General features: G+C 40.1%; 1 protein-coding gene and 1 long non-coding RNA gene across 11 annotated transcripts in view; one reads left to right on the forward strand and one right to left on the reverse strand.

The window, feature by feature from the left end:
• The first annotated feature begins 2,877 nt into the window (after positions 1 to 2,877).
• Positions 2,878 to 48,129, forward strand: LOC127523935 (protein shisa-6). Of its 7 annotated transcripts, XM_051915142.1 has the most exons (9): positions 2,879 to 3,026; positions 3,655 to 4,425; positions 5,562 to 5,722; positions 11,037 to 11,135; positions 33,647 to 33,685; positions 38,774 to 38,836; positions 43,166 to 43,186; positions 43,761 to 43,913; positions 46,437 to 48,129. In XM_051915142.1, exons 2-9 carry the CDS (start codon positions 3,896 to 3,898, stop codon positions 47,213 to 47,215), a joined length of 1,845 nt encoding a protein of 614 aa, XP_051771102.1. In that variant the 5' UTR covers positions 2,879 to 3,026; positions 3,655 to 3,895; the 3' UTR covers positions 47,216 to 48,129. The 7 variants fall into 7 exon arrangements, with proteins under 7 accessions (XP_051771109.1, XP_051771102.1, XP_051771104.1 ...); XM_051915144.1 differs by lacking the exon at positions 43,166 to 43,186; XM_051915145.1 differs by lacking the exon at positions 33,647 to 33,685.
• A 16,963-nt stretch (positions 48,130 to 65,092) lies between these two features.
• Positions 65,093 to 72,089, reverse strand: part of LOC127523339 (uncharacterized) — a 13,559-nt gene continuing 6,562 nt past the window's right edge. For 2 of the 4 annotated variants that reach the window (XR_007932851.1, XR_007932848.1), the window contains 5 exons: positions 71,534 to 72,089; positions 70,715 to 70,938; positions 69,457 to 69,622; positions 68,865 to 68,952; positions 65,093 to 68,582 (listed from right to left, as the gene is read on the reverse strand). The exon at positions 71,534 to 72,089 is cut by the window's right edge and continues 249 nt beyond it. This is a non-coding gene — a long non-coding RNA (uncharacterized LOC127523339). The remainder of the gene's footprint in view (positions 68,583 to 68,864; positions 68,953 to 69,456; positions 69,623 to 70,714; positions 70,939 to 71,533) is intronic. The other 2 variants (XR_007932850.1, XR_007932849.1) reach the window with 2 other exon arrangements.

Genomic DNA, 72,089 nt, shown 5'->3' on the forward strand with positions numbered 1-72,089 from the left:
CAGTGTAACAATCTTGTCAGGGATATTTACAACAAAAAATCTATTTATGCCATATTAAAGACTAATTTCTTTTACCCCAAATGCTAATTACATTTTTAAACTTTAAATTTTTTACTCATTTAAAATGCAATAAAATTTAGTAGGCTGACTTATTCTTTTATATATTTTAATACGTACAGGTCAGAATAAGTATGTTGTTTCAATTTTTACATAAATATAAGTGTTACACTGAATGACAATGGAACATTATTTCCCACATTTTGACATTTTATTCTCCCAAAACTTATTTGAAACCTTAAAAGTAGACGTTTTACTTGCATTTAATGTGCTTTCTATGTATATAAAATCACTTTTGTACATTTCTATTGATGCAGACATCTAAATATCTTTGACCCATATATATCAATATTCACTATATTTCTAAAAGTTTTGGGACGCCTGCCTTTACGTGCACATGACCTTTAATGACATCCCATTCTTAATCCGTAGGGTTTAATATGGAGTTGGCCCACCCTATGCAGCTATAACAGACTCAACTCTTCTGGGAAGGCTTTCCACAAGGTTTAGGAGTGTGTTTATGGGAATTTTTGACCATTCTTCTAGAAGCGCATTTGTGAGGTCAGGCAGTGATGTTGGCGAGACTCTAATTCATCCCAAAGGTGTTCTGTCGGGTTGAGGTCAGGACTCTGTGCAGGCCAGTCAAGTTCCTCCACACCAAACTCGCTCATCCATGGCTTTATGGACCTTGCTTTGTGCACTGGTGCGCAGTCATGTTGGAACAGGAACATCCCCAAACTGTTCCCACAAAGTTGGGGGCATGAAATTGTCCAAAATGTCTTGGTATGCTGAAGCATTAAGATTTCCTTTCACTGGAACTAATGGTCCAAGCCCAACCCCTGAAAAACAACCCCACACCATAATCCTCCCTCCACCAAACTTTACACTGACCCCGCTCTGTGATTTTACGTGGCCTATCACTTCGTGGCTGAGTTGCTGTTGTTCCCAAATGCTTCCACTTTGTTCTGATACCACTAACAGCTGACCGTGGAATATTTAGTAGTGAGGAAATTTCACGAATGGACTTATTGTACAGGCACCTATCACGGTACCACGCTTGAATTCACTGAGCTCCTGAGAGCGACCCATTCTTTCACAAATGTTTGTAGAACAGTCTGCATGCCTAGGTGCTTGATTTTATACACCTGTGGCCATGGAAGTGATTGGAACACCTGAATTCAGTGATTTGGAGGGGTGTCCCAATACTTTTGGCAATATAGTGTATATACTAAGCCTAATTTGCTATGAATGGCCATTAGTTGTTCACATGCAGCTCGAGTATAATATACGATCCTTCAAGCATGAAGTTTTTTGGCTGATTTCTACACTGTTCTACAAGATTCCCATGCTGCTCAACTGAAATGTTTTCTCAATCCAATATAACTTAGAGTCTAAAAATACATATTTCACACAGTCTACACTGACTGTAATCAAAACTATTTTTCTGGCCAAGATTTATGTTCACAGTTGATTTGATATGAACGACATTCCAGTGCTATACTTTAATTCCTGATTTGAATATTTCCCTGTGGATATTTTCCAGTTATGATGCAATAGCATTTTCTACTCTTGCGTTTCATTTTTCCATTAATATGTTCACTTCCTTTTTTATATAGTTTACGTCCCAGAGCGTGCAGTGTATGTAATGTGAATGCAATCTTAAGTCAAGTATGCATTCCTAAAGCACAATATGTCTTTTAAAGTCCAAGGGAGAATTTCACAAGAAGTGCTTGAATATTTCATTAGAGAAACTATGGATGGCATCATAAAAAAAAGGAAAAGAAAAGAAAAAAATAGAACAACTAAGAAGCTGTAACTTAGCAACTGCTTTCAGCCTCCATAATGAGAGGATTGTGTAGGATGAACTTAAAAATATTCTAAATAGTAAAAATATTCCTAATGTTATCCCTGCTAATTAATGTATGACAACTGAATAACAATATGCTGATTTTGTTTGATCTTTTTATCATTTGCTCAGTCCATAACCACACATCAGAATAAATCTGCTGCAAAATTTAAAGAACACTTTGAGCAAATTTGTAAGAGCTCTCTTCAAAATAGAGTTACATAATAGATTTGAACATCTCTTAAAACCCAACACAGGCACTTCACGAAAGCTGCTGAACCACGTGATTTATTCTGATGCCTACAATAGCATCATGTTGGTTTACTGAACTATAATTACCACACTGTAAGACATCATAGTGCTTAAGTACAACATATGTACAGTAATTCATAGAAAAACGGTGTGTAACCTTTAAGGGAGAGATGGTGTCAGTCAAGTACCTTTCTGAATCATTCATTTCTTCATCTCTCTCCAGTCTAATCCAGCTGCTTCCGTGAGATTAAAAGTCATTAAGGAGCGATTCATGGTACAAGAACATGCACAGGGTGTCCTGAACACACTGCAGTTTGAAGCAGCTTCGAGAAGACAGTATAATCCAGAGCAAGGCGCATGTATTCCTTCGACACTTGCTGGAGAAGAAGCAGACAATCTGTCACATAACAACCTTTAAAGCTTTAAGTGACTTCCTTATGACAGCTGTTTTACAGTACTTGCAAAAAGTCTGCAGGAACTGAAATCAATGAAAGCATGCAGGAGTGAGAGATCGGGTTCAGACTGCTAAAGGAAATCTATTCAGTGCTGTTTGCAGATTTTGTTCAGCACTTTCCGCACACAGACCAAATAAATCCATGCAATGTTATATTCATATAAAAACGGTATGCAACTATGTCAAAAGGCACGTAAATATAAAAGCTGATGAATAGGTGTGGTAATGTGTGTAGGAAGAGAGAGAGAGAGAGAGAGAGAGAGAGAGAGAGAGAGAGAGAGACACACACACAGTGACGCCAGTGTTTGATGCGGGAGCGAGAGACTGTAGGCGGACCGTCAGAGGAGTGTGTTCGGGATAGGAGACCGACTAACACTTCACTTCAAGCAACACACCGACCGGAGCATTAAAGTCAAGGTAAGAGCTGATCAAGACTGACTGCACTGTTCATGTAACTACATGAAAGCGATGAAAATGAGTAATGTACGTGTTGATCAATTTGGAACATCGGTATGCGCGAATTTTTTTTTTTTTTTTTTTAATTATTATTATTGTTATCAAGATTTTTAGCTTATGTAAGGGAATTATATATATATATATATATATATATATATATATATATATATATATATATATATATATATATATTTATATAGAAGGAAATCATAGAAAATCAAAGAAAATCCACAATCGAAGTCAACATAAAATATCTTTTGATTCATTTAATTGTTTTACATGTAAAGTGGTGTTTATTGTCCCTAGTTTGTCCATTAAAGCATCGAATGCAACTGCAACACATTTGCCATATGAGACCGATATATTGCCATATATGCAGCGATTAAACATGAGAAATCAGAATGAACCACAAAAAATGCGTTTATAGATTAAACAAAAATGAGTAAAAAAAAAAAAAAAAAAAAAAAAAGCATGGCTAATAGAAAGAAATCTGGCACCGGTGATCGCTTTAGTCTGATGCATGTGTCAGAGTTAGTGTCTAATCATTTAATTAGCTAACAATTAAGTTCGTCTCTACTTCTTCCCTCAGCAAGATGAGAAGCGACATGTAAAGGCTCGTTCGACAGGAGTTCATCGGGAATCGCCCAGCTGAGCCGAACACAACCCCACGATGAGGACAGAATATTTCAGTTAAATGAATGGCGCCTTTCATCAGAACCTCCACATCATCAGAGATGCAGGGCAGAGACGCCGTGAGAACCGCAGAGGATCAGTGCGCCTGAAGCCCACACCAACGCGAGCTGTCCAGGGTCCTGAAGACGCGCCGCGCCATGGGGATACGACACTTTCTGCTGCTGCTCATTTATCTGGACCCTCTTAACGTGTTTTGCACACAGACTGCCAAACGACCCAAAAAGACTCAGAAGATGAAGGAACTGAACGGCACCACCGTCGCACCGTCCGCGTCCACGCAGCGCATCACGGAGGTCCGTCCGGTTCTCACGCACGAGATCTGCCTGGGCTACTACGACGTGAGCGGCCAGTTCGACAAGGAGTTCGAGTGCAATAACACCGACCACCGCTACTGCTGCGGCTCGTGCTACTTGCGCTTCTGTTGCCAGTTTAAAGGCAACCGGTTAGACCAGAGAACATGCAAGAATTACCACAAGCCTGACTGGGTGAAAACTGTGCCCCCATCACCTGTCCCGACAGGTGATACTTATGACCCGAGCATGGACCAAACGAACACCGCGGTCTACATCACCTGTGGTGTCATTGCTTTTATTATAGTCCTTGGGGTTTCGACTAAAGTCGCGTATGACAAAGCAACCCAACCACCTCAGGAAATGAACATTCACAGGTGAGCAGCACACCTTCATTCTCCTTTAAAATCTGTAGTTTTCTGACATCATAGCAAGATGGTCATTTGCATAATCGAGCTCTGGACTGATTGATCACATTGCAAGTGAACTGGATAGAAGTGCTCTGGCCATCTGCAGGATCGGCTGCTCCTTTGTTTCTCCATATGGAAGATCTCATGTTCTAACAGGGCTGCATGTGATCACAATTGCAAGCAGAGTTTTAATATGCGTCTGTAGCACTGGTGCCAAGCTAACACCTTTCATTTTGACGTTTGGGTGAGAAGGTTTAGGGTTCATTACAGACGTTTCAGTTTTCTCCTTCATTTGATGGAAGCACAGATTCATGACAGCATCAAGACGCTCTGTGTTCATTGGCCAGTGGGTTTGTTACGCTGGATTGGCAGCTGTGATGCGAGGCCTTCAGAACATTTTAATTGTGCTGTGAGAAAACTGTTCCCTCAGTCTCCAGTTTGGGATTTGGATATATTAGATGTGAATATAAAATCACTTTCCCTAACCTGTGGTTTTTATAATATCTGTTATCTCACAGTTGTGTTGATGCTTCTGCTGCATTGCTGCAAAAACCTTTAAGAGTGTAGAATAATGTGATAATATAATACATACATTGCAACGCTTCTTCCTTCATCCCATATGAACGGCTGGGTTGAACACAGAGCTTTCGATTCACATTACACAAACAGGTAAACGTATAAAACCTCATTTAGTCGGACGTCTTGTTCTTGTGGTGGAAATGATAAAAACTGGCCTGTGGACTGTATCATAGAGTCAACACTGGAACAAGCAAACAAACAGAAAATGTATGGAATATGAAAGTGTGCTGTTGACTCTTCTGTCAGTACTGCAGGCTAAACAATGCGAAAATAATTCAATTTCTCAGGTAACGGTAAACATGAGCAAACAGTGACTTTCATAATGCAGCTGTGAGTTCAGATCCTCTGGGCTTCCTGCATTTACCAGGTGAATCGTGATGATTAAACACTTATTTATAGATGTTCTTCCTTTATTTCCGTACAAATCCAGTCGAATTAGAGTAGAGAGTAGCTGGAGGTAATCTTCCGCCTGAACGTCGTAAGCTGTTGTTGTTTTCTTCATATTTCTCCAATCTTCTCCACAGAGCCCTTGCAGATATACTTAGACAACAAGGACCAATTCCTATATCTCAATACGACTGTGAGAACTTTGCGGCGATGAACAGCTCATCCAAAGACGACACGCCACAGCGCACGGGCTCCAAAAACCACTACACCCCCGTTCACAGCTCCAAAACCAATCACGGTAAGCGGCCTGATGCTATTCAAACACCTCTTGCCAGTTTCTTCCCAGATTTATAGTGTTTGGATCTTGATGAAAGGGGTCACTGTTATGAAACACTTGAGCTCTGTTCCAAAAGCTAGTGATCCCAACCATCACACAACCTCGTAAGTGGCCAATTTGGAACGATCTACATAGACAGCAACTATAATAATCATAAAAACGCATAGTGTGAACAAATATTGGAAGAAAAAAACAATCAATTTTTAATTACACTAAACTGTTTTCATCCTGTTTTTTATTATTATTTATAAAGCATTTCTCTTGTCTCATCTGCCATCTATTTTTTTTCTTGAATGCATGCACTCTGGGATTGCGGCCTTAACATTTTGCCAAAGCGAGACATCAGAGTTGGCAGCTTAACTAAACAAGCTACCTTTTGGAACAGCGTTTGCGTCTGCAGCCCTCCTATGATGCCTTAAAATGCTGTCTCTGTAGGCAGCTGGCTTGGCTTTGGAACGAGCGCTGGACAAGCTTCAGTCGCAGTTATGATATTGGCTAATATGAGCAGATATATCAGGGGCTCGTGTTGAATTGTGTATGTTGTTCTGCAGACCGTGTGCCAGACGCCTGTCAGTCAGATGGTTGATATTTCATGCTGATCTCATTGCAGCATGTGTTCTGGCCGTGTGATCCGCCAGGTTAACTCTCGGTCTGACTTCCGCATGCCATATTTACATGAGAGTCAATTATAGATGAGCCGTACAGATCCGCACCCACTCTGTTGCGTCGGGATTGAAGGCTGCGCTGAATTTCATTATGTTCAAGGTCAGGAGAGACTTTGTTGGATGTTCTCATGAGTTATGATCACACAAACGGCAGTTTTGACTTAAGGGAGATAAATGTCACTCATATGGCAACAACACCAAACTGAAGGAGATTTATGTTGAACACCAATCCCTCTAGAAGATCTATAGCTCTTGAACCCCTTATAATGCACTTTAAGGGAGATTTATACTGCCTATTTTCCTCATCCTCATTACAGTGACCTTGTAGTGCAGGATGACGTAAATGAGAGCACTTGACCCCTGACCTGGGATCAGGGTTGATATGGCAGCGGAGGTCACGAATCAGCTGAGATCTTCTGGCTCTTTCATTAGCTGTTGCAGGTTCAGTACAAGTTTGACAGCATTTGTGGCATGATGATGATTACCACAAAACAAAAAATGAATTTTGTTGCAAAAGTTTAGGTTACAGTGAGGCCAATTTTGGAGGATTTCAACACAAAAATGTGGTGCTTTTCATTATAAAACAGCACTTACATCATTCTTCTGTTAAAGAGTGTGTTTCATTTGAGCTGTAAAGCTGTTCTCATCATTTTTACGGTCGTTTTGGGGTTTTAGTCGTTATGTTGTCATGGCAGCGAAGTTATAATTGGATTTTTCTGTGAATTATCTGTTACACAAAGAAGGTTAGTACGCTTTTTTTCACCCAAATGTATTGTTAAGTGTAAAACTATTGAAACATTTTTTAAGTTTACAAATTGACCCATGCACTTCTATCGTAAGTGGCTCAGTGTGAGAAAGATTTTTGCTTTTTGTGGTAATCAACATTATTGGAGAAGTGCTGATGGTTGAGCTGAACTTGTCTGAAACCCTTCAGTGTGTGCAGCTGTGTTGTGTTGTATTCATGTGAGCCGCTGTGTTCTGGGTGACTTTGTGTTGTCAGCCATGACTGAGTCGAACAACATCTCATTCCCAGGCAGCGAGGCCAATATTTTCACCAGAGACCCCCGGTCCTGTCCCGGGCCGACGTTAAGGGCCAGTGACAGCCTCTACAGAAGCGTGTGTAATTGGAGTGCTGTGTACTGATAGCATCTACTGAATCAACTCAAAGAGAAAATGCACGTCCACACGCCCGGATGAACAAGAGCGTTTACTGCAGGGAAAGACTTTGGTCCAAAATGATGTTTATGACATGATCTCGGTTTTCACTGTCTGTGAATAATTAGAGTTTTTATACTGTGAATAACAACTGGACTCTCTTTATCCAATCATACAGAATGTTGTTATAAAATGGCAGCCGTGACGAAGTGTAAAAAATGCTTCGCTTATAGAGGGATGAACACCATCTCAAGTGACTAAAGAATGATTTGACATTGAGAAACATGCATGCATAAAATATTTGATTAGAAATATCCCTGAACAAATAATAACAGAGCCTTTCTTCCAAAATAAGGAAAGAAAGAAAGAAAGAAAGAAAGAAAAGCGCAGTGAATGTGTTTCTGTAGGCGTTTGTGTGTATTTGCTCAAATATTGCTTTAAGAGATCAGCATTGCATGCATAAAATTTGTCTGGCTTATTAAACTATGATGTAATTAGTTTAATTAAGATGTGGAGCGCCAATGGGCAATTTCATAATGATACAGCTCTACACATTTCTGAACTTATAGCGTCCTCATCGCTACACTTAGCAATTACTATCAAAGTTGGACGGGCTGTAAACTCTCGGTGGAGCAACGGCTGCGATTTCTCCCTGCGGTTTGCGGAGCCTCACCTGCGTCCTCACATGCAGACGGCGTGTTTCTCTCTAGCACACGTGCGTCAGAGCACAGCATCAAGGACTCTCGCTAATGGTTTCCGGCTCTGAAGCCGTTTTCATTTAAACTGCATCTCAGATTCTCGCCCTTATGCCAAGGTTGAGCACTTTTTGGGATTTCCTTAGGGGGGCAATATAACAGCCTGTTAAATTCTGCTACATAGTCAGTAAAGGCACAGCATAATGAATTCTCGGCAAGACGGCTCACCTGTGCGCGAGATGCTTTGGGCTTCTTGGGGTTTAGAGTGAAAGAAGTTTATTGTGGCTTTATTGCGTTCTGTACCCCCTGCCTCATGTTCATTTATTTGATTCAGAGGACTGTGTCAGATCTTACTCTTACCTCAGTGCTGTGTTGCTGTTGTTTTCTGTTTGTCCAACTGTTCCTAGTGATCCGAAGCAAAAGCGTCTTTGAGGCTGGAACAAGCAGGCTCTCAGTATGAGAATCTGACAGTCTCTGTAAACAACATTTTAACTCGGCGCTTCCAACAGCTCAACCTTTTGATTCTTCAGCCTTGTACTTCCTGTTGTGCTTCTCATTTAGCTAGGAAAAGCACACATTATTGATTTCAAATAGTGGTGGATTTATTGGATGAATAGATTAATTAAAAGGAACATGACATGAGAAATCAAATTTTGCCTTGATCTTTTGACATATAAGAGCTCTTTGTACCATTAAAACAACCTGCAAGTTTCATAGCTTAAAACATCCTCCTCATTATAATCAAAGCATTTATTTAATCAAGCTCCAAAAACAGCTCGTTTTGATACTGTGGGATTTTTGACGTCACATGGGCAAATACATTTGCATATGACTGCCTCCAGAGCAAGACATCGACCAATAGTTATGCATAAACCACGCCCACTAGCACCATAGGCCCCGCCCACTGGTGTTCAGTCTCTTAACGGCTGTCATTTGCCTACACTGGATGTGTGTCGCGTCAGGAGCAAATAGAAGCCATTATAATGCGTGATGCTGTCTACACTGATACAGTTTACAGATGTGTGCTCAGTTCCCGACTCCACCAGCGAGGCACAGTGTAACGGAGAGTTCACAAAGAACCTTTAGTTGACAGATGAAGCAGCGACTGTACTGGATCTGACAGCAGCTGCATCACAAACCGTCTGTAAATGATTTCATACTGCTTTGTCGAATGACAGTTTTATATGGATAATGTTTTCAAAAGACATTCTCACGTGCAATAGCGAGTGGGAGTTGATACTGTTTCCTCTGCGGTGACGTTAGCCAAACATAACAGTGGGCGTTTACTGACACGCCTTAAAGGAGCAGCGCCTTAAAAACCGAGGGTCAAAATGAGGGATGAAAATAATTGTTTTTTAGTATATGTATATTTTTTTGTGTGTGCATGCAAAAAAAATATATATTTATTAACATTATAAGTGAACCTCAATGAAAATTCAAATTCAAATAAAAACCCCATGTCATGGCCCCTTTAACTATTAACCCTATAAAGCTGGTGTATCATGTTTGATAGTCTCTAAATGATCAACATGATCTGATAAACCTGTATCACACAATCTCCTACAGTCCTTCTGTCTCTGATTGATAGTTTAGACTGGTTTAGCACAGCAAGTAAAAGTCTTTTAGTATAATTGTACAAACGTCCTTCATCTCGTGCTTCACGTGTCTTTCTGCTGTGAAATCTGCACTGATTTTTATCAAGTAAACGTAAGAATAACTTTGATATTGTTAGTAATATTTCAACTGGACTGAAGCAGCTTTAGTTACTTGATTATCAATACATCATTTTATAGAAAATCATGAGCATCAAATATGATCATCATCTTTTTTTTTTTTGTTCATCTCTCAATCATCATTGATATATGTTTGAAACTACAGAGATTTAATCATAAATATAATTTTACTAAGACATATTATTGGCAGATATTGATATTTATATGCATTTATCTGCTGTCAGTATCTGCTGTACTCTTATAAAGATCTCATTGATTTACATGCATATTAATATCAGCATCTGCAGCATTTTGCATATTTTTGCTCAGTTTCTGAATGAAACTGAGCTGTTTTATCCTCCATTTTCTCACTATATCAGATTATAAAAGCCTGATGTATTGAATATGATAAAACATAAAATACATATGCAATTTTTTTTTTTAGATTTTTAAAAAATATTTTGTCTAAAGGGTTAATGAAACTTGATTTTTTCTGGACTATGATTGCATATTACAGGCTTTACAGGATTAAACTTGCATTTGCAACAGTGTTCAATATTATTGTAATGTCCATTTTCAAGGAAAAGTGCATACAGGTTTGAAACGAGATGATGGAGAATACCTCATGTCAGGATTGTCATGTTTGGCTGGACAGTGTGAACAGTTCTGGGAAGGAAACATTTGAATTCTGCTGTGATCCGTTGGCACTAAAAGGCCAGAAACACGTAAATCTGATGCCTACTTCTGAGTGAACACTACTGCAGTGAACTCCCAGATGGTGCTCAAGGTTAGCGTTATGCTGCTATTTCACTGATAATTAGAACGTCAGGAATAAATATAAGACCTCAGACAGGGCCGGCGTCTAATATTCTCATGACAGAGAGCAGCGTGTGTTGTGTGGACAAGGTGACTTTACCTATGAATTATGGAAAGTCATAAGTCTTGAAATGCACTGGGAATTTGGCTTGTTGTGCTGCTGACGGCTGTTTACCTTGGAAGGAAGTGCAGCAGCGATCTTCTACATGTGATGCTCTGCTGTCGTTCACAGGAGCACATTACTCGAAGGAGAGCACTCGAGGAGGCGGCCATGACCTTCACAACTTCATCTCTTCTGGCTTTGTGACGCTGGGCCGAAGTCACGTCAAAGGTAACATGATTCTATATCGCTGCTTAATGACTGAAAACATTTGTTCATAACAAACGAGGTGTGACAAGCAAGCAAAGATCTAACATTTTATTTTTGCTGTGCTGGCTAGAAACTCACAGTGCACTGAATCTGGCTTGATCTGAAACTCTTGTTTTTACTTGCTTTAAACTCTTTGAAGAGAGCTGCTGTACTAATTGGCGGATTCAATAGACAAGAATTTAAAAAGGGTCATGAACTATTTTTAGAGGAACAATGTTCAGTCCTCGCTTTTCAAAACAATCACTGATCACAGATCAGGCATTAGAATGAAAATGTCGTGGCATTACTCTCAGGCAATATCTTTCTGTGAAACTGTGACTGGTTTACCAAAGAATCCACAGAGAAATGAGCCGAAGAAACAAATAATGCTCTACTGAGACGAAGTTGAAAATAAACAGCCACTTTCCTATCATTAGGATCCTTTAGAAGGTTGTTTTTTAGTCCTGTGATCCTGTTGTTGTTGTAGTTCTTCTGTCTGTCCAGTCTTATGCTGATATATGCATCTCTATTACATAATAAAAACCCAGAAGAAAAATACCCGAGAGTCGCTTTGGCAGCATGGTTAAAAAAAAAAGCTGTTTTTGGACTAACAAAGCTGTTTCAAGTTCTGATACTTGCAGTATGTTTTATCTTACAATGACCTCTTACATGTCAAAAGATTAGGGAAAATTTAATTCCTCAGATCATGACCCCTTCAACGTTGAGTAGTTTGTTAGTTTGTGTCACTGAAGGTATTTCCAAAAGAAGCCAAAGCTGTGAGCTTTACATGTTGCCAAGAAACAAGCTGACTGGAACAGAGTATGTGGGCGGAGCTACAGAGATCTCCACTCACTGCTCAAAGCTTTCAGTAGTAAGTCCGCTCCGCTGTTCCGTGTTTTCCGCTCCTCTCTCTACGGACACTGGTGAGAGAAACCCGCTCCAGCTCCTCACGGCTGCAGACGCGGCTCACACGACACCTTCCAGAGTTCACAATGAAGCTGTTTTATTTTCTGTGCAAGTTTTGCAACCCTGTTATCAAAATTTGGGAGATGATTAAATGCACATTTAATCTTCTCACATCAATAAACTTTAAATAAACATGAAAATTCAATTGTATTTGATTATCAATTCAATAGAAATTCTAAATTCTAAACACACACTGTATCATGTGGATTTGATACAGTAAACAGTAAAAGTCGGAGTGGTCAGAGTCGGCTCGCTCATGGGATTTGCTAGGATTCTATTAAAAAAATAAACTTTACTGAAAATGAAATAAGACCTATGCTCTTAAAAGACTTTTTAACTTACGCACATGTATCTAATTTTAAAGATTTCTACTAAAACCAGAAACCAGATTTTGTGTGTGTGTTTTGAAGGGTGTGTGTATCATCATCTCAGCATCTGCAGTCCGACATGAGTAATCTGAATCTTCTATAAGCAGAACGTTTGCACCAGCTGCGTGATTTTTAACACGTACATAAAACATTAAGCTTCATCTAATAGCCGGCGGTGAGTTGACTGACGTGGCAGCCTTTCTTCATCCCACACGCAGGGTCGCTCAAACCTTCCACATGTGTCAGTTCTCACTTGTGATGCAGCAATTAATATTCATGCGCTCTCTGCTGACTCAGACTGGAACAATGAATCTACTCTCTGTGCAAAAGAATCGCTCATGAAAACCTGCCAGTATTAATGGCATTTCTGTAAGTCCTTTAACGGACAAGGAGAAGAGGTGAGATGTAACATGTGTTGGCATCTTTTTTTGGCCATCAAAATGTTGCATGATAAGCGTGTCTTCAGTTAGCGTCTGAGTCGAGCACAGAACAGGTCTTAAACAGCGTATTCCGGGTTAACTCGCAGTGATCCGCGGAACAGACCAAAATAACTATGAGAGGACAAGACAATCTCCATTAGGACTGCAATTTCATTTCCTCCAGTACAATGCATTGACCTGAAATCCATTTATTTTTCCCTGTCTGTCTGCCTCCAACCTGCTCGAGACGTTTGTTTTTTTGGGTTATGTGTCTTTAGTGCCCTTTTCACAATGCCCTATTCAGCCATCTCGTCGTGGTGGAAGGGCCGGCTATTTTTGTTAGTCATGAAATATGAGCAGAAAGGATATGGACGCCGCTGCAGGGCGAATGCTTTCCAGACTGCTGCGTTTGAACATGACAAAAACACCTTTCATTTCTTAGACGGCTGCTGCAATATGTACAGCCCTGATTGCAATGTTTTCTTATTGACATTTTGTTTTTACTCCGGACAAGTTTGTCTTGCTTTGTCTCATTTACAGGGACCTTATTTCCTATTCTTGGGGATTTTTCTGACAAATGTTTAATACATATATCTTCTAAAAGTAAATTGCATATAGATGGTTTTAAAGGTAACATAACCTATGTTCAAACTATAAAGGTAAACATGTGAGAGAAACTGTTTTGAAATGTCTAGTTTCTGCAGTATTCGACATGTACGGACCAAGACAATCTTGACACAGATGAAGACGAGGCTGTACTGTACTTCTGGAAAGGCATATTTTCAGTGTTCATCAGTTTAACAATCACTGTGTGTTGTACACAGCAGACTGTTCATCTCACAACCTCGTTTTATCCGTGTTAAATTCAACATGCCATATCGCCTGAAGTCCACTGACGACAGTGATCACGTTTGACTCATTCCAGCTAACCCATTGTCTCATCAGAGCGAGTGCGAGAGCGGCGAACACGTCTCTCCTCTTGATAATGATGCACTGAGATCAATGGCGTTTCTTTGATTCTCTCTCTGTCAGGATCGGCGGTGTGGATCGGATGGGCCGGCGGTCCTCTCGATAACAATAGCAGACATGTGGAGGAATGTTATCCTGCTTGATAAATTGCTCTATTTTGGCTCTTTCTCTCTCAGTCTTTTCTTCTGATTGTTGCCATGCTACCAGTTCTCATCCTCCTCACCTCTTTTGCCTTGTGCTCCAGAATAGTCCAGGTTTTAAGATTCACCATGGTGATTAAAAGGTCGCTGAGGCAAACTCTCTAGCTGTGCTAAAACAGACGGTTGAGTAATCATAATCACAAAGAGGCTCTTTGAAGGGGTTGTTGTTCTCTGTAGGTCGTGGTGAACATGCTTCACATGCGGCTGATCGAGAAAACAACCTCCTCGGTCAAAAGTTCAGTCATGCGTGTTTGCGTCGTCATACGTGAACCTTATTAAAAGCTCTTAATGCCTTTAGTTCTGAATCTGAGTCAGTCGAGGAAGAGTTGAAACTGAGTTTCTGAAGTTTGTTCTGTGTGAACTTGAGTTCCCAATCAGAATATGATTTTTTTATTATTATTTTGCATTAAAGGAATAGTTTACCATAATCATTATTTGCACACATTCATTTTCCAAACACGTATGCATTTTTTCTTCTTCTGTGGATCACAAAATGAGAAACTTCCTTTTTAACATCTGTTATGAATCACCAAAAACACCAGAAAAGTATCACCAGTATAGTCTTCTGGAGCCATATAATGGCTTTGTTTTGGAAACAGTCATTATTCATTGAGCCGCTGATGACTGTAACCAGATCAGTGAGTCAGTGAGTTGAACTAGGGAATCGAATCAGTGATTGAATCATTCTTTCAATGAATCAGTTAATTCAAATGGGATTGAATGATTTGTTCACAAATCAGTGCCTCAGTGACTCAAAGATTCATTCCCAATGTTTCTGGAGTTGGGATTTCCTGTGAACTATAACATTTATATGGACCACATGTTTCTTTTTTGGTTGTTTTTAACAGACGTGGTCACTATAAACTGTGTGTTCCTGTGTAATGATTCTTTTTTGTTCCACAGAACCTGTCCTTCAGTGAGTAAAAAATAGAACAAATATATAAAATAGTAAAAAACCTTCTTTTTGCAATGCTACACAATCAATGCAGTACTAATAATTATTCATGTCCGTATGTAAAGGACTCGTACTCGGAGTGACCCGGAGTCACTGTTCATTCACACGGCTCGTTCCTGGAGAGGGACGGATATGATTGGTTTTCAAGGCTCTGACCTTTGCTTCTGCTCGGCTTGAATATAGAGCAGATCCCCGAAGAGATCGAGACAGTCCTTTCACATAAACTTGTTAATATGCGAGTCCTCGTGTCATCTTTCAATAGAGCCTCCGTGAGTCTGGAAAAGAAGTAGTTGCATTCTGACCCAGCAGCACTGGATCTCGTCCCGTTGTGTTCTGTTTGCAGCACATTATAGGCCTGAAAGCCTGTTTCCACCTCAGAGTAAAACATTTATTTCTCACAACTGCAAATTTATTTCATGTAGAGTAATTGAGAATTTGTTTCTTATAATTTCAATCTTGCAATATGACTTCAGATCATGCGATGCGTCTTTATGTTCTGCAATTGCGACTTTACTGTAAATATCTCACAGTGTGATATATACTATATATACTATAACTTATTTCTTATTTTCAACTTTCACTCACAATAACCTTTTTCATTTTTTACTCTGTGGTGGACATATGCTCCATAGTCTGGTAATGCAAATAATGATAAAATAAATAAAAATCCCCGAAGTGCACTTAGTTTTTAATTAATAAATTTCATTTTAGTTCATTTTTTATTGTAATTCAGTTATATGAATTAGACAGTTTGTTAACATACTTCACACTGGAAAAAAATGAAATAACTAATTAAACATGAAAGTGTTATGCAATCTTTTAAGACATTTCTCCTTATATAGAACATTTTTTGTCATTTTTTTTAACCCTAGAGTTCTTCACAGAAGCCCATTGAACGTTTATTTCTGAGAGTAATGTGGAGCATCACGTTTTGGCCATCCATAAATGTTTAAGTAATCTTCAATCTCAGTCCTTTTTCCCTCTCTTTTGAAAAACAATCTCTTGAAATATCCATTCCAATAATGAAAGTCAGTCTGACTGATATTAAATTGCTCAGAAATTCTCTTATTATTCTTGAGCTGAGAACTCATTGGCATTTCTCCCATGACATGTTAAATATTGTCGATTTGCATATCAGTTCTGAAATATCTTTCGGACTGCTCGCTTTGATTGACGGCATCCAAATCAGATGGAATTTTAAACAGGCCATTTTAACATTATCATGGTTTGAGTTCAGGACAAAATTTAAACTGACAATGACTGGTTTGGTCTCGTCTGACTCCACCAGGATTGATCAGTTCCTGCGATCCCTGATTATTCTGATGCAGGGAATGATTATATCAGAATACATGCTTTGCTTTGATTGACATGACGGCATAACAACTGGTGGGTGGAAGGATTGGATTTTAAGCGATTTATCTGTGGCTGAAAAGTTATTAACACACACCTCTTTCACTATAAGCAACATTAAATCAGCCTGGCTGATGTCTGATTGCATTTATTATGTTATGGAAATACGGTGCCATTCAAGACCAGAGCTTGTGTGACTCAGAGCCCCTGGAGGGTTTCACAGCCTCTGGACGTAAATGTTTGTCCTCAAACGGAGTAGATTTGTTATGCACAATCGGCCGGTGTTTGGAAACTGAACACCAATGGCTTTTTAACAGCGTTGAGGAATGTGCAATTATGCAAACAGAAGTAAACACATTAACTGGGGAAAATAAAAATAAGGGAAACAAGATCCTATCGATCCTGCTTGGCTTCTATTTCTGCAGCTTCATGCTGGATAGCCCCGCCCACGAGAAATCTGATTGGCCCGCTCCACATGGTCTTCTGATTGGCTGTGATTGAGTCACGGCATCTTCGCCTTCAGTGTGGACAGATAAATGATTTGTCACGTCGTCAGCCTCTTCAACCCTGATCCTGCAGAGTTCATCTCCAGCCCTAATCAAACACGCCTGAAGCAGGATCGCTTGAAAACACTGGAACAGGTTGGAAATAAACTCTGCAGGACAGAGAGTCTCAGGAGCAGGGCGGAAGACTTCTGCTCTAGTATTTGCTAGATAGAGGTGAGTCTGCAAGCAGTTACTAAAGTCAGTGGCAGGTGACCCGTCTGAACTGTCAGAATCCTTACCGGCAAATTCATTAGTGTGACAACAAACAGGAAAAGCCTCCCACTGTGTCCATAAACAGCAAAGTCTGTAAATGTCAGCGCAGTCGTCCTCCTGCTCCTCCGGTCTCACTCCATATTCCCTGAGCTCCAGGAACACAACAGGAAGAGGAAGTCATTTCTGATAGCCTTCCAGCTCTGTTTTGTGTCCATTCACAGAGAAAAGATGTAATAAAATCATGGCTAGTGTTAATGAAGCACACAAGTAAGAGATTGTGCTTCATTTTCTAGAAACTGAAACTGAGGGGCAAAATATTGTACCTGACGGCAAAGATAATTAGCCTTTTTTATCCTTTATTATCCCATATTTGAAACGTTTATCCTTTATATTTAGATTTTTTATGTTTATAGAGCTTTTATCCTGATTTTGTATTGTTCTGATGTGCTGAAATCCGAGCTAGCGCGTCTCACAGGAGGAAAAAGATAAAAGTCCCCATTAAAAATCAAGTTTTCTTCATGAAGTGTCATGAGACGATGCGAGGAGAGCTAATATTGCTAGACTTTATTTGAGAAAAGAAAAAAAAAAAAACAGTAGTAGGAGAATGGGGACATTCATGCAAATCCTTTTTCTTTTATGTGCTAAAGGACTTTTATGCTAATTGACAGGTCTTTGGAGGGAGGTGAAATGTCTTGAGCGGCTCATTTTTTATGCAACACAACATTTGATCATATACTTTACATGTAGTCAGACATAGAAACACTATCTGAGGTTGAGCTGCCCAAGCGATGAAGATGTTTCTTTAAATATTTCTGTGTGGTTATAGTTTTGATCTTTTTCATCTTCTCTTGTGACACGAATCCTTTATTTCGTTCTGATGTGAAATACTCAAACCCAGATATGTAAGAGAAAAAAATCCTACTAGAACCACATGAAATTTCATGCAAGTTTCAACTGCGAAAAAGAACAAAAATTCTTGCCTTTTGAAATAATTTAAGCCTCATGCTGTTTTTTCAGCACTGTGTTCTTCAGGAGAAACAAATGGGTTTTGTTCTCGCCGATGAGCTGAAAGAGGAAGAGAAATGGACTGAGATGTTCATGTTGGTTTGGCTGGACGAATACAGTATCAGTCAGGACACTGTCGGCTTTTTAAGAGAGCTCGTTACAGTAAGCGCTGATATTTTATGCATTGCTTGGATGTAAATGATGTAAATGATGTTTGAGGAATCCGTACGTCATGTGGGGGAAAGAGACGGATTTCGAGGAGCTGGTGTTGGTGTTGAGACGAATCCACTCGGCATGTCATTGAACTCCAGCCAGATGCTTCATACCAGCAGATTATTCACACATAATGGAAATGAATATGTCACACTGTGCCATACTGATTAATTTCTCCATTTGATAAGATGCTTCCTTGTACTCAGTAAATGGCACATAATGATGCGGCTTGATTATGTATCTAAATCGGTGACATATGGTTTATTCATAGCAGGACACATAAGCCATTTATCAACTGGTGTTTCTTCTTCTCTTAAATTGTACATCAAGTGGCGACCTCATACAGTAGCAAAATTGTCCTTAAAAATACATTTTGTACACAAACCATTATCAGCCTAAAACCGTCATGGGACGTTGAGTGGGTAAAGACTGTGTTAGTATTAGCTGTGATACAAAAGACCAGGTGAATCTGAGCCAAAATCCTGCAGTTAGCGCTGTACTGAGACTGCAGTCGAGGGGTTGCAGGGCTGCGCTGCGTGTCGAGCCTATCAACGCTCTTTATCCGTGACTGTATTCACAATATCACACAGCCCTGAGAGCCTTTCTGCTTACATATGATATTCATAGATGATAAATGTACTGTATCTGTAGGGCTGTCGCTGGCAGGCTATAAAGCGACATACAGTACTTGAAAAAGCAGTGTATTCAATACGACAGACAATAAATTATGGCTTTATCATTCGTCTCTTTTATTTTATTATGGTAATGCGGTAACACTGCCCTCACTTCCCGATGCTATAAATTGGATTATAAATTGTGTCAGTTCATATTGAAAGATGACTTTCTCTCTCTCTCTGTCGGACGGACACTGAATGGACAGTAATCTGCTGTAGGATCTGTATATGGACTACTTCTCAGAGCATTAATCGCAGCACGAAACATCTGAGATTAGCGGCACGTCTGAGCAGGAAAAATCATTTACAAACCCCCCGCCAACAATGCTTTCATGAATACATTAGGAGATGAAAGGCAAAGCGCAGAAGGAGACGTGAATTACAACACTGTTTGCAAAGGCCGTGTTTTGAGTGTGTGAACGTATGTGTTTGTGTTCTCGTTTGAACCGCTCATCAACTCGGTCCTGTTTCTGAACGGATGACTTTTATATGAAACGCTGGCACAAACGAGCTCCTACAGATGGATTTATGTGGATTACACACCATCAAGATTTAATGAGCTCATTCCAGATTGAATAAGTCGCAGCCACACAAGGTGACCTCTTTATTGCTGGAGACGTTCACCTCTTCATGCCTAATGGATCCATGAAGTGAGTACATCATTTTTCAGGAAGAAAAATGTAGATAATAATCTAAATCTTGACCTCACGTGCGCAGAGCTCGACACCTGCGAGAAAAACGCTGCTTCGGGTTTGTAATCTATTATTCATATGAAGCTGAAGACAGTGGAAGGCAGAGCTGATGCGTTTCTCTCTCAGGATTGAAATGAAAAGTGCAGTTCGGTCTGGATCAGAACTAGATTTACAGCTCACGTCCAGAACATGGCTTTAGTTCTGTATGTTTTGGGTGTCACGTGTAGAATAACACGCATGACTCAAACGAATGCAGAAGGTATTTTTTAATAATCCAGGAGAGAAAATAAACAGTGCAACTACACTTTAACATGAATGACACCAGACAAGGAGCACAATGAAACAGGGTTTAAGTACAAGAAGCAAACAAACAGAACTAATCAAGACCAGCTGAACACAATGATTAATTAATGGGTAACTTAGGTGACGAACTAGGATCAAATCAGATCAAATAATGACAGGGAAAGAGAACAGAACTGAACCAAATCACACTAAACAAAACCATGAACCTGCCTGTCAGACACACGGCTTTGATTTTATAGCAATTTTAGAGGCCAAATTATTTAGTAAAACATATATTTTTTTATAAAAGAAAAAAAATATATAGTTCAGTACATTTGCTGTACAGCAAATTAAACTTCTATAACCCTTTTTACATTTTCATGTTTTTCAAAAATGAAAGTTCTGTCATTAATTCCTCACCCTCATGTCGTTCCACACCCGTCAGACATTCGTTCATCTTCAGAACACAAATTAAGATATTTTTGATGAAATCTGAGAGCTTTCTGTCCCTCCATAGAGATCTAACGCAACTACCACTCCAAGGTCCAGAAAGGTAGGAATGACATCATTAAAGTACTCCATGTGACTCCAGTGCTTTGTGCAAAAATTTACCACTTCATTTACAAAATAATATTATCTAAAGTGTGTTCACACAACAACATCAGCTCTCACGTGAACTCAACACACATTGCAGATCAATAGATCAATATTTTTGTAAGTAAAGTGGTAAATTGTTTTTTTTTTTTAATGCTTGCAGTGGTAGTTGCGTTAGATCTCTATGGAGGGACAGAAAGTGCTCAGATTTCATCAAAAATATCTTAATTTGTGTTCTGAAGATGAACGAAGGTCTTACGGGTGTGGAACGACATGAGGGTGAGGAATTAATGACAGAAATTTCATTTTTGGGTGAACTAACCCTTTAACATTTGAAACACATTTGTCTGTCATATGGTGTGAACAACATGCAGAAAAACAACATAAAACAGGAAATGACATCATAGTCAGGAGCCCTGCAGACCCTCGTGACTGTGTGTCAACGTCAGTTCAGTCCGTCTCATAAAATAACAGGGTTTTTTTGTGAAAGAAAAGGCTACATTTATTTATTTATTTATTTTTTGAGTATGTATTCAATGGGTAAGGAAAATATGTTGTTTCTTTTTACTTGAAAACCACATGAAACCAACATGAATTCATATATGCAATCCTAACAAGTAAAGTTAACTAAAATATGCAGTACTGGACAGATATAAACTATAAACAGAAACATCCCTTCTTCAGGATACTGTATTTTAAAGATAATATTATAAAATCAAAATAAGCTTTACAGAGCGTTATTAGAAAGTGTTTAAACAATATTTTTCATCCTCATTCAATGAACCATAAACAATTTTTGCAACTAATTCTGCTCAGTCTATGAAGATGAGATGAACTGAGGCCTTAAACATCTGCTGGAAACACCAGATACTGACAGACACTGACCCCGCTCTGTTCACTCATTATTCCATTTCTGTTCAAATGTCTGTGAGATTTCTTCCGTTTGTGTCTCAGTTGTTGATTCCTTTTATGTTCATACAAATATTTACACATAATAAGAAATTTGCTGGAGAAAAAAGCAGTTGAAAGTGGGAGGTTGTTTCTTTTTTTTGCTGAGTTTATATCTGTGTTTGTGTGCGTACGTACAATGTGTGTCCGTGAGGCTTTTCCGTGGCTGTTGTGTGCGGATAATTGCCTCATTACGGTTTTCATCGGTGCCCATTTTGAAATTGCACAAAATGTGTGAAAGACCTGGGAAGGACACTGTGCTCCCTCTGAAAACCCACTTCTACGTCATCTCTTACCTAAATATGGCAGTGAGTGTTCAGATGTACTGTTTCAGGTTGTCCTGGTTCAGGTGTTTCTCTTGGTAATGTGAATGGAAATGGGCCGGTTCTGAAGTGCTCGTTGCGTAACTTGAGTTCAGACTCCCACTGAGGGCTAATGGATGGAGGGTCCTTTATGTCATTCTCCAGCAGAATGAATGCTTCAGATGGGACACTTACAATAGCCCAGATCTGGAGTGCAATTAGACGGATCAGCACAATCACTCCTGAGGGAAAGCATCAGAAAAATCCGTTTTAATGGTTTTCAATTTTGATAATCTTTTACAAGCAAACAATTATAAGCATGTGGGATGATTGTAAGAATGACTGTGATTTTATATGCTTTATTACAAAGGTTTATTTGAGTAACTTAGTAAGTTGGTGTTGTGCATCGTATATATGAGTGGAACACGAGTCCGCTCCAGATCCGGGTTTTCATTCTCACATATTACACAGATAAGCAAAGCGATATAAAGAGTGAAGTTTGAATGTGAATATTAGCAGCTCAACCAAACTGATTTGAGCCGCAGAACTAATTGTTGTACAAGACAAGAGTGAACCATGAAGCTCCCAGTCTAATCTGAATTCTCTTGGCTCAGCCGTGCAATATTCATAGGAAAAAATGGAGATTTGCAAAATTAACGCTGAGGTGATGGCACAGGATAAAAAGACTTAGAGAGCGGATCTGAGGTGATGTCGTAAACCCTGACGGAGCTCACCGGATATGTATGTCAGGATCTCTGCGTCTCGTCCACTGGGAATGATGCTGCGTTCAGTTTAACTCTATGATGTTGAATGCAGAATCGAATCGTAGTTTTATTAGGATTTTAATCTGAATTATTGGACTGAGAACTGTGCGGTTCCTAAAATTCTGACATCATTTACTCTTCCAAACCTGTATGACTTTCTTTCTTTCTTCTCCGTGACACAAAAGAAGATGTTCTGAAGAATGTTGGGTTTTGGTGACCATTAATTTGGTTGTGTGTGTTAGACGGAAGAAAGAAAGTCATGACGGCGAGTGAACGATGACAGAATGGAAATCGGAATGATCCAGTTTTATGATCCTAATCTTTTAAGCACATTGATGCTTCCTGATCCTTGATGGATCACTTTTACAAGCTTAAATATCACCTTGATCCGGAGGCATTATTCCAGCACACATTTTAAAGCTAAACTTGTGCAATAATCTTCTGAACAAAATGGAGAAGAATGCAGACATCTGAGAGCGTCTGTGGGTGGATGTGTAGATGTCAGACCGCATCCCTCGAGTGCTTTCCTCGCCTCCCAAACACCGTGACCGAGAGAGAGAGAGAGAGTAATACCTACAAAGAGAAAAACATGAATGTTCATGTCGAGTATGAGCATGTAATGTGGATTGTATATGAATGGCTAATTTATACAAAACAAGTGCCATTTGTGTCTATAGCATTCTATGTTTGTTTGTTTTTTTCTTTCATCATGAAGATGTTTTTTTTTTTTTTAGGCCTGTGTTTCCAAATTGTCCTTGTATTAGCAGATAAGCACATTTTGATGAAAGCAATATGTACGGTAATGAAAACTAGCATTTTGTTAATTTTCATTTATATAACTTGAGATGGCACAATGCAATTTATTAGCACTTTAACATTATTTGCATTATAGAATGTCATTTGTAAATTATCGCTTTGGAAGTGCTGGTCTTTTCTCCTCTATTGTGCCGTATATCCGAGTGAAACGCTTCTCAAACAAGAACAAATGTGGGGCGGGGCTTGATTTTGTCTGTGGGGAATTGATTGGATGGTTGTGGTTTGCTATTGGTGGATCTCATGTGAGTGACAGGTTGCCCCGCCCTTGTCATCAGAGAAGAGATGCTGCAAGAGGGAAGAGAAGATATTCTGATTCAAGATTACCAGGAACATGAATTTAAAACAATAATGATGTGCACCGATAAATTATTTATAATAAACTGCAATATTCCATAAAAAAATTTTGATTTCATGGTGGCTTTCAGAGATTGACACATCCACAGCAATTTTGCATTCTCAGAGAGTTGAATAGAGTTGGCGGTACTTTTCTCTCTCTCATACCGGTGCACTCGAACACGTGTTTGATGCTTCACGTCTCATTCGACGCTGAACTGATGAGCTTCCTGTGAGTGCCGTGCCGCTGCGCTATTAATATTGTGTCTGGCTCCTTTAAAATCCTCTGGAACGGATCCTGCCTCCCTCTGAGAGCGACAACAGCACACCGAATGTGTGTAATCACAGGTACAGACATCAAAATGTTGTGAAACCTTTTTTTTTTTTTTTTCTGTTTTTCACACTGCTTTGAAGCTCTGGGCCAGAGTTATTGTGAATAATGACAAAACAAGAACTAATAATGAGAGAAATCAGTAAAGCACAATTAAGGAATACAAGATTAATTTCCAAGAATATTAACCCATGCAATGTAAATTTGATCACCCGCACATTAAGCGTAATGCATGATCTGGTTTCAGGTTCGAACAGCTTGCGCTAACTAAGTAAGTGTGAATGCCAAACACGTATCTGGAACTCATCTCCTGGAGACGGAACGGTACAAGTGTAATTATCATTTAATATAATTACATTAACCTTCTGATGAACGGCTCAAAGCGCGAGATCCTGCTGTCTCACGGCGCGGCGCGATGGCTTTGTCAGAATCCTATCTGCAGCCCTCGAGTTTCACCAAGCCAGATTTCTGTTAGAGATACAGCAGTGGAGGCAAGCATGAAAACGTTTAATTAAAGCCAGTGAAGTCAGTCACGCATGGGTTATCAGGAGCCCGAGGGAGAGGTGAGCGCTGGATGATGCTGCGGATCCAGAAACTTCTGAGAGAAGTTGCTTACAAGAACTCTGGACCGTTTAAGGTGAATAATACATACATCTGTGGTTTCAACGATCAGTTTAGCATGAAGAATCCTCACATAGCAAGACTTTTGTTCATTTTAATGTGCATATTAATGTGGTCTAATTTATTCTAATGAAGTTTCACCATGAAGTTTGTATGAAGCTATCACAATTGATTTTTAAAGGATGATTTTTAATTGGGATCTTTTACTCTACCTTCCTAAATGTCAAGTCAAGTCTGCTTTATTTCTGTAGCGCTTTATACAATAGAGATTGTTTCAAAGCAGCTTCACAGTGAAAAACAGGAAAATAATGAGACTTCAGTCCTGCTGTAAAGCAGCTCTAAGTGTCAGTGTTCAGCTGAAGTCAGTTCAGAGTTGATTCAGATCTGTTCAATAACTCGATTCATTATAGAATGAGTTCAGTGATGTGTTCATCAGCTCAGTTCAGTTCTCGTCTGATAGTGTGCAAAAGTGTCTCGACCGACTACACCAGTCATGAGTTATGTAACTACTAATGTAAAAATAATAACAATTTTAATGGAAATCACACCATCTACAGCTGAATGTTTGTATTAAATGCTGGCAATAATATCATGCCTATTTAGCCAACATGTCCGGTTGGACGACTTTAATCATTTTTAGGAATGAAATAAATGATTTAATCCTCTTTCTAAACTGATGTGAGTGCTGAAGTGCTTTCTCTCTGTATGAATGTGTGATTATTGTGATGTTTCTGAAGCAGCAGGTGTTTCTCCGTCCTTCAGCTGTAACAAAAGGACTTTTCAGCATCTCTCTTCTCATCTTTCAGCTTGCCCTTTTCCACATTCGTGTGCTTGTCCAGATGTATTTATTTACCGCGCACGCTATCACAATCTTATTATCTATCATGCTCCACTCTCTGACTGAGATTGCACCTTTCAAAACAAATTACCTGCAGTGTCTTGAAGATTAATTTCATAGATTTTCCCTGTTGCTCTTGGCCTTTGAGCTCATTATGATTTATTTGAAGATTTTGCTTTTCTCTCTCCTCATCTCAGTTTGTGAAGGTAATGATATTGTTCAAGTGTCCTGCCGTTCATTATGACGACGATCCTCCGCCGTGTCCAGAAGCAGTGGTTGGTGTTTCTCCGCTGACCTACATGTCAATAAGAGTCTCTGGCACTGTATTGGTTTCCATGGAGTCCATATGGACGATATTGATTGACATGCTTCCTCTCCATTACCAAGCATGAAAATATAATGACTATCAGATCATCGCAATCGTGACACTGATCAATAAGAGGCACGGAGCTTAAAATACACTGAGGGTGAATTTACCAAACAGTTGCAGGTTTTTGTGTTGAAAACTTCAGTACATCTTATTCTACCAGCCACTCTGTTGATAGACTTTGTTTACTCTAGTACTCTTCATGTTTTATTTAGGTAAAGAAACAAAATTAAAAATTGCATTGTCAGATATGAAATATGTTGAAACCTAGTGTTGACAAACTGTCTTCAGGTAGATTAGTGCCCACTTTTGACCGAAGAACCCAATCAGTGTTTGAAATTCAAAATGACTTTCATTAATTCTTAAACACCTCCGTCTGTCTGACTCACATTCTTCATGAACAATGAATTAGAACCTTTTAAGAGTGAAAGCATGTTTATATATTTAACTTTATGAGTCATAATTACAATGAGAGAGTCCAAATGTAGTGCAATTTATTTTTTAATTTCAGCTTTCAGAGTATCTGCTCTATTCACGGCTGTTTAAGTCGACAGTTTATCTTTTGCAGCCTGAGTTCTATTGTCATGGTTTGGCTGTTTTTATTGTTTTCATTATCTAAATTATTGCTTTGACTTCCTCTGCTGCTTCCTGTCTCATGGTTTTGTCTGACTTTAGAGCAGCATTTTCTCTTACGCTCTTACTTACAGAAGAGCAAAGCTCTCTCTCTCTCTCTGTGTGTGTGTGTGTGTGTGTCTGGAGAAATGCATGTTGTTTACAGGAACGTAAGAGTGTGTGTGAAGGTGTCAGAGTGTTTTTAATCACGTTTGCTTGTTTTTTCTCAGAGTTGTTTCTCATCACACTCATAAGCCGTGTGTAAATGAAGCAGCAGCGGCACTGAACACTTCATTTCCCACATTGTGCAGAATTCAGTCGATTCCTCTTCCTGTCATTCCAATTACAATCCCAGTTCCAGTTCCTGAAGCATGTGGCCGATTCAGAACGTTCTGTATTTTGTCCAGCCCTGGTTGATACGGTGTGAGCTCACACGTCTGCACAAACAGAACTCAGAGCTTCTGAAAGAGATATAGAGGTGTAGAAGTGAAAGCGCTTACCTCCGTCTTGTCTCTTTTGTTCATATAAAGGCCATCTGAAATAGGAGAATTGCATCTCCTGGTGAATATGTCAAGATTTTAATTTGATTTTCCCTTCTATTATAGAAACAAATTCTTATTCATGAACTCGTTCCTCTCAAGACGTGACATCTCATGCCTAAATCTCTAAGACAGATGATAATTAAATTTGTGAGTTTTTGTTTGATGTTTTTTCTCTCAATATTACACAAAGAAAGAAAGATCTTTGAAATCTTCTCTCAGTTTCGCATGGCAACAGCTCTCAGATCAGAGAAAAGGAGAGAAGTTAGGACATTTTTCAGACCCTTAAGCAAAGACACACATTTATTTGGCCCTCATATTTCAATGACATGCTCGTCTCATAACTGATGACGGCTGATGGATGATGGTCAGATATGATGATCATTTGTCATGAGGTTTTCTGATCGTGACTTGCCTTGAGAAGCAGTTCAGCAGGTATAAATCAGAAAGCGAGCAGAGGAATGACTTTCATGATCAGAAGTATCATTTCATCCCGCCTCCCACGGCTCTTTCCCTCTATAATGAGCGTGTCAACAAGCCAAAGCTTCTGATTCCTGGAATTAAAAACACTTTTGTACATTTGATCGTGGAGCGCCACAGAAAGCCCTGATCTCGCATTACGCTGAGTTTATTTCTCTTCTTCCACTCTTTTCTACTTCTGTCTCTCTGTTTCTGGTACTTTCTATGCATAGGATCTTTCCATTCATCACACAAGTCAAGTCAAGTCAGCTTTATTTCTATTGCGCTTTATACAATAGAGATTGTGTCAAAGCAGCTTCACAGTGATAAACAGGAAAATAATGATTCAGTGATGCAAACAGAGTTCAATTCTGCTGGAAAGAAGCTCTAAAAAGAAAACAGTGTCACAGTTATCTCCGTCACCTACAAAAAAAGGTGCATGATATTATAAAAAATATTGGTTGCACTTTATTTTACAGTTTGTATACTTACAGTATACTTACCTGAGAAAACACTGGGTAATATCAGGTAACTACAGGGGTTAAGGTTAGGGTTAGGGTCAGGGTTATTACCTAGTTATTACCCAGTTATTGTAATTGCTATAATAAGTTTATAATGTGTACATGGAGAACTGGACTATAAAATAAAGTGCTATTAATATATTTATTAGACATGATTCATGGTGATACCATAGTATTTGGTGAAGTTCATGGAAACACCATGTTTATATACAGTGTATATAATATATATATATATATATATATATATATATATATATATAAAGAATTAAATAATTGAAGTATTTAAACAATATTATCTTATATTCTGTTTTTAATATTTAGGATTGTAATATCCAGGCTTAAAATGAACCCAAAATATGTTGGAAATTAAAAATCAGACACATAATTACTAGAGGAAACAATAATAATTAAAAGGTGAACATTTATTAATAAGCAATTTAATAAATGTTTATTGTTTAATTATTATTAATTAAACTTATCAATAAATGTTCATTCATTAAACATATTAATAAATGTTAATTTCCAACATACTTTGGGTTCATATTAAGCAAGAAATACAGTAATTTTTAAACAATAGTTGGGTTAAATAAAACTACCCAGCAGGCTGAACAAACATTTAACCCAACCGCTGGGTTAAAACAACCCATTCACTGGGTTTGTCCATTTTCAACCCAACTTGGGTTGTTTTTAACCCAGAATTTTATAGAGTGTAGCAAAAATCATAGTTGCCTTTGATGTACTCATCTATAGTTATTATTATTACTGGATTTATTCTTGAATTTATGCTGGTTACGCTTTATTTCGATGGCCTGCTTTAGACATTCTGCTAGGTTAGGGTTAGTATGTAACTTACAGTCAGTAGAATGTCTAAAGTGGACCATGAAAATAAAGTGTTATCTTTATTTATTTTTTTTATTGTTGATTTATACTATTTTCCATTTTCTATTCATTACGGTGATGAGATTTAAGGGCACATTTAGATTTTGGAACAAAAGCAGCAAAGGCTTGAGACAAAAATCCTTAATTTTGAGAGATTTTCAGGCCTTATTCATGGAAAGTAGCTTCTATCACCATATATTTTCATTCAAAATACGGATGAATGAAACGCGTTTGCTGGTGCGTTTCTTTCAGATGAGCTTCGGATCGTCACACTCTCTTGACATGCACATATTCATTAAAAAAGGAAAACATTTCTGCAAACAAAATCTACATAGTTCATATATCAAATCTGCACTATACTGAGAATACATCAGCAAACGAGCCCAATTAAACTGCTGGTGTTTATTATGCAGAAGGATCAGGCAGGATTCACGCTGTGCTTTCCTGACTACAATGAATCATCGCAACACAAGATCCTATTTAAATTCCTGGAGGCCAGAGACTCGATCTGCTGTCTAGAAACGGCTCTTCTGTGCTGATGTAGAAACCTCGTCCAGTCAAACGCTGGCTTACCTGACAAATAAACCACTGCCCTAACTGAATGAATGAACAGAACAGACTAACGTTAATATCAGAGATATATAATCATATGTACAGCTTCGTCTCCAGTCTACAGGTACGGGAACACCGGATATACAGATCGATTTGATTAGTTAATATGTTAATGGCAGTGTGTCTCTGCGCTGGGAAACAAAGGGCCCCCTCCAACGAGCCGCTGCCCGGGATCTTTAATTAATGTGAGTTATTACTCCACCCGAGTGCTTATCGCAGCAAGTGTTGATTTTAGATGCTTAGGACGACGATGCAGAGACAAAGAGAGCTCATAAATATAAAGCTGCATTTCTTTAACGGGCTGCAGCGAGGATTCGTTCTCCACAGACAGACAGCGACGGCGTGTTTCTGCATTCTCAAAGAGCCAGAGATTGTGTTTACTTTTTAATGGTGATAAAGTCACTCCAACTGTCTGTGTGTTTATGGATGGTATTCTTAAACACTTTTGTCCTTCAGGGTAAACAGGCGTCTTACATCGACATATTTTCTTACGCGACTGTCCAAGAGAAAATCTGCAGTTCTCAGTGTTTCTAAGCCTTGAACTCTCAGAAGTGGGTCAGCTGTGGATTCTCCGAGCACAGATCAGCATATGAAACACAAGGAGTCAGATCAGAATCTGTGTCTGTAATGTTCCTGTGATCATTGAAAAACTGAACATATCTGGGAATGTTAAAATTGTAATTTCCAGGCCTGGAAAAGTCATGGAAAATTACATTCTAAAAAAGAGAGAGAGAAAGGAAATTTGTATCGTGAAAATACGTTATACAACACACTCTAATAAGGACACATCATTATAAAGTATCTGGCGAAAACAAAACCTTTCTCTAGCTCTGTATTTCAGAGTCACTCTGGTGTCGTATTTTAGAAGGATTCTGTTACACAATGATAAACTTTAAAATGTTAAAAATAAATGCAATTTATTTTATTATTTTCTTGATAAATGTATGTTCTGTTTTCTATTTGTAAGGCAGGTCTTTTTGTCAGAGCTTCAATCGCATGATAATATCCGAAGATTATCCTTTGAGGTGATGCAGAATAAAAGTGTGTGTAAAGCATGTACATTGTGTGTTATACATATGCTAAAATACAAAAGTCAGTCAGGTGTAGTTTTTAATATCTCTGGTACATGATAGAGTTTATGATACTGTGTATCCTGAAAAGATCCAGGATCTTTGGAAGAAAATGAGCCCCGTGGCATTAAAGATCCTCCATCATACACTTTGAAAAATGCTGGGTTAAAAACAACCCAAGTTGGGTTGAAAATGGACAAACCCAGCGATCGGGTTGCTTTAACCCAGCGGTTGGGTTAAATGTTTGCTCAACCTGCTGGGTAGTTTTATTTAACTCAACTATTGTTTAAAAATTACTGTATTTCTTGCTTAATATGAACCCAAATTATGTTGGAAATTTATTAATTTAGAAAGCCCTAATTAAAAAATGAACATTTATAAGTTTAATGAATAATAATTAAACAATAAACATTTATTAAATTGCTTATTAATAAATGTTCACTTTTTGATTATTATAATTATGTGTAATTATAATTTTTAATTTCCAACCTATTTTGTGTTCATTTTAAGCAAGCAATACAGTAATTTTTAAACAATAGTTGAGCAAACATTTAACCCAACCACTGGGTTAAAACAACCAATTCACTGGGTTTGTCCATTTTCAACCCAGCATATTTTAGCATAGCTGTAGGTTTGAGATGAGATGCTGTTTTATTCACCAAACATGTTGAGGTTACGTAGATGAGGTCTGATCACAGTTTTTGAGACTTTCTGACCTCAAGACCCAACTAGCATCTGCAGTTCTCCAACTTTGATCCTCACAGTTTGTTTGGTGACTCAAACATCCTCCTCTGGGGCCAATAAAGACACACATCTTCTTCTCCAGTGGAGTTAAACCTCTTAATCATTGCCCAGATACTGGAAATGAGTATTCCAACAATTATATTATAGCCATTTCATGATTTGTGCAGCTCAACAAGCTTTTGTCACACATCATTTCTCATAGTGATGCATGACTAAATGAGTTTGGCCCGTGTGTCACTTCATATTTAGAGGCCAGTGAAACAGGAAGACGTATCAAGTGTTCCTGGTCACTAAGGTCAGCTTAAAAACACAAATAATGGGAATGTACTTCAGTTAGATTTTTACTCAGAATTTGTAGGGGTGCCAATAATTTTGGCTCACATATTTTGGAGAAAAACGTATTTATTTCATTTATTCCACACATATAATTAAATTAAATTATAGGTATAATTACGTGTAAATTAACTTCAATTAAAGGTTACATTTTGTGAAAGAAATTTTCACAGTTTGTTTTGCTCATATTTACCAAGGGTGCCAATATTTGTGGAGCCCACTGTATATATATTTCCATTCCAATGATTAGTGCCCAACAAGTTCATTTTTTAAAAGTCATTATCCAGTAAAGCAATGTAAATTCATTGGCCAAAATTCCAGAATTGATGCGTCTCCATCCTGTTTGACCTCATTGATCCCATTCAGAAGACTCCAGCACGCTGCGACCTGTTCATATGAAAAGCAAACAACTCCTGCAGAGCTCTTGTAGACCTGTTTACTCGTGGTCGCAATCTAAATGAAAATCTCTGTGAACATCGACTGCTGTCGTTGAGTCAGAATGAGTGTGGTGGGCAGTGTGAGCGTCAGCATGTTTGTGGCTCTCGTCTCTCTCGTCTACTGCAGCTCTGGTCTGACAGCGTCTCAATGCAGTCTCTAAAGGTGTCGGACAGGCCTCAGTCAGATACAGGTCAGCCGAGACACCATGAAACACACTTTTGATTGAATTGGGCCTGATGGGTCACTTTAATGTAACTATAAAAAATGTTAAAATCCCCAAAACCTGCGTATGTTTGTAAGCAGAGCTGCAGAAACATCAGTCTCCTGTTATATACCATATTTGCATTGTGACTTGTGTTAATGCACATGCTTTGACATATTGAGCTGTGCACAATAAAACTAGTTTACCAACTTTTCCAGATCGTCCATTCCCCACAGTTCCAATAAAAATAACACAAAAATGATATGTAAGCAATTAAAGCAGCAGCATTTGTCATTATTAATTAATTATTGTGCATGCATGGCTTAGTAGTTCTGTCAGTGACAGACTGTACTTTTACACCTAACAGAGCATCAAACTCATCTACATGACAAGAAAAACACAATGAAGAAAGTGTTTCTCTTGCATTTTTCCCAGTATGAGGTGACAACCAATGCAGAAGATCAGTCAAAGTGAGCTGTCCTACCAGGATGATGGGTGAAAAAAGCTGATATGTAATCAATAATGACGGATCAAAGCGCTACACCTCATGGCACATTACTGTTTGCCACTTCATAGCATCTTTTCATCTCCTTCCTTTCGATGGAGCTTCTCTCTTTCTGTCTCTCGATCGTTATTAATCACTAGAAGGGACGGTGTTGGTGAAGCTCAAAGCTGTGAAAGAACTCAAGGTCTTTCGAGAGATCAAGCCGCGTGAACGCTGCCTTGGATTTGATGTATAATCAGTTATATTGCATGTGGATAACAGAATGTAACAGGACTGTAAGTCAGAAATTGAATTTCTCCACCTCAGATTTGATGCGTCTCACAGTGAATACTGAAGTCAACGATTATCCTGCCGTGGGCAGAGAGCAGATTACAGGCCTCTCAGAAATGAGAGCTGTACAAAGAGACGGAGAACAATAAAAACATTTCACTCATAAACAACCAGCTTTGTATTTGTTGGTTTCGGGTGAAAACGTGTGTCCAGAGCATGAAAAGCGAATGATGTTTGTTACGAATGCACAGTTGTTTTTTTACTTTTCTTCCCCCCAAAGTTATTCAAATGTTCACAGCAAATAATTGCAGCGCGTTTGGAAACGCATTCATCCGAGTGACGCGTTTCTTTCAGGCATTCTCTCTTGCAAAACGGCGCGATGATTCACTCTATCCTAATTAATTTGGTCTAAAGCCATTGTTCACCGAGCAGAAGGAGAACATTATTTTTTCTAATGAAAGCTAGCCTCCCCTTTGCTTTGATGGCATTGCAGATATCTGATGGTTCACTCACTGTGTTCACTCTGCCTGGTTGTGTCTTCCAGGGGAGAAGCACTGGCCGGTTCGGTCTCAGAGTCATCATGGTAGGAAAGCTGCTTCTGTGTAGTTGAGTGTGTTTCTTCCCTCGGCCTCTGTCTGTGTTTGTGGTGGATGTGTACGTCTGTGTAAGTCACTCCTCTCCATGTAGCCCTGTGGACGATGGTTGATTAGATGCTTTCTTGCATTCTTCTCCTGCTTCTCCTGCACCCCTGTAGTGTCTTTGTTCCTCTGGATTCTCTGTTCCTCCATTGCTTCGGACTCAGAGTGCCTTCGACAGACAGAGGAGCACACATGCTAGCGCAGGGATAAAGACAGTTTTGAATGATGTTACTTCTTATTAATTAAAGAAGACATCAGAAAAATCTGTGCTTATCTCTGTGGGCGACGTGATGATGCTCCTCGCAAAAGGAAGATCTTCTGCCGGCATCCCCGAACCTGGTATGTGCAAGCCAACGAGGGTCTTTTTCTGTGTTTGTACATGTTTTCTTTGTGTTATTTTTCTTGTGAGGTACATTTATGAGAGAAAAACTAAATAAAACACATTTGAAATGCTCTAGGTCTCCAGCATGCTGTTTAGTATGGAGCGAACGTGTCTGGGTCAGTGTCCATGAAATTACTGGAATGTCTGTGATGTTGCTAAATGATCCAGTGCTTTTCCATCTTATCCCAAGAGAGTCACTCTATCAGTATGTATTTGTCAGTGCGGCACGGCTCTTTAAAAGCAAATACACAACGTTTATTTATCTTGCATCAAGAGCCGAAGGTTACCGAGTCTCAAAATCCAGCAGTTAATGATAAAGAGCTCTCTGTTGAAGAAGACACGCACTGCAGCTCAATTACGAAACAGCCCTACACGTTATTGCCACGACAGGTCCAACCCTTGGGGAACTGCATTCTCATACATGTAGGACTACTGTGACATTTCACAATTAAATGTTAACCGTTTTTGTCAGTGGTTAAATGCCAAACCCCAGTGGCTTTCCGGCTCTGCCTTTGTCAAAAACAGGAGAAGGGCATCGAATTGGATTCAATCGGGCCGGACTTCGTCCCTCACATGACTATATCATTAGTGCCCTGTTTGCTATAGCAATGTCATTCTGAACAGGTGCATAAGCAGCTCTGGAAGGAAACGTGACGTGGCGCTCGTGTCTCAATCCCTTCCGGCCCCTCATTAGTCTGAGCAGCATCCCGAACGGCTTCTCCGGTCTATGCTTCGCTCTCGTCAGTTTTTTATCAGGGACGATTGGGTTTTCTGTCATGTGAAGCCAGATATTTTAACAAAGGAACTCAAACAAGCAGATGTATTTGGCTTTGCTATAGGATGCGCTTGGCATGCCGAATGCTTGCTGACCTGAGGTTTGGCAGGATGTGTTCATGGAGGAGGCATGATTCCCGACAGCACAGGGCCGGACCGGATGGGAACGAGGGAACGAGCACTAGAGGCGACACAGCTGTTCATGCACATGTTCTCGCATGACCTTGTTTACTTGCTGCTTCTTGCTTTTTGCAATAAATTTTTGATTTGATTTGAATTTCCACAATTACAGGAAATGTTAAAAATGAACTTTTTATTCCAGGTTTCAGCTATGTTGGGATCATTTAATATCACATCTCATGAGACGTGATATTATATTACTGCCGTTATTGTTCCAGGGATTTTATCAACAGATTTATTATAAAGCACACTGATTTGTCGTAAGCTACTTTTGCTCTAATCCTGGACTATCTGATGAGTCTCAAGATACTGTAAAATGAAATGTGCCCACAAAGTTCCCGTGTAAACGACAACAGCCTCCCCTCTTGATGATGAGGATACATTTCATTCTCTGGAGGAAATGCAAGAGAAATGTCAAATTACTGAATCATTGCTTGGCCATCTGGACATTACTATGCAAACTGGGACGAGTGTTGTTGTTGTCAGGTTATATTAGATGTGAAACAGGAGTGTGTGCAAAGTGACGATTCATCAGCTGTAGGCACTGGCGTCGGTTTGCCGGTTCGCTTTCAAAAGGCCAAATCAACAACATTTGTGGTGTCTGATTCATACAAAGTAAATTTCATCACTAACCGGGGTGGATATTAAAACTGATGCACAGCTTATGACTTCTAAAAGCTGTTAGCGTCACCCCGAAAGGCTCAAGATGACAATAATTCTCTGAAATCATCAGCTTTTAAGCTATTAAAGGTATTATCGGTTCTTTCATGTTGTCATAAATCAGACAATACAACCTGCTGTCTGGTTCAGAGACAAAACTCAGCAGAAGTACTGGAATAAAAGATACAATTTCACCTAATTGAGTTTGATGTCAATGAAGACCTCGAATGGTGCTGCTCAGCCTCTCCTAGAGCTGTTGAGATTCTTCATTAACCTTGCGACACGTTCTGAGCAGTCGACTCGAGCCCCTTCTTGTTGACCAAATGACCTGAGAGACTCCGACCGAACGAGGCCAAATTGGCACGTATGCTGAGAGAGAGAGAGACGAACGCTGGAGTGTGACCGGCTGAGAGCGCAGACCTCCGCCCCGCAGCCAGACTTCAACTAACCGCCTTCTCAAAAGCAGCTAATTGGTCCCCAGATTAAAGCAGGATCATTGAACTGGACGATGCTTCTTATTAATTAGAACTCACGACTGCGCTTTGAGCTCTGGCTCTTATCAGTGCCGCTGTGAGTGTAGTGGACCTGAGACGTTTTGGGACGCGTTGGCCTCCTAAGCGGTCCTTAACTTTTACTTTGTCAGTTTTAATCAGTAGTTGTAGACGGTGCAGAGGAGTTCATCAGACTAATTCAGTATTTTTCATCCTAGAATCCTGCGGCTTTTAAACGTGTGTGTTGCTGCTGGAAATAAAAAGGGACATGTCAGAATATAACAACATAATCATGGTTTGGCTTACTTTGATTCCCCTTTTCCAGATGCAGGATTGTCAGCCAGTGTCCGTAAAAGTCCTGCAGGAGCTCAAAGAACAAATACACCACCGTTCAAAAGTTTGGGGTTAGAAGATTTATTTAAATACTTTTATTCATCAAGGACACATTAAATCAAAATCGACAGTAAAGACATTTATAATGTTACACAAGATTCTATTTCAAATAAATGCTGTTCTTTTGAACTTTCTATTCATCAAAGGATTTTCTATTCATCTAACCCTAACCCTGAAAAATTGAATGTATCACAGTTTTCACAAAAAATATGAACTATTTTCAAAATTGATAATAATCATAAATGTTTCTTGAGCAGCAAATCATCATATCAGAATGATTTCTGAAGGATCATGTGACACTGAAGACTCGAGTAATGATGCTGAAAATTCAGCTTTGATCACAAAAAATAAATTACACTTTACTATATATTCAAATAGAAAACAGATATTTTAAATTGTAATAATATTTCACTATTTTTACTGTATTTTTGATCAAATAAACACAGCGCTGGTGAGCAGAAGAGACTTCTTTCAAAAACATTAAAAAATCTCACCATCCCTAAACTTTTGAACTATAGTGTATAAGAAACATATAGGATTTTCTTTGAAATTATCAAATATTTTCTACAAACCTATATCTAAATGTGATAGTTTTATGATGTTTTATGTTATTAATGAACATTATTTTAAAGTGTTCTAACTGTAGATTGACAGAGTCTGTAAAGGTTGAAAAACCTCGTTGTAGTCAAAAGTTACGCTCTGTTACTAAATCAATACTGTATATACAGGTAAAGTAAACCAACTACAGGGAGCCATAGTTATTGGGTAAAAACGTTCCTATCTCAGCAGCGATCGACTCCATTCTGTCGAAACAGGGGTCTTCACTCATCTGAGCTCCATGACAGATGTAAATGGATGTTAAACTAGTTACTCTAATGCATTTTTAAACAGGCACAACAGCAGATATCCAGACGAGCACAACGCTGTGCTCCCTCTAGTTTTCATCCATTTATCACGAGCCCATCTTTGCCAGCTCAGAATAGCTGCCATTCATCACTGCTCAGCACAGCGTGGTCTTCACACGCTGGATCTGCAGTGGTCCGTCGCAGCCTCCTCGCAAGACACACGCCGCCTGTCATGAGCGAGCGCAGCCGTCACAGAGCGATCGCTGCCAGCCGCATCTGCCTCCCACACACACACACACACACACACACGCACACGCACACACACACACACACACACACACACACACACACACACACACACACACACACACACACACACAGACTGATGACAGAGCAACTTTAGTCCTGTAATAGAGGTCTTGAAAGGAGGGAAAATAGAAATGTCAACTGGTGAAGCAGCCTCAACACTTTTCAATTACGTGCCCGATGATGATGATGAACTCTGTGACATGAACGTGTGAACTAATGCTCATCGTCATATGCAGCGCATCCAGCACTTCAGTAAATGACACGTTCTGCTTCTCTGCAGCTGTGGATGAGTGACAGAGCATTGCATCGGCCGACGTTTGGATGTTTTGAGATCCAGTAAATGTGTGTGTGTGTGTTGTGTGTGTGTGTGCGTGGACAATTAACAAAAGTGGTCATTTCGCAGTAACACATATTTACTGTTTTCAAGTATTTTGCCAGTGATTTTGAGCAAATATTGTGTAAATGATTTAACTTAAATAATAACAATAAGCATATATATTTTTTCATTAACTTAAAATAATAAATATTGGTCGACCACTAATGTTGATTGTACATGCATTGTTTGCTGCTGATGCTTCTTTTGTCATGTGCTTTATGTACATTACATGGCCAAATGCATGTGGACGTCACCTCCTAATGAACAGATCACACACATCACTAACAGGTGCATGAAATCATGCAGTAAAATGGGGACCTTCTGTATTTGAGCATGACAAAGGCACAAGAAATGGTTTAGTGAGACCTGAACGCTTTAGAAGAGTGGAAGTCGTTATAGCAGCAAATTAGGATCATCTCCCTATTTAATGTTGTAATGAAATATATGAAACAAGCACATATTGCTGGTCCACGTACTCTTGGCCCTGTAGTGTATGTTGCAATGCTTATTAATGTGCTTCCCTTTATGCTAAAGGCCATTTTCCCCACACGCTCTGGATTATAGTCGATCATGCTTGCCTTTATTTTGCAACCAAATCAGACTTGTCATTGCTTTTTCTGCAGGAGCCCATCAACATAATCACAACCATCTCGGTCTCAGTAGCCCAACGAGAACACCTAAAAATGGTAAGGACCGTATTCCTCATTTAACAGCACCATCTCACACGAATAATCTTATTGTTGAGTGATTATTTGCGTTCACATGCCTACAAGATCAACTGATTCTTCTAAGAGCTCAATGGCATTGACCATCTTCATCATCATCATCATCACCACCATTAAGGAAAAAAACGAGAACCTTGATTTGAGTTAATGTTTGCAATAAGGACAGTGCTCGGGCTGGTGGTTAAATCTTCCAGCTGTAACGTGGGGCTGGAAAGCTTCTCACTGGTGAGCAGAAACGGCTCAGCTCGTTAGCACTGATTAAATCACTGCCGTTGGTGAAGCACTCGAGTCTGACTGGGGTTGGTGGAGGATGGGAGTCTAAAGATGGATCGCTTTCCCACCCAACAAGCTTCAAAGGCTCCCCAATGGATCTATGTTTATGTGACAAAGCCTGTTACTGCATTCACACAGAGCTGCTAATGCACTGCATGAAAAGATATTGCTGTGATTTATGATGACTTGTGTAGCATGGTGGGTCGTCTTGGCCTGCAGTCCAAATATTTAAGAGCCTGTACAATATTTGCATTTTGTCTATTAACATATGCTATTATCAAATAGTTTTTAATAAAATAACACACACATACATATTAAATATGTATGTATATGGAACCCTGTTTCTGCCTCAAAGTAAACATATTTCTTTGTGAAATCAAAAGTCACAACTATCAAAAAATACATTTTCATTTACAGGAAATAAAGTCAAAGTTATGAAAGAAAAAGTCACAATTAACTCTGGTGGAAATCAGCCTCCATTATTCATTACATATAGTTCAATAACACACTGCCGTTCAAAAGACTAAAGTCAGCAAGATTTATTTGACAGAAATTAATTATTTTATTCATCAAGGACACATTAAATTGACAGTAAAGACATTTATAACGTTACATAAGATTCTATTTCAAATAAATGCTGTTCTTTTGAACTTTATATTCATCAAAGAATCCTGAAAAATAAAACGTATGACTTTTTCCACATAAATATGAAGCAGCACAACTGTTTTCAACATTAATAATAATCATAAATGTTTCTTGAGCATCAAATCATCATATTAGAATGATTTCTGAAGGATCATGTGACACAAGACTGGAGTAATGATGCTGAAAATTCAGCTTTGATCACAGGAATAAATTACATTTCACAATATATTCACATAGAAAACGTCTTAGGTTACGCATGTAACCATGGTTCCCTGAGAAGGGGAACGAGACGCTGCGTCCCCTAAAGGGCACTATGGGGAATGTCTCTGGCATGACCGGTATCTGAAGAATGAGTTTAAACACGACAATGAACTTGACATTGGCAGGCAGCAGCCTATGACATCATTACTGATACAACCGTGAGTATAAAAGGGCACCTGTGAAAAACGTCATCCTCTTCTTGTCTGAAGCAAGCACAATGTTCTCTCACCATTCCTGATTTCTAAAACACATTCACAGCATTTGGCATGGTCTTGCGGCTGTCAGAGCAAAAACAAAAGTTGATGGTCTCTGTATGTTTTTCCGTTGTCTCTGGACCTGTTCATATGTGAACTGCGTGAGCTTATTTTGTCCATTAGATCAAAAGATCTGAAAAACCCATACATTTACCAGCCCATAGACCTTCCCCTCGAAGAAATCAGGACAGAAGTTTTTGAAAGTGGACAAAAAAGACATTAAAATACCAGGTGTAAATGGATATGTGTCTCCTTTGTCCACTTGTGATCCAATCGACCAAAACACATTTTAATACCAGGTGTAAACAGGGCCCAAAAGAGAGGAAGCATAACTACATTCTCTATTCAGGCCAGCATCCAAGGAGGCTCACAGAGAGCCTAACACTTGGAACTTCTGTTCAGACGGCCCTGAAGAGTGGAGGCTTCAAATAAGAGGCCTAGCAACGCTCTAACCAAAAGGCAGTGCCAAAAAAGCTCAGAAAGAGTTAGCAACTTAGTTTAACTGGCCTGCAAAGCTCTGCAGAGTGGAGGCCTCAGTACAATGACTCTCATAATGAGAGGAGGCCTAGCAACACTCCACACTACGGTCAGTAGCTAAGGAGGCTTACAGTGAGCCCAACAACTTGCATACTACCCTACCGCCTAGCCGAGCTCTAGGAGCGGAGGCCTCAGTATGATGACTCTCTAAATCGAGAGGAGACCTAAGAAAGCCTACAACTTGCAATTGCTATTATGACGGAGCTCTGGGGAGTGGAGGCCTCAGCAAGATAACACTCTCTAGCGAAAGGAGGCCTAGCAACAGTCGCAGTAGCCAAGGAGGCTTACAGTGAGCCTAACCATTTATGGGATCCTGGGAGAATGGGATGAGCACACTACATCCTACACCTGTCAAGGAGGCTACATAATAGGGCCAGCAACTTGACTCAATAATGGGCGGAGCTCATGGGAGCGGAGGCCTCTAATAGAACGACTCTATTGTGAGAGGAGGCCTAGCAATGCTCTAATTCCTCTACTGCCTCAGGGAGAGCCCTGTCCCTAGTCACAGCCATCGCTGCCTGACCCGCTGCTGCATATGCTCTGCCATTTAGGCGCGATGTGACACGCAGTGGCTTAGTTGGCAGAGAAGGATCCTTTAATGCAGGTGCCTCACCCATCGAGAGATAGCCAGCCACTGTCTCTTCAAAAAGCATGCATCCAAGGGGATGCTACGAGCGAACTTGCTTTTCTCACACTTCCACGGCAGATTTAATCTTGCTGTGGCATGGGACATAACCTCTAACAACTCGTCATGTGCGGGGCAGGTGGACTGAGAGCGCTCAGTTGTTTGCTGACGGATCAGATGTCGTGAGAGAAAACACATCATCATAATCCTGCAGCTCGCTCTTCTCAGCCTCATCGGCAAGCTCCACCTGCGAGCCCCACGACCTCAGTCTCCTACTCGCCTCCTAAACGGTCCTAAACCATGAGACACAGATGACTGTCCTAATTCCTTCGAGAAGAGGGACAGACAAGAGCAAATTTTCTTCATAGAAATATGCTCACAATGCACACAAACAGCCCGCTCAAGGACTGAGCTTGCATGCTTCTCGCCCATACAAATAACGCACATATCGTGTGTGTTAGCAGGTGTTAGATAGCGCTGACATGAATTAACACACTTCCTAAAGGACTTAGGAAGTGCTAGTGCTTGTCAGAGTTGCCTAGTTTAGACACACATTCAAACAAATTGACTCCTGAAGGCAAGAAAGAGGATGACGTATTTCACAGGTGCCCTTTTATACTCACAGTTACACCAGTGATGTCATAGACTGCCACCTGCCAATGTCAAGTTCAGTGTCGTGTTTAGACTCATGCTTCAGACACCGTTCATGCCGGGGGAATTCCCTTTAGCGCCCTCTAGGGGATGCAGTGTGAGTTCCCATTTGAAAGCGAACAGCTAATTTAAATTGTAATAATATTTAACAGATTTTTACTGTGTCTTTGATCAAATAAATGCAGCCTTGGTAAGTAGAAGAGACTTTAACATTAAAAAAAAAAAATAAAAAAAAAAATAAATAAATCTTTTGAACGGTAGTGGATATGGTATAATATATTGTCTGGATGAATATACAGTGTCCTCCAAAAGTTTGGAAATGCTGTAGGCAGGGTGGGGTTTGGGACAATATATGAATCATTATCATTTTGTGATGACTTTGCATTGCTAAAATATATTTTGTTAAATAAGAAATTCATAACATAGAAAACCCTGCTGACAACCAACCAATCAATCAATCAATCAATCAATCAATAAAATGAAACATTAAATGAGCCTAAGATGGTTTCCTGGTCTTAGCAGATAAACCTGCTGAACATCATGGCCAGGCTATTATTATATAATCAAAAAGAAAATCATTATTGTTGGTCTTCATTGATAATTGCAAGTCACTAGAATGCATTTACACCAAGAAATGATGATGATTTACACTTATATTGTCCAAAAGCGCACTTTGAATCCTAGGGCGTTTGGTGGACAAAATGATGTATATATGCAGTAAATAAAGCCGGATTGAGAAGGGCTCGCCGGTGAACACCAGTACACACGCTCTTCAGGCCACGTCTCTAACATCACATCACGTGTTTTCATTGTTCGCCTGGTTCCTCCACACTGTAGCTGTGAAAATCCTCACGTTGTCTGGACATTGTTATCTACAGCTGGTGCAACTAGTCACTCCGACAAAAAGCCAAAATGTCATTTCACGATGCTTCATCATTACAAGAGCACCAAAAAACAAAGCATCCCGTCCCCAACTCTATTTCATTTGCTCTCTCCACATAGTGCTGTTATTGAACTGCGTTCTTTTTCCCTTGAATTGACCAGCTCACAGATCTCTAAGGCATGGTAAGTTATCTTCGCAACATCATTGATTCTTAATCTTTCCTCTTCCACCACCTCCTCCTCCTCCTCCTCCTCCCTCCAATGAAGATGAATGTTTTCCACTTCACACACCACAAACAGCTGAACCCCAATGCATGTACTGAGCAAATGCAAATGCAGTTGTGTAAACATTGCTCGTCCTCTGTATCTCCCCACCGTCCGTCTGTCCGTCCCAGGAGTGTTGTTGCGTCTCAGCCTCATTCTGCTGCGCTAGTCGCTGCCCTATTTATAAACCGGGCTTGATCCTCGGCCTGGCCAGACTCAGACTGGCGTGACGGGCACACATCGCATCACATCAGTCACCACACCCAATGAGACGGCCGATTGGTCTGCGACGCCGCGACTCTTGTCTTTTTATAGCCACTAAATCCCAGTCCAGAAGTTCCCATCATCCCTCTACACAGTAATGTCTTCCAACATGTCAAGTGTGTGCTGAGACATGAACACAGAGCTTTCGTTTTACAATGGAGATGTATGAATTTGTGATTTTGACTGTGCCCAGTTAAAGATGAGATGGTTTGTTTTGTCTTGCCTGCAGAGAGCACCCGGATGAACAGTATCCTCACCTCACAGACCGAGCCATACGATCTGTCCTTCTCTCGCTCCTTCCAGAGTCTCTCTCATCTTCCCCCTTCCTACGAATCTGCCGTGAAAGCTGACCTCAACAAATACTCCTCGCTCAAGAGACTAAGTATGTGTCAGTCTAATGTCCTCAGCTCTGCTAATGATCTTTCTTTAGGGGTCTCGGGGCCAGTGACAGTGTCGCAAAACCACGAGACCCAGAGTCACGGCGTCATGCATCTCACAGTCCATAATGTGAGATGTAGAGTATCAAATAATTTCTAATTCAGTTATAATCATATTTATTGTAACACTTTACAGTTTGAGGTTCATTAATGCAAAAATGAACAGCACTTTTACAGCATTCATTCCAGTCAATGTTAATTTCTACATATAGTATACTAGTACATTTTACATTACAAGTTGTATAATATATAATGAATGAACATAAATTAACAGGGATAAAAAGTATATTTATAAATGTACATTAACTTAGAACAATAAATCCTGAAAACATTGTTCATTCAGGGACTGTATTTCTGCAGATTTTTCTAGATTTGTGAAAATCATGGCAAACGATCTGTTAGTATGGAAGATTTAACATTTTATCAATGCACATTTGATGGTGACGAATGAAAAGTGATTCGAACGAGGCTCCTTCAGATCCCAGAAAGGCAGTCGGACTCTTTTCCACTCCATCATGTCAATCAGAGCATCTTATTTTCTGTCCGCTGTGCAGGCTAATCAGTAATCAACATTCGAGCATGATACATTGTTTCCCGCCATCGTGATTCCTGTGTAAATGCATTCATGCCGGCTCTGTCTTTGTAAACACTGTATATTTGCTGCGGCTTCTATATGTTGAGTAAAATCACTTTACATAGGCAAATGTAACTGTAATGTAATGGCTCACCGCGGAGATGAGAGCCTTCATTTCATCCGATCAGGATGTTAGTATTCTTCCTCAACAGGCGGTGATTATCCGCTAGCACGGGTTCGATCTGAATCTGATATCACTGAGTAAAGCTTTCTCGTGGCCTTAGCCCTATCGTATTGATTCAGCTAGTGGCAGGTTCTTTTGCTGTGTAATAAGGTCTCAGCTCATTATATTCCCTAAGTGAAGAGTAAATTCCCCTGAGGCTTGTGTAATTGCATAAAGAACGCTCCAGATCTCTCCCGGCCCTGAACCCGGCCGCGGCTGGGAAACTGACAGGCCCGCTCATCTGCAATTCTTCCGCGTCCACCAAGCCTCCACCAGTGAAAACATGCAATCATACACTAAACTATTCATGGCAGCAGACCCTCCTTAAAACTGTCGTGCAGCAGCGCCTCCATCGAATCTCAGATAAGCCTCTGAAGCAGGTTATTTGTTGTAGGGTGTAGCCAAAAGGCTTAGCTGTTTCTTTGGGAGCTTCAGTGGAATTTTGCACTGACAGATCATGTTGGATGTAGGAGACTCCTGTTAATAACATCCCGAGTATCTTCCTCCTCCTCTTCAGATGTTTATTTTGCTAATATCCACAAACCTTGAAAAGGAGACTCCTTTATGAAGAAAGATTAATTGAATCTGTAATCACCATAAAAAGATTATGTGCCATTAATTTCCCCAAATAACACAGTGTTCGTCCTTTCGGCGAGTGTGAGATAAATGGTACTATTGAGCTCTTTTATCTCCTAACAAACTGAATCTAATCCCCTCAAGAGATGCTGTTTCAAATGTCCCACAAATATGACTGCCACTACCTCGGGCTGTGAATTATTGTGAACTTTTTTATTTTTCACAAACCTCTCATCACAGTTATTCGATTAATTCTCACTTAAAGAAAGATTTGTGGCTGTAATTTTGTTTGATACACTCCTTTATTGCATTGACTTCGATATTACGGAGTTTTAAATGTGTGGAGAAATCTATCAAGTGTAACTGAGATCTCAAGGACATCAGCTCCCCCAGATTGTATTCATTACACCTCGAGCAGAGGATAATTTCATTATTTCCAGATCCAATCACGCAGGGCGTTACAGTACAGTCGCTCGCCATACAGACTGTCCTGGACGTGTTTGTGTCCTGAAGCTCTCGAGCTGTGATGCACCATGAATCCATTAGACAAAAGAAAGTCTCTCTGATTTAAAGTATCTTATTACATATCCATTCTGATTGGTCAATCACCATGTGCTGTAGTTTAAATGCTGCGTGCAACCATTTTGTTTCCAAGTGAAAGATATTCAGTGAGAAAAGAGTAGGACGGGATTTGGTTTTATCCATTGACGACTGATTAATGAAAAGTGTTATATATACTGTATCAGAATGGACCCAGATGGTTGAAAGGCCAGTCAAAAAGGAAAGTCGTTTCAAAAAAAGCAGTAAGACCTGGGGCTTCATTTATAAGGACGTGCATATGATGATCCTAAATGTGAACCAACGACAGCTCCCGAAATGTTTCTATGAATGATTTATAAAATGTCCGTATGCACAAAAAATGTTCCTAATTAATCCAAGTGCAATATATACGCATCAGCACATCAGCTCCACGTACAGGACACCCACATTTGTTCCTCACGATGGTCGCAATGCATTTTATAAATGAGGCCCCAGCCCTTTGATTTCAGGTTGATTGAATACTCTGACACTTACACTGCTTGTGCTTTTACACAGCGGATAAGGACGTTGACGACTACTACAGCAGGAAGAGGCATCTTCCAGACCTAGCGGCACGAGGAACTCTTCCTTTGCACATGATCAAGATAAACCAGGAGTCTCAGAGCAGCCAGCAGCAGCAACAGGCCCAGCAACAGCAGCAGCAGCAAGCGCCCCGCCAGCGTCCCCGCAGAGTTCAGAGGGCCATGTCCCAGGACCGCGTGCTGTCCCCCGAACGCAGCCACGCACACGACTACCCGATATCCCCCTACGGCATGCCTCCGTACGGCGGACGCATCCTCTCCGACGAGCAGCTCCTGTCGGCCGAGCGCCTGCGCTCGCACGAGCGGCTCATCTCGCAGGACCGCCACTACTCGCAGGACCGCATCCACGCGCAGGACCGGCTTCACTCTCAGGAACGCCTGCACTCCCAGGACCGCCTCTACTCCCAAGACCGCCTCTACTCGCAAGATCCGCTGATCTCTCCCGACAAGATGATGTCCATCAAGCGCTCCGGGTTCCACAGTTCCGACAAGTCCATGTCCAGAGCCATATCGCACACGGACGTGTTCATGCCCACCACGCCCGTCCTGGACCGCTATAAGATGACAAAAATGCACTCCCATCCCAGTGCCTCAAACAACACCCCACAGAACACTTCTACCATGAACCAGACGGCCTCCAAGAGGCAGGCCTTCGCCTCCCGCCGCACGCAGACGGTGGAGCAGCTGCACTACGTTCCCCAGCAGCATCACCATCACTACCGCACAGGGAGCAAGACCGAAGTAACTGTTTAACTGCTCAGAAACTCACGGACAGTTGAGCCACGAGCCAACAGAAGCGTACAAGAGCCAGACTAGTCTCAGATCCGGACTTTTCCAGCAGTTCTTCAGTAACTGACCCAGCACCAGCTACTCTAGAGTCAATACCCAGACCATTCTGTGTGCATATCCATTCATTTATTTGTGTTCGTTTATCACTGATGAGGAAGGACTTGCTTGCCAGATTCTGCATTCGTAAGGGCTTTGCATGGGGATTTGCAGACAGCGTCAGAAGAAAGAACGTATGATAAAAGGTTTGGACATGGAACAGAACTGTATAAATTTATATATAAATACACACATATATAAATACAAATACTGTTTGTACTTCCGGTCCTAGTCAATAGCTTTAGAAGTTCTTATGATGTTCGCGCACTTCTTTTGGTGCCTCTACGAAAATGTTCCATTTCAGCAACGAAGTGGTTTTGTGGGTTAAAAAGCACAATCAAGTAAAAGTTGAGTTTTGTTCTGTTTTGCTCATTCGTTCGGTGGGTGATGGCTAGCATATATCAGTTTGTTGTTCAATTAATGGCCATTAATTATTTTGCGAAGATGATTGTAAATAAGCTCTTTTAGCACCAGTAAATGGACGAGTCTGTCCTGGTTGGCATTTGTATTATTGTAGTCTGATTTTTAGAGGTTCAAGACTTCTTCAGAACTATAGACAACCCACTAACCCAGTGTTGGATCATTTAAAGTAATATGATACTGTACGTGTGTCCGTTCAAATGTGTTTGTAGAACGAGAATCGGGCGAATGTTGCTGAAAAATATGACAACTGTTGATTTCTGGCTGTAGACTGTGTTGCAGTGACTCACAAGACAAATGAGTATATTATGCTTGTTGTAGTAGCTTCAAATAAACCGTCCTTATTTTTCTAAACATGAAAATGAATGTGAAAAAGGTTCATGTGCCTCAAAAAACGCTGAAATATTAAAGAGCTCCAGTCTAATAGTCCATGATATTAGGATGGCTAAATTAAAGTGAGAAGATAAACCCATTTTTAAGAAAAACACAGAAAGGGGCTTTGGAACAGCTGTGCCTTTTAAAGGAACAACTATCTGCTTAAAGGGACAGTTTCTTCCGTGGAACACAAAAGGGACATTTTTGACACATTTAACTCTTTCACCCACAGCGTTTTTTTTTTTTTTTTTTTTGCCAGCACCAGCATTTTTTAAAATAATTTTTACAAAACTTTCATGAACCCCATAATATTTTGTTGTATGAATATCTGAACATGCAATATATCAAAAGAAAGAGCCTCTGCTTTTAAATAAAAAGCTTTATGCATTATTTATTTTATTTTTTTAATCAACACTTGAATTTGGGTAAGTTTGGGTAAGAATAAAAAGCTGAGAATTTTTTTTTTTTTTTTTTTTTTTTTTAAGACTTCGTTCGGAGGGGATTCAGAATGAGAACCAAAACACAGATGAGTAGATGTAGTCCATCAACACCCTCAAAGCTTCACAGTCATTTCCTCTTCATGGGTTCAACATTTCAGTCAGTAATGTTAGGCAGTTTTGATTTATATGCTGTTGAATGTCTGATGATAGCTTCTATAGCACATTTCTGCTTCTTCTTCACCTGTGTTTTGATCCAGAGATTCTGTACTCTTTCAGAAGATGTGTAATAGCACCCCTTTCCGCATAACAGTCCGCATAACAGGGCTCGCTGCAGCCTGTGGTGGACATCCAAGAGTGGCTTCAGAAGCCACACCCATGCCCAATACGTCACTTCGTGACTCCAAACTAAACCACTTCACCAGAGATCCCGCCCTGCAGGTAACCTCATTGGTTACAGTGACAGGTAGGTTTAGGGATCAGTGTTTGGTGTAGGCAATCAGTACTGTGATTGACATGACCAATGAAATCTTAAGAATCGGCTGCAGGGAGGCATGGGCCTGGCTTCTGACGTCACACTTGGATGTGGGCCGGGTTGGATGTCCACCGCAGGTTGCAGCGAGACGCTTCTCAGATATTTTGAGACAGGGATAGCTGCAGGTCGGTGTAATGGGCGTGCTGAAAGGAGGCGTGCCAAAAGGTGAATTACTACAACAGAAACTAACCCCTAACCCTACCCCACGCCCGCCAGACAGCTTTCTAGACCAATAATAAAGTCCTTTCTCCCTACCTTTCATCACGCCCATTACTCTAACCTGCAGATACCCACACTTGGATATTTTTGTCAATGGTGGGGAAGCGTTGTGTCATAAATGATGGAGAATTCCGTCAATGGCGGGGAAAGAGTTAATGAAAGTGAATGAGGAAAAAAAAAGACAAACAAGCGTCATAAAAGTCTCATTAATGCCGATGATTTTTGTGCAATATTCCAAAATTGATTCCAGACTCTCCATTTAACCATATATTTCACCAGCTTTCTCTTTAGGGCATTGCTACATGACAGCCTTACCTGAAAGTTTCAGGAAAGCACTTATTCGCTTTTAAATGGTTTTTAGTTTATTTATAAATCATGTTACAGTTAAACTTTGGAAACACTTGAGTAAAATAGTCAGAGAGAAAAAGAAATGCAATTACTTACACCTAGAAATCAGAACGGCACGACAAATCGTCACGTCTTCCAGCAGAGCTCTCACGCAGAGACAGAGAAAGCCAATGTATCTGAAAACTAACCAACCAAATATGCTTCGGCGACTAGGTGATATATTGGGTTATTTTATCATTTTTTTGGACATGTGAATTAATACCCGCTGCTCGTGTCCCAGCCGGAGCTGGCGAAACCTCCTTTAAATTCATTGAACTTCAGGGGTGAAAATGCAATTCTCACACACAAACAAAGCCTTTTGCATTTGCATTCCTTATTTGCAAAAGCTTTAGGGGTGAGACGGACTCGCATCTGCGTTCCTCGTACCTCTCCTCTTCCCTATCAGCATTTAGATGAAAATATGACACTTAAATGGAGTCTGTGTAGCAGATTGGTTGAAGTGCTGGTAGTAAAACCAGACACTAAAGCTTCCACTGTGTGCAAATGGCTGCCGACTAAAACATCGCTCACATATGAAATAATGAAAAGCCCTCCAGGTCTCTGCTTCTGAGAGCAATGTCTTGTTCAGCCAAAATGCAACGTTTTGTGCTAAAATTTTTATCCCGGTCAGATTGAGGTATAAGGCAGGCTCTCCCTGTATGAATCTAAAACATTATTCCTCAATTATTTACCGTCTGTCAGTCAGAGCGGCCGAGAGCAAAGACAAGAGATGCTTTTTAACCGCAGTGGATGGAAACATGCTTCTGAAAAAAGCATTTTTGTATCGGAAACTGGCAGTTTAGCCTCGTGCTGTACAATACACTGAAAACACACTGACTTTCCATCATTCTCTTAAGGACTCTCATAAGGCTTGAATACACCACATAAATCTTCATATTCCACACGGTACTTGTGAATAATATAGGCAATGGTGCATTTCTAAAGCTTTTAAAGAAAAAGAAGTGGCTCCAAGCGCTTCCATTAAGTTTACAGTTTGCTCTTGTCTCAAATTACCATATTTCAGAAAGCCAAAGTGAAGAAGTGCCACGATTCTCTGGAAATTAGCATACAGCCTGCTTTAATATTACATATACTGCGCCATCGCCGGCTCTCGTGTAAGTCATTTCTCAAGACTGACCTGTAGCCTAGCAACCAACGTTTCCCATGGAAAATGATTAAAGCTCCTTCTTTAGATTCTGAGCAGGAGTCTCTGATAGATTTCTGCCTTTGCCCAGCGCATGTTCCCGGCGGCGCAGACATGCCCTGTGTGATGGCAGATGTGAATGGTGGCGTGTGACGTGTGCGTGTATGACGAATGCAGATGTTTTACATAACTGTATATCATCTTACAGTGCGTTTATGAGCCACTAGGGAGACACGAGCTTTCCTTTTTCTTCGACGGCAACTTCCTTCATATTTGAAAAGATATAAACATTAATATTACATTTTTGAAGGTCTAGTTCATGTCATGTGATTGTCTTCTTTTAGAACACAAATGATGCTATAAAATGAAAAGTGACTGGCCTGTTGAGCTCCAAAAGATCCAGAAACAACTTTTGAAGTAGTCCATATGACTTGTCCAGTATTTTCCAATGAACAGCCCTTGAATCTCATTTGCGCTTGTGCATATTCAAAATACGGTGTGCCACAAAACAATGGATGCATTTGCCATCGTTGTCATCAAACCAGGTGTGACGTCTTCATCTCCGACACAGAAAGCTCTAATATGACTTAAAATATAGCACAACCGGTTTGGTTGCTTGTGAGAATGTGCATGAGATCAGACATCAGCAAAATCCCACTCGTGTGAGTTTAAGATAATAGAAAGTGACATTCCCCAGTGAACTCTTTAGCATTGATTTGACAGCAGTCCTGACACTGTATAATGAGCTGTATCGTGACCAACTTGATTAATTGCTTTCACCAATTTACCGTTCATTTAATCATGGACGGCTGCCAATGTCTCTGCACACAAAAACTCAGTCGTCTCGTCTGACATTCTTATCTCCTCCACTGATATCCACAATCAATACAAAAGCAATCTGAGTAGAAAACCAAATATTCTTCTTTAATGCTTTCGAAATAAAAAAGAAAAGATTCCTAGTCCTAACCATAAACAAACACAGCCTGCTTAAAAAACACAGAGAATGTGGTTTTGTATTGAACACACCGTGTAAACGGTCTCAGATCAGACTGGAAAAAGTATGTGAACCCTCAGTAACTTTACTGTAATAACAGGCTGATCCTGCAGTAATGACCTCCACCAAACGTCTGATGTAATTGTGAATCAGACCTGCACCGTTCCTCTTTACAAACCACTCTAAACTCTCCAACGTTCTTGGATGTTTGGCGTGAATCGCTCTTTTGAGGTCAGGACTGATCTACTGCTGTGCTTTAGATTCCCCTGCAAACTCTCCTGAGATCGTGTCGGTCTTGCTGTGAACGTCAAGGACCGCCGAGGTTCATCTGTAACCCCTTCCAGCTTTATAAAGTCAACATTTTTAATCTTAAGTGATCTTCAGGTTTGAGATCACAAAAAAAAGATTATACTTTCGGTGAAACATCTTCAAAATGGCCACCTGTAAATGTGTTTTATTTGAGGTAATGCTGCTTGTGAATGGCAGTCGCTTTGATCGGACTGTTCTGAAGTCATTCTGTTTCCACCCTGAACCATGGGAATGTGTTCAAACAATACATGTATTATTAAGTGTCATTTAAGCAGCTTCTGTTCTGTTGTTGTGATTTAGCTAAAGATCAGGTCAAATTTTATGACCAATTTGTTTAGAATTGCAGGTAAATCTAAAGGTTCACATACTTATTTTCTGCAAATGTAGACGGAAACTCAGTTCCATGCAGCGTTTCATTGACGCCTGAAACCTTAAACCTCACACTTCTCTTTCGATGCCTTACGAGCGTCGATATTCCTTTCAAGAAATGCAAATATACAGTAGTTCAAATGTAAAATTCAGAGAACAAAGTGCCTCTTAAAGGCTGCGGTGGAACGTATGATCGAATAAACGAAGCACATTAATCATATTTAACTGATGTGAACACAAACAAATGGAGAAGCAAGTTTTCCCTTATATTTTGTGTCTGTTTGTACAAATCTTTCATATTTATTTCTTTAACGTATTTGTCTTATATCCCTTACACTGGGACACGAGAGAAATGAATACGGAGAGCGTGGAAGAAGCACATGAAGCTTTGTAATTGGATTCTGGATAGATTTATTGCTTTCCTCCACATATTCAGTTTCCCCGTGGCCTGTTTCATAGCTCAGTCTCTGTACGTGTTGTTAAGTTTTCTCAATAACAGATATAAGTGACCCTGGAGGCTCGTCGACGCTGCTGCGGATTCACACAAACACCGCACGCTTTCTTCAGACTGACACCTCAGTTTCTCAGGGTGAGAGGTTTGAATGTGATATAACACAAATTTGTAGAACAACTGCAGCAGAGTGACAAAAATACCTCGATTTGACCTTATTCTAATTGACAGTTGTTGAAATATTTGCATCAATAAATAGGTCTTGTTCATGGCTGGCACTTATTAAGTTAGTAAAACTCAAATATGAAAGAGGAGAATTTGGTCAAAGTGCTTTTAATTAAACTTCACGGCACATTGTGCAAACATTGCCTGTGCCCAACACTACAACAAATGAAGAAAATACTATTAAATACTATTATATGATAAAACAATAGGTTTATTTATTTATATTTTCAATAGATACATTTCTTGACAATAACAATTAGTAATATAGATCATATAGCAGCTTGGTGAAATAATACTTTGAATGTGGATGATCAGGTTTGAAAGTTGTTTCGTAATGTTTGTTAATGACCTGTATACGCAGAGGAAAAAACAGATTTAACTGAATTTCATTTGGTTCTGTTGGCAGCAGTATTACAGAATTATCTTCTTGAAAGTTTGCATCGTCCTTCACTAAACTATTTGAGCACTTTTCTTTGCCAAGTGTTCTGCAGTCTCTCTAAACAAGAACTTCACGGGATTAAAATCGGTTAATTAACCCTCTTCTGCTCCACAGACGACAGACCAAAGATTGCAAAGCATTAAAGAGACAAATGCAAATAATGTTGACATTGCAGCATCCATAGAGGACGCGGTTTATGATTTCTCCAATTAACACTCTATTTGCCTCGCAGCTGCAGTAAAAGTTTATTGTGCTTTTAAACAGTAATAGTTTTACGACTCTCTGAGTAAATACAGTCACTAACGCCGTCCTCGCACACCTCCACCCCACGAGCTATATCAGTGTAGAGGATTCATCAGGAAACTCTGTCGGGATAACGGGATGAATTTCTTTAGTTACAGGGCCTGAAAACTTCATGCTCACGTCTTCAAAACTCTTTAAGCAGATTACATGAACTCATCAGCTAAGAGAATATCTAAGCTTAAGAAACAGCCATATGATAACTATATGATAAGAATAATTATTATGTATATGGGTCATCACGTGTCTTTGATGTCGTCTCAGTAGGTGGAGAATCTCATTCATATAAATGAGGGCTTTATCCTCCATCTCTGGACCAGCGTCTGCTCATATATGCTGAACCTCTGTTTGAGTTCATGGAAGATGTGCAGCAGAAAACAGAGATTAAAATCTTCCTGTGTGTAATTAAAATGGGTTTTTCAGAGAGATTCCCAGAAAGCCAGATGCCTTTACATTCATTACAGCGCTAATGATGCAAACAGGCGTTTTTTGTGTCGCGGGTCCGAGTGTTTGTCTGACCTGTGTGTGGGAGCGTTAAACTGTAGTGACGGGTCTCAGAAACCATCACAATCAACTCATTTAACCAAATCAATTGGTAAATCAACCAAACAACACTCGTTAATACCCAGCTGCTGTCATTAAAGTCTCGGCTGGAGGCTCTCAGGTGATGCACTACGTGACGCACATCTAGGGTGCTTAAAAGAATAAAATGAGCTGAATGTTTGTCTTCGTGTGAATTTAAAAGAGCAGTAACTGCTGCTGTGCATTAGACCGGCTTCATTCATCAAACTGCCCAGTCTTTAAAACGCCCTTTTAATTTTTCATAATAATGTACTCAATGTGAATTTAAGCCAGTAAATCTTACAAATGCATTAATATATTCATAAATGCTTAAGTTTGCCATCTTCTCATCTGCGTTCTGTTTGCTGTGTCACTTTTCTTGTCCTTCAGAATGAGAAGAGGAAAAACTAAAACTGCAATAACACACGGCCATAGAAATATGGATTGGTTAGCTGTCATGTCAAAATAAATAAATAAATAAATAAACAAAAATAAATAAAATATAAAAATAAAACCTATTTATTAATGCACAAAGTCTTTAATTCTTTCCAATATTATTCACATTTTCTTATTTTCATATTCATATTAACTTTCATATTTAAAATACTCGAGTGCAGTCTAAAAAAGCTATTTTTTTCTGTAAGAATATTTTCAATATTAACCATATTTATAATAGTATTTCCTATATTTGGATGCAAACACTGAGGTAAACGCTGAGACGGCATCTGACACACTTCACCCCACAGCCAGCATTTTGGGAAAAAAAATGTTTTAGTAAATAATTAATGGCTAATATTTACATGCTAAATTATTTACATGGTTTTAAACATTTGATTAACAAAATTAACACATAAAATAATTTTACCAGTCATGTAGAAAATTTACTTTGCTTAAAAAGGCTTTTTGCATAAAAATATTTTGATATTACAAATGTATTTTTCGTGTACTTTTGTACTTGACACAGCAGTATATTAAGGGGGTGACACAGCTGTATATTAAGGGGGTGACACAGCTGTATATTAAGGGGGCGACAGCTGTATATTAAGGGGGTGACACAGCTGTATATTAAGGGGGCGACAGCTGTATATTAAGGGGCGACAGCTGTATATTAAGGGGGCAACACAGTTGTATATTAAGGGGGCAACAGCTGCATATTAAAGGGGCGACAGAGCTGTATATTAAGGGGGCGACACAGCTGTATATTAAGGGGGCAACAGCTGTTGTATATTAAGGGGGCAACAGCTGTTGTATATTAAGGGGGTGACACAGCTGTATATTAAGGGGTCGACACAGCTGTTGTATATTAAGGGGGTGACACAGCTGCTGTATATTAAGGGGGTGACACAGCTGCTGTATATTAAGGGGGGCGACACAGCTGTATATTAAGGGGGCAACAGCTGTTGTATATTAAGGGGGTGACAGAGCTGTATATTAAGGGGGTGACACAGCTGTATATTAAGGGGGGTGACACAGCTGTATATTAAGGGGGCGACAGCTGTATATTAAGGGGGTGACACAGCTGTATATTAAGGGGCGACACAGCTGTATATTAAGGGGCGACAGCTGTATATTAAGGGGGCGACAGCTGTATATTAAGGGGGTGACACAGCTGTATATTAAGGGGCGACACAGCTGTATATTAAGGGGCGACAGCTGTATATTAAGGGGGCGACAGAGCTGTATATTAAGGGGGGCGACACAGCTGCTGTATATTAAGGGGGCTACACAGCTGTATATTAAGGGGGCAACACAGTTGTATATTAAGGGGGCAACAGCTGCATATTAAAGGGGCGACAGAGCTGTATATTAAGGGGGGTGACACAGCTGTATATTAAGGGGTCGACACAGCTGTATATTAAGGGGGCGACATAGCTGTATATTAAGGGGGTGACACAACTGCTGTATATTAAGGGGGTGACACAGATGCTGTACATTAAAGGGGCGACACAGCTGTATATTAAGGGGGCGACACAGCTGTATATTAAGGGGGCGACACAACTGCTGTATATTAAGAAGGTGACACAGATGCGGTACATTAAAGGGGCGACACAGCTGCTGTATATTAAGGGGGCGACACAATTGCTGTATATTAAGGGGGTGACACAGATGCTGTACATTAAAGGGGCGACACAGCTGCTGTATATTAAGGGGGCGACACAATTGCTGTATATTAAGGGGGTGACACAGATGCTGTACATTAAAGGGGCGACACAGATGCTGTATATTAAGGGGTCGACACAGCTGTTATATATTAAGGGGGTGACACAACTGCTGTATATTAAAGGGGCGACACAGCTGCTGTATATTAAGGGGGCGACACAACTGCTGTATATTAAAGGGGCGACACAGCTGCTGTATATTAAGGGGGCGACACAGCTGCTGTATATTAAGGGGCGACACAGCTAACTCACTCAGTGATCTCAAAACAAATTGATCTGTGAAGCAGAAGGACAGAGGGAGTGATTGTAATGAGAGGGTAGGCTGAAGAATAATTAAGACCAATTACTGTTAAAGTGTCTGTTTTGGCTCTCAAGCTTTCCATGCTTGCTCTTTTCACAAATATCTTTTGCTTGACGAAACGGACAGCGTTTGAGCTGTGAATGTGCTGCAGACGGTCTGTCACTGAATATCCTGGCTATACTGTAAGCACATCTTCACCGGCTAGAATGGTAGCAATAGCTTTATCAATGTCTCATTTTACAATCAACACTTAGTTCATTAGTTCTATCAAGCATTCTTGCTTCTCAAAATAAGTGAAGGATAATCCCGACCCTGCCGTGAGTCCAGAGACAGAAGAGTTGTACCTGTGCGTCCCATCTCGTGCCCTCCATGAACAGCCCGTGGATGTAGGCGCCCTCCATGTTGTTGGTCATCGTGATCTCACCCTGTGAGAGAGACACATGAAACAGTGCAGCTGAATCATTCTGTCACATGTTTTAAATGTTAAAAAGAAATTCTCACAACGTAGCCTTCCTCTGTGTGCAAAAGTGCTGAGATAATCTAGTGTTTATGTTGATAACAGCATTCTGCTCATCATTTAAAGTAGATTAAACAGATGCAAGTCTGTACAATGAATCAACTAAGGAAAACAGTATTAATGGGTTCAAATAATAATATTTCTATTCCTTGAGGTCCTGAAATTAAGGATGTTGTTTCTGATCACTCAAAAGGCATCTTCGCAGATTTTCAGTGTTAATGTAAACAAACAGAGTTTGAGTCGATTTTGCTGCTTAGTTTTAAAGAGTTACATTTCTCACTTTCATTTTCAAGAATTCAAATGTGATTCTTCAGAACAATAACAGACTAAAAACTCTCCATCCAAGGATATAATTGTTTTTTAATGAAAAAGCAAAAACAAGGATGCTTGAAAAATGTGTTTATTTTCTCATCTAAAAATCTCACTATCAGAATGCCGTCTCTTCCATTTCATTCTTTAGTTTTTACAGCATAACATTTCTTGCAATGCAATGTGTTCAGGAATGTGCATCATTTTGATAACTTAATGTTTTTTCACGTTAGAAAAGGACTTCAGGCATTTGAGAAGGTGATTCTGTACAGACTCCACACAGTAATGAACATCATCTCAGTAACTGTTAAATCAAACCACATTCTGCCAAGGCCAAAATCCTTCTCTAGTCAATACTTGTCTTTTCTTCATGAGGCTTAACATCGTTCAGGGATTTAATGCAGTTAAAATAGGTCTGAAAAGAGCAACACGATCTCTCGCCTAGCGATTTAATTTCTCCCGTTACCAAGCGCCAGAAAGAGACTGGATGTGTCATTCTAGCAGGTGTGCGAAGAAAGCAATAACTGACTGCATATCAGATTTTAATAATATGGCATAAAAATCATTCAGCCACCTGATCAGCCTTTGACGTGGTGATGAGAACCCAACAGCAGCAGACAAAAGGTTTCAGACGAACAGGTGGAAGAAATGGCATATAACATCAAGTGATTTAGTTACAGGTGTTTGTGTTTTTGTGTGTGTGTGAGAGAGAGAGAGAGAGAGAGAGAGAGAGAGAGAGAGAGAGAGAGAGTGAGAGTGAATGTGTTGTGTGTGTGTGTGTGTGTGTGTGTGTGTGTAATTCATTTTTAAAGTAAGACTCATGTAAGAAAGCACACGCATGTGATGTTGTTTTCCTTCCCATCAGCGTCTGAATTCGCTGGAATACAGTACATAGAGAATGAGAGAATGATTTCAGAAGCAGCACGTGGATGTGAAATTGGGCCATTTAATCACGGTCCTCTCAGTAGATCTATTTGTCTCTGTCAGATACATGAGGAGTTAATGCAAAGCGGTCATTGCTTACAAATCCCAATCTCTTAACTTAAAAAGGTCAGCTGTCATAATGCATTCAAGCACTCTTACACGGCTCCCATATCTCATCGTTTAAATGTCAGAGGCCTCCAAACCAGCCGACTGCTGGGAAATGAGCCGACTTTAACCTCTCCAGACACGAGGGCCTTTCAGTGTCTGTCTGAGGACATGAGGACGTGATCACCGTCACCCTTTCCTGAGAGTTTAATGAGGTTCAATGTAACACTGATACACTGAACTGGGCAGAGATGTGCTCATCTGAGTTCAGATCATACTGGAAACAACAATAATATCCTGAGTAGGGTTCATTCAGGTAAATTGAGACACTTTGCCATTGAGATGACTGGGAAAAAATGCCCCAGTTATCTTGAATTAAACCTAATTATTTTTGCTGTGAGAACATCAATACAGTATCATGAGGTAAAATATTGCAATACTTTGAAGTATAGATTTTTCCTCCTCTTTACAAATGGTGCTAAATAATGTGGGAAGAGCTTTAGGTGCGAGTGTGTGTATATTTTCTGCGGCTGTGAGTCCAGAATCTTCTCATCGCTCCGTCTCTGGGCTGCAGAAGAGCTTCTCTGATCTCTGCGTTCTGGTGAAGGCTGTACCGGTACAGAGACTCGTCCAGAAGAGCAGCTTCGATGTACTGAGATCCAAAGAGAGCCGTGATGAGCCGTAAGACTGAAATAACCCAGCTAACAGAAATACGTTCTAAAAACGTTTTGCTAACGTTATGAAAACGTTATTTCAGAATGTTCTATGAATGTTCAATTCATCCAGTTTATTAAATGTTTTAAAAACGTTTTTTCTTGGTAATGCGAACATTAAGGGAATGTTCCATTTCATTATTCTTCAAACATTATAGGAACGTTACTTTTGAATGTACAAGTTATGGAAACGTTCTGAAACAAGTAGTAACATTTAAAAAAAAACATTAGACAAACGTCCAACTAAAACATTTCAGGTCAAAACACTCCATGAACGACGTATAAATGTTTTTGTGCTAAAGTTCTGAGAACGTTCCCTGTTAGCGGTCAAGACAGACGGATACGATCTGTTCTGCTGTGATCATCATTAGACAGAACGACACATGAAACAGTGAAGAGACGCTTCAGTGAGTCCGCCGGGCCTCTCGCTGCTGTGATGACTGAGAGACTGAGCCTCAGGATCACTACTTACACACAAAAACATACAAGAAACACAAACGCAACACCCTAATGATGAAATCTAGCATGTAGTTCTCTGCTGAGAGTGCACGCGTGATCTGAATGTATCAGACAGAAATGAGGCGTAATTAATTAGCTGGACTGTATGTGGATTTTGGATGCAACTTTGAAGAAACAAAAACCTCAAACGCTGTGGTAGAAAACATGTATTCACAGTCTAAATTAAATCAGTCCAGTCGAGTCACACTTTCCACAGATCCTCCTTTAATCAGGTGATTCTGACATCATTTATGGTATACTCACCATCATGTAGCTCCAAACTCACAATAACAAAAATAAAAATAAAAAACAAAGCTAATGATCACTGACTAGCTGGTTAAAAGGTTAACATCTACAGCGTCTCTCGTTCACCTAGTTCAGGGGTTACACAGCTATATGTTTTGAGAAAGTCTGATAAAAATATTATGTGTAACATAAACACAACATGTTTCCAATACTAAATAATTGGCTTTTACTGTATTTTAGCTCTGTACTAAAGTCAAAATGAATCATGAAAATGTTAAAATGTTAAGCCCTAAAAATACATTTTGTAAACACATTTCTTTTATCTCATATAGTTGGTTTGTTTGCTTCTATATCTATATCTATACCAGGACTGGCTTTACATCCAGTGGATCGTCTGCAGCCGTCCTCATCACCGTAATCATTACAGACAGGGCTTGACATTAACTTCTTTGTTCACCAGCCACTGCGGATAGTGGTTTTCCAAAGTTACTAGCCACTCAGCATTTTCGCTGGCCATAACTTTGACATCAATACCATGGGGAAAACTGCCATATAGATATTTTTAATATTATCTGATAATTTGGCAGCAAATATATAGGCTGCTGTCACTTTAAGACCTGACGCACAGATCCATTAAACTGCTGCTCTCTTTGGGTGTGAGCGCAAAATCTGTGGGAATGAGTAAAATGATGCGCAATACATGCAGTTCCACGGCGAGATTCAAGCCCTGTAACACCAACAATACTCATCCGGAACAAATGAGTGAGGGGAGGAGGGTTTGTGTGTCGACTCGCTGTCGCAGAGATGAGAGAGAGAAAGCGCAGCTGGTATCTGTTCTGGGGAAAATGAGTATTGGAAGTGTTTCAGATATATTTCAATATCGATATGTATCAAAAAATCTATATTTTTGACAACACTTTTGATAAAAATGTCTATATGTAAATTTCAAAACAAAATTTCCAACCAAATTTTGCAAAGATGGCCAGCAGGAGTGACTGCGTTACACGCCACTGCTGAAATACACCTGTATTTGCCGGGTTGGTGGATGTTCATGTCAAGCCCTGATTACAGATTTGACACGCTTTATGTCCCACAGATCTGCACATGTAGGACTGAGCAGGCGTGATTTCTCTCTGTACCTGATGATATCCGCTGTAGTCCATGTTTCCAGGCGGACAGAAGCCGTGCTCGAGGTACAGCTCTCCGTCCATCATCTCTGGCTTGATGAACTCTTCCAGAGCCAGTCATGGGTGATGTGACCGCCGTACACGATCTCCCCGAAGAGACGACGCAAATCATCACCTAGATGAAGAGACCGAGCGCTTAAAGAATGACCTGCAACCGTCTGATCAGCAGGCCTGAACCACCAAACCGCAGCACTTTATCCAAACTCTTAGTTTCAATGTTGCTCTCAAGAGTGCATTTGAGGTATATGAGACTAATTCGTTTTCTACAGCTGCCAGCTTTCCAGAGTTGGCTGTGTTAAGCGTCATGTCCCTGCGGATGCGTCTCTGTTCCTCACAGCTCTGAGTAATGTGATTGAGCTCATGTGGGCGTGTGACGGAGGCTGCGGCGCGGCCAGGTGAGAGGAGGTTAATGCAGAGACGCAGTGTGGGAAAGAACAGCAGCTCATTACATATTCAACCGTGTCCTGCTAGCTGAGCTTAGCATTTCTTTGTGTCGTTTACAAATCAACAACAGAGCTTCTTTGTCATCCAAATGCGGTTTTCGAATTCGTAAGAAAATGTGCTTAATTAAAGCTCACAGAGCAGTGGATTGATATTCTTCAAACATTCTGGATGGGGATGCAACGAGATGCAGAATCTCTGAGCTTCTGTTTTCAATATAATACAGCTGGATGCTGATTTATACCTCTAAGCTCCTAAAACATAAAATCAGTCAATAGGACTGCGCACTATATTCCAAACCTTCTGAACCCAGACAGAAACGTAAGTCATTGTTCACTCATAATTCTCTGCGGTGGAATATAATGCACATACTGGCATCTTCCGTTATGTTTAATTGTCCATTTTGGATCTTGGCAGTATGAATTATGAAGAATAAATGATGATTTTAGGGTGAACTATTGCTTTAAACCAATAGATGTTCAGTATTCAAAAAATGTTTTAATAATATTTACATACTGAATTAGAGCTGGTCTTCTTTCTCACATCTGTTTGCATGATGAACTGTGATTGCGGTTTCCTTCTTACTGTATAATGAACTGTAGTGATTCACAGCAGTCGAGTGAAACTGACTGAAACATGACAATGACTTTAAAACACTTTATCATTTCATTGAAGCAAACTCCTCTGACACGTTCCCTCCGTCCTCCTGGTGTTTCCTTCAGGAAAATCAAATCTAGTCTGAGTCCATGGCTCTTTTGTATTGGGTTTTTGCCATAAAAGCAAGCACTGGTGTAATGAAGGGCATAAATATTAAATTGGGAGCAGGTTGTTGTGTTGGAGTGTGTGAGTAATTAAACACGCTCAGACCCACAATCAGTCTCTTTTAACAGAGCATATGTCAGCAGGCGTTTCACTCTCTCTTAGTTCAATAGGAGCACACACACACACACACACACACTGCTGTTGGCCTCCGGATATGTTGGCCTCCAGCACGTTGAGGGAGATGGTCAGGCCTCCGGGGTCGAACGGGCAGCTCCTGCTCCAGCCCTGAGGGCCGAACGTCCTCCGCGCCGCCACCGTGTGGAAGTACCGAACAGAATGCTTTTGAACTGGTCCTCACGGGCGCACGTCTCCAGAGTATCCTGTCAATTAGGACACATCGGTAACACGCTTCACATTCTGCCAACAAGATCCGACTCGAGAACAAAGAGAAAGCGTTGAAAGTAAAACCTTTGCTGCTGCTCTTTCATTGTTAGGGTTCCCAGTGGACATCAGCCATTAGGACAGACAAAAGAATGACTCCATTCCAATATATTTAGGAGCTGAGACTGCTTTTTAATTGTCACTGCTTGTCAGAGCTTTCATCATTTCAAAGCACTTCAGTGAGTGTGAGGGATCGAGGGGTCCAGAGCCAAATGGCACCTCCGCCTCATGGGATTCGTTTGTTTGTACAAGCAATCTAATAAAGTCATTAAACAAATATCCTCCGCTTATGGGAGCCCTTATACAGTAGATCGATCTGGTGCTGATGATACAGTCTGTTAACGGTCAGTGTTTCAGGAGCAGGCAAGCTTATTTTATTGCTTTTTTTAATTAATAATAAATTAGGTATCATTCAAAAGCTTAAACACTCAAAAGCGTTTTGAAATTGGACATTGATTTGACCATGGAAAATTGGTACTTGAAATCCTTTTAGTGGCTCAATTTTTGTGATATCAACTTACAACTTGGTTAGACATATATCTTCGATTTTCTAACCATTTTAGAGACCAAATTTTGTAAAATATGTATTTTGTATAAAATAAAAACGTTTGCTTTACAGTAAGGGATTGAGGTGCAATCCAATGGATACAAGCAATCTAATAACATCTTTAAATAAATATCATCTGCTTATGAATATGTCATAAGCAACGGGAGGCCGTATACAGTAGTTTGTTCTGCTGGCGCAGCTTTAATAATAGAGGAGGTGTTGAAGCTGTGATCCAGACAGCATTAACATTCAGCTCTCGCACCAATCCTATGAGTTTCCCCACCGCAGTTTATGATCTCCATAGCGATGTTTCACTGCTCGCCACAATCAAACCAATCAGCAAGAGTTAAAAATCATTTGAATTTGACGATGCCGACAGAAAGCCATTGACTTTGCTCTTCGCTAGGACAGCTGAAAAGGTCAATATGAAAGTAGCTGTCATTTTCTGGATTACTGCTGCTTACTAGAGTTTGAGAGCTGTTTAGGCCTTTTTCTCTGCCATTGATTTACTTTCAAGGTGCGTACATGACTAGAATGTGACTTGTTCTGCAGAGAAAACCTGCTGGAAGGCTACAGCAGTGTGTGTTGATAGGCAATTTTTGTTTCAAATATTGCACAACATAATTGTAGGTGTCTGTGGCTTTTTGACGGTCCTTGTACTGCATGTACTTTACCGCGGTCAGTGCAGTATGTTTGGATTAGGTGTCAGAAGCGTGTGATTATCTGTACCTGACTGAAGTTGTCAAAGGCTTTGTGCAGTTTGGCATGCCCATCGGCGGCTCGCTGGTGGTTTTCTCCAGGATGTGGCCGTCGGGCGAGGATGATGAAGACCTGAAGTTCTGGTGGCTGCTCCAGCTTCTGCTCCGGAGTTCCCATCCATTCAGAGACCAAGTGGATATTCTCATTCAGACAGAAGAGACGGATCTCTGATGACAGTCTGTAGTGAACATAATGAGCAAGAAGATGCAATTTAAACACACTGTGCAAATCCTTGATGGATTACGGGATGTAAAAATCCTTCCACAATTTTCTACACATTTTCTTTTGTACTGTCTAAAGCTCTAAACTGCAATGTTTTGAATTTTGTTAAAAATGTAATAAATAAAAGGAGAAAAAGGGGAAATTCTGGTAACAAAAATGAGAGTTTTCAAAGCACACGCTATAAAAACAACAGTGACTGATAACGCAAGAGCACAAACATCTCCTTAATGCCGTTATCTGCAGAATATAACATTGTGCTGAATGAACTGTCAGAGTGTTAAAATCACTATAACAGCGCTATTGATTCTGAGAAAGATTAAAATGAAAGAAAATAAACTCTAAATGATGTCAATATTGCAATTGGTTTGTAATGACTTGAAAGTACCAGGGATGAGCTAAAGGCCACCTCAGAAATTAATCCTCTCTCTCTCTCTCTCTCTCTCTCTCTCTCTCTCTCTCTCTCAGCTCGGAGCTGCTAACGCTATGGAGTTTTTATTTCTCGGGTGATATTTTTGTCATTTGCTGTGTCTGAAGACTGAAACATGCAGCTTTTGCAGGTGATGTATTGCGGCACATCCGAATGTGCAAAATGCGGTCTACTGAAAAAACTGCATTTGGTTTCTGCTTTCTTTAGGAGGTGAAAACACTGAAATCACTGACTGAGGACACTAAGACTTTATGACATCCATTTTAATTGTACTCAAGTTGTAACATTCATACTATCGTTAGCACTGAAAAAGGTGTATTAAATTGCACAACTGATGCATTTGGTCCTCGCTGTACATAAAATTGAATTATCATTTCATTATTTCAAAGGATTTATTCGGACACACAATATGCAGGTTGTAACTGGGCTTTCCTGCTGAATCTGCCGGTCAAGCCTGATAATGCAGGCGGCAGTGGTTTAAAAGGCTGAATGCAGCATATTCCTTCCAGAAAAGCCATTAAAGTTAAACACTATCCTGGCAGCCACTTTTCAAGTAATAGTCGTCCCTGAGCGAATTCACCTTGCTCTCCTCGTCTCTGCTCATTGTGTATCTAAAAGAAGAGGGGAGCTCTGGTCAGCTGAAGCCTAAGGATTTTCTGCTCCAGTATTAGCGATTGATTGCCTCTCTACAGTGAGTGGATTTCTGCATTTCTGCCGGACGGGACCCCGTGTGCTGCAATATAATTAACCTTCACTGGAGGGGAACTTTCCATTGACCCGCCGTCTCCCCGGCCAAGCCTGAATTCATAAGTGGGCTGAAACAGACTCGCTGAGGCAGGAGATGAGACGGCCTGATGAAGATTGTGGGAAGGCGGTTCGGAGATGGGAATCTTCGGGTCTATCGATTGAGATTCTCATGCAAAGGCAATTAAACTAACGCTCATCTCCGTGTTTCTGACCAGCACAGCGTGAGGAGGATCTCAGGTAAAGATGTTCTGATGCTTCATCCGGTCAATAAAAGTCATTGTGATTCTGTGCAGGTGCGTCTTTAAAGAGTGGAACGCATTCCTGCGCTCGAGATTGCGTTCGATGATGCAGCATTTTCTCGTGAGAATCGTCCATATCAGAACATCTGAATTCAGACCACTAGCCTCCGTGTTTTCTTGACATATTGATCACTGTTTTAATCAAGCCACATCTATATGGCCAGTTTGTACATGTGGGTGTCTGCCGGAGGACGTCCAAACTAATACGTGTAATGAGCAGCTGTGGTCAGAGAGTGACATTCGGATGAAATGGACGCGGTCTAATGGACTCATTAGTGGAGTGTGGCGGCCGGAGGGTATTTCTCTCTCCCGGCAGAACACAACAGGTCATTAATCAGCCGTGAGCGAGAGCGTGAGGAGGACACCACCCAGACATTTACTGTGCTGAAGAACAGACAACATTCCTCCTCGAGACGCGCTACGGTCTCTGAATGAACAAATGACTGAAGGACTGACACGGTAACGCTTTACAACAAGGGAGTTAGTTAATGCATTAACTAACAATGAGCAATTCATTTGAAACACTATTTATTAATCTTAAAACTGCTCATTGTTAGTTTAGGTCCATTAAATAATATTAACAGATACAACTTTTGATTTTAATCATATCAAGTCAGCTTTAATTCTATAACGCTTTAACCATTACAGACTGTTTCAAAGCAGCTTCACAGTAATAAACAGGAAAATAACAGAATCAATGATGCAAACTTCATCAGATATGAGGGAAAAAATCAATTTCAGCTGTAAAGAAGCTCTACAGAAGACAATAGAGTAATTATTCAGATCGATTCAGTTCAAGTTTTGTTCTCATCTGATAGTGTCAGTCGGATCAATAATATTACTGCATATTTAATGTCTTTTCATGTATCTGTAAATGCTGAAATAAATTAATTAAATAATTAATTAATTATTGTAAGATTTTTGGATTAAAATATCCAAAAACCACTAGAACAGCGTTATATATTTTGTTGACTTGTGTACTTATATTATCCCAGATGTTTCCAAGATTGTTTAAATCCAGAGAAATAAGCGATTTTAACCAGGATACGGGCCGTGTCCGTGTGTCGCCCTTCAGTGACGTCATACCCGCGTTACCTTCGGTTTCCAGTTTTATTTAGTGGAAACCATGGAAATACCAAAGACGCTTTAATATATTACATGTTTTATTAGACAAGGGAACAACTGTTTGGTTACATTTATAGACAGAAAACGAATCATTGTTTTATAGCTCAACACGTTTAGTCTTATTGTTTAAATCTCGTTTTCTTGATTTTCTGTGACTTCATGTTTTCATGCCTCAGAGAAAAACACTATTTTGTCAAGAGGCTAACATGACGATCCCTGCCCGTGTTCCCTGTGTCTCCTCTGGTGTTTGAGCACCTCATGTTTTCCTGCTGCTGTTCCCCTTGTTTGTTACCATGGACACTCATTGGACCACGCCCCCTTGTTAGCTTGTTATCTCGTTACCTTGTTTAGCTCATTAGCCTTGTTCACTCTGCCTGTATAAGCCTGGTTCTCTCAGTCATTCCCTGTGAAGTATTGTATGTGTAAATCTGCAATTCTGAGCATTTCTCTGGTTCTTTGTATGTTGTTTTCCTGTGTCCTGGTTTATTTTCCCTGTGTGTTCCTGCCTTGTTTTGTGTTTCTTTGTTTGGACTGCCTGTGTTCTGACCCAGACCTGTACATTTAGATTATGATTGTGGATTACCCCTTTTCAATAAACTGCGTTTGGATCCTCAACCCTCGAGTCTCAGAGCAGTATATTACAATAACAATCAGATACAGCATTTTCTTCGTCATACAATATGTTTTAAAATTAATTGCATGCCATTTATCAACACAAGCCATCCCGTCGGATTCTTTTCCACCAGCTGTGAGGTGAAGACGACATCTCCCATGATTCTGCGCTCAATCTCGGCGTCATCAAGCTACACCTTTGTTCTGAATAGGCGACCTCTAGCGGTGAAAATTTACATAGTGTGTCTTTAACTAATGTAATTATTATAAAGTTAACAAATGAACCCTTATTGTGAAGTGTTAAATAATGCAAATCAGGTAAAAGAGCAAATGTGGCCACAAAATCAGTGCAGTTTGAGCTTTCGAGATCCAGACACCTGCACTGCGCTCTGTTCAGGATCATCTCCACGTGTTCAGTGTTTCTGCAGCAGCTGTGTGGATATGGCAGTTTATAGTGTTTTACCGGTGAAATCACCCAGTGTCCCTCTCTCACTGCCGTATCCAGAGCCTGCCATCACTTCTGATCAGCCAAACGTTGTGGAAATTCTTGTTGTTGAACACGTATCCCAGTTTTCTTCCTGCAGGATGTTATTAAAGGGTCAGATTACAGATCTGAAGCGTCGGAGGTGTGTCGTGAGCCCCCGGTAATCGGCTAGGGTGTGATTTGACTAGTTGCTCTCACAGGTGTTTAATCTGATCCCTCACATGAGTATCAGTAAACCCTCAAATCTGCCTTAGAGGGAAAGTACGAGAGAGAGAGAGAGAGAGAGAGAGAGAGAGAGAGAGAGAGAAAGTCTGGATACAATAATTTGCACCGACAGACTATCCCAAACATGGCAATGTTTAGGACACCAAACGCACAAAAATCACTGGCTTTGAGTGCAGGTATCCGCTGATCTTCAGAGGTCATTTTAAAAATACCAAAATGACATTTGGAAAATGCCAAAATGACACCTTAGCTTTAAATCACTGGAGATTACTGCAGCATTTTAGTGAAACGATGTAAAGTACCGTGTTTCTCCACATCCTTCGGCGGGTCGACTGGATAAGCGAGCGTCCCGTCACATATTTACTGCCCAGCATCTCCTCCACAGAATCTCTGAAGGGTGAACAAGCTCGTTACTTTTTACAAACTCATTATTATGACACTGTAATAATGATGAGCTTATTATTTAAATATGCTCCAAGTGAACCATGTTGAAGAGCTGAACGAACTGAACTCCACACAGGCACTGGTGAAGACTGATTGTTTAAGACACTGGCCTGCGCCGTCTTATTATATTAACACTGCCGTCGTCTTCCTAAAGGTCACGTATCATAAACTCCACTGCAGAAACATCTCGACTACTAACTCTTGACCAACGGCAGACGGCGTCTCTATAAAGCTGGATGAGTGATTGGGAATATAATGCCAATGCAGAAAAATATTACTCACTGAAAGGGCTATCAGAAGATCTTTTGGACAGATTTGATTTACGAACCAATGAATCATGCAGAAAGACTCAGAGAGATATTAGTTTGAATCAGTCTGACAAATGCATCGGTTCCTGAATCCCCATTCGACTCGCAGTTTTAGATGAACCATCATCAGTGTCTTTACTACCTGGTTGTTCACATGACAGTGTGCAGATCTTTTTCAGTGACGTCTTATTTTTCCACTCCTGAGGGAACTTCTCTTCCTCCGGAGACTCTGTGAACTTCTTCCAGCGTTTAGCCGAGACTTCAACGTCCCGGTCGAGGTTATGAAACTCCTTCATGGCAGAGAGAGTCTGAAACAAACATCACCACAAAGTAAGCACATTCTGTCACCAATCTTTCATTAAATGAATCATTAACAAGTTCAGGTATCACATAAAACCATCTGAAGTACAAAAGGTTCAAAAGGAAGTTGATGTAATACGTCCACAGACGTTCCTTCAGCTTACACCAGTTCATTTGAAATGATCCTGCGGTGTAGCAAATGAATTTTTAAAAGTACAATTACTTCATGTCATCTCTGAATTAATACGAAGTCATAAAAGCTGCATGCAAAATAATTAGAAAATAATTAGAAAAAAGCTGTTTAAAAATCTTTACTAGAGTTCAGCATGTCAGACTGCAGGACACGCCGTGTTTCATGTCAGCTACGCTTTTCATCAGAACTACAAGTACGTTTGATTCAGTACTCATTATCGTGCACGCTGCTGACTGGACAATGTGCAAAATTATCAAAAAGAAGAGAAGTTATGATGACAGAGGAGTTCAGATTCAACACTGTCAAGGCGCTAATCAAATCTAACTACAAAGTAAAGTGTCTTCATGCCACAAACTGCTGAGTAAACATGAGCGTGTTCTTCATAAACCAGACTCGCAGAAGTGCTTAGGCAGCAGAAAAGCAGATTTCCTGTGGTGAAGTTATATTTATCTTCTCTTGGAAGAACAACGCTGTGACATACGCCGTCCCTTTCATTCGGAGAGCTGGGCTCGACCCGGAGGTGCTGAACGCGGCGGGAGAATGATGACTCATAATCCCAGAAAGCCTGGCTTATGGGAAACACTATATCTTAATGGCAGATTCCAGCACATTACGGACTCTCAAATGAGATCAGATTTACATTCGCAGCGCTGACAATGGCTGTGCGGGAGAACGGCGGGGCGTCCGGGAGATTCTGAGTGAGATGTTTAGTAAGCGCTTTTCAAGACAGAACAGAACAGAACAGAGCTGGTAGAAGCAGTGCACTTAAACAACAAACTACCTGAAGGCTTTGTGTAGAGTTACTATTCATTTTGTAGCCATTTTGAATTCCTAATTGTATCCATGATGAAGTGCTTGTGAAACTGTAATATTATAGGGACAGTTCATCTTTACTCATGAGACAGACCTACAGGGGAGATGAACCGTGTGTTTAGGAGGAAGCAGAGGCGTGGACTGTGTTGGAGACTCGTGTGGAAGGACAGCTGGGCGGTGTAGGTGAGTTTATCACACTCGGAGAGCCGCGGGTGGTGAACTGGAACACCGAGGACGTGACGCTGTCAATCAGATTTAAGACCCGCCGCTTCAAGGTCTCATTCGGCTCGGCTTTCAGTACGGCCTTTTGAAACGACGCTGAAACAAAGACACAAAGAACTCTAATGAGTTTTTCTCTAATGAGAGGTTTCTGTAACTAGTTCTGAGGAAGATCACGATTTCTCTGCTTACATTTGTACACAAAAGCAGCAGCAATTATTTTTTGATAGCTGTAGATTGTATCTTGTTGGCATGAAAACACAAGAAAGCCAGTGAACATACACAAATTAACTATACATTCGTAATCTATTTATGTCTGCAAAGCTGTTGTTCAGAACATTAAAATAATAGAATTAAAAATTAAAAAATATAAAAAAAATATAAATAAGAAAAGAAAATAAGAAATAAAAAAAATTTAATTAAATGAATTAAATAAATAATAAAAATAAAATAAATAAAATAAATTAATACATAAATATTCTGGGTTCAAGTCTGACGAAACTAAGTACTGATAAGTGAGTCAGATATCAGTTCAATCAGTGATGATTCATTATGATTCATTACAGACTTCTGACCCGCAACGCTGCCTGAATCATAATAAAGCACTGTTCGTTGTCGACCAGAGGAGAACTGGACCCTCGACCTAGCCTGGTTTCTCCCAAGGTTTTTTCTCCATTTTGTCACCTGATGTCACCTGATGGAGTTTGGGTTCCTTGCCGCTGTCGCCTCTGGCTTGCTTAGTCGGGGACACTTGATATTCAACAGTGTTTTGATCTGCCTGCATCGACACCATTGTGTGCGAACTGAACTGAGCTGGACGTTGACATCACCGTTTTCTCCAGAGCTGCGGTATAGATAAATGAACTAAATTAATAACTGTTGATTCTTACAGCAGAACGAATCAATACTGAACTTACTTAAGCTGGACACCATTTTCTTTAAGAGCTGCTGTGCAGCCAAAATTATGTTCCAGTTATCACTGTGAAGCTGCTTTGACACAATCTGTATTGTAAAAGCGCTTTATAAATAAAGCTGACTTGATTTGACATTAGACTGGTCCACACTCTGAGTTTGTGATTCTTTATTAATCGTTAAATGAACAGAATACACTGATGTTTGCCTGCAACCAGTGAAGACGTCTTGCCTATTTATTATCTTTGTATTATTTCATAATAGTACCCAGTCCTTTTATCTCATCGCATTCAATTCTGATCAGGTATTATATAATAAAGTATAATAAATGTAGCCAG

Source organism: Ctenopharyngodon idella, chromosome 12 (assembly GCF_019924925.1).
Source record: "Ctenopharyngodon idella isolate HZGC_01 chromosome 12, HZGC01, whole genome shotgun sequence".
NCBI classification, from domain to species: Eukaryota; Metazoa; Chordata; class Actinopteri; order Cypriniformes; family Xenocyprididae; genus Ctenopharyngodon; species Ctenopharyngodon idella.

Excerpts from the sequence above, each read along its gene's own strand:
- LOC127523935 (XM_051915142.1), top strand. The coding sequence starts at position 3,896 with ATGGGGATACGACACTTTCTGCTGCTGCTCATTTATCTGGACCCTCTT. Across the intron at positions 4,426-5,561 it reads CAGGAAATGAACATTCACAG|AGCCCTTGCAGATATACTTA; the intron begins GTGAGCAGCACA and ends TCTTCTCCACAG. Across the intron at positions 43,914-46,436 it reads CTCCTCGCTCAAGAGACTAA|CGGATAAGGACGTTGACGAC; the intron begins GTATGTGTCAGT and ends GCTTTTACACAG.